The 72,089-nt window shown below is 37.1% G+C and overlaps 7 protein-coding genes and 1 long non-coding RNA gene across 8 annotated transcripts; 3 read left to right on the forward strand and 5 right to left on the reverse strand.

Annotated features, from left to right (window-relative positions):
• Positions 1 to 16,652: 16,652 nt before the first annotated feature.
• LOC142229964 (uncharacterized) lies at positions 16,653 to 17,366 on the reverse strand. The gene has a single exon (XM_075300562.1). The coding sequence runs from the start codon at positions 17,364 to 17,366 to the stop codon at positions 16,653 to 16,655; it is 714 nt and encodes a 237-aa protein (XP_075156677.1).
• A 5,304-nt stretch (positions 17,367 to 22,670) lies between these two features.
• Positions 22,671 to 23,578, forward strand: LOC142229978 (uncharacterized). Its single transcript, XM_075300582.1, has 3 exons — positions 22,671 to 22,728; positions 22,770 to 22,963; positions 23,009 to 23,578. The coding sequence occupies exons 1-3, from the start codon at positions 22,671 to 22,673 to the stop codon at positions 23,576 to 23,578; spliced, it is 822 nt and encodes a 273-aa protein (XP_075156697.1).
• Positions 23,579 to 23,605: 27 nt separating this feature from the next.
• On the forward strand, positions 23,606 to 24,693 carry LOC142229987 (uncharacterized). The gene is made up of 2 exons (XM_075300594.1): positions 23,606 to 24,278; positions 24,320 to 24,693. The coding sequence occupies exons 1-2, from the start codon at positions 23,606 to 23,608 to the stop codon at positions 24,691 to 24,693; spliced, it is 1,047 nt and encodes a 348-aa protein (XP_075156709.1).
• Positions 24,694 to 25,055: 362 nt separating this feature from the next.
• LOC142229996 (uncharacterized) lies at positions 25,056 to 25,931 on the forward strand. Its single transcript, XM_075300604.1, has one exon. The coding sequence runs from the start codon at positions 25,056 to 25,058 to the stop codon at positions 25,929 to 25,931; it is 876 nt and encodes a 291-aa protein (XP_075156719.1).
• A 14,100-nt stretch (positions 25,932 to 40,031) lies between these two features.
• On the reverse strand, positions 40,032 to 40,874 carry LOC142230007 (uncharacterized). The gene has a single exon (XM_075300616.1). The coding sequence runs from the start codon at positions 40,872 to 40,874 to the stop codon at positions 40,032 to 40,034; it is 843 nt and encodes a 280-aa protein (XP_075156731.1).
• A 99-nt stretch (positions 40,875 to 40,973) lies between these two features.
• On the reverse strand, positions 40,974 to 42,469 carry LOC142230014 (uncharacterized). Its single transcript, XM_075300628.1, has 2 exons — positions 42,206 to 42,469; positions 40,974 to 42,143 (listed from the first exon to the last, which is right to left on the reverse strand). The coding sequence occupies exons 1-2, from the start codon at positions 42,467 to 42,469 to the stop codon at positions 40,974 to 40,976; spliced, it is 1,434 nt and encodes a 477-aa protein (XP_075156743.1).
• A 389-nt stretch (positions 42,470 to 42,858) lies between these two features.
• LOC142230024 (uncharacterized) lies at positions 42,859 to 43,845 on the reverse strand. Its single transcript, XM_075300637.1, has one exon. It carries the CDS (start codon positions 43,843 to 43,845, stop codon positions 42,859 to 42,861), a length of 987 nt encoding a protein of 328 aa, XP_075156752.1.
• Positions 43,846 to 61,320: 17,475 nt separating this feature from the next.
• Positions 61,321 to 61,730, reverse strand: LOC142240826 (uncharacterized). Its single transcript, XR_012723401.1, has 2 exons — positions 61,571 to 61,730; positions 61,321 to 61,503 (listed from the first exon to the last, which is right to left on the reverse strand). It is a non-coding gene; the product is annotated as an uncharacterized LOC142240826 (long non-coding RNA).
• Between the last annotated feature and the right edge of the window lie 10,359 nt (positions 61,731 to 72,089).

Raw genomic sequence — 72,089 nt, forward strand, 5'->3', positions numbered from 1 at the left:
ACAGACAGACAGACAGACAGACAGACAGACAGACAGACAGACAGACGGACAGACAGACGGACATCGCTAAATCGACTCAGAATTTAATTCTAAGCCGATCCGTATACTAAAAGGTTGGTCTATGATTACCCCTTCTTGGCGTTACATACAAATGCACAAACTTATTATACCCTGTACCACAGTAGTGGTGAAGGGTATAAATATGGGAAACGTTTAAATCTGAAGCAATTTTAAGGAAACTTCGAAAAAGTTTATTTATGATTTATCGCTCGATATATATGTATTAGAAGTTTAGGAAAATTAGAGTCATTTTTACAACTTTTCGACTAAGCAGTGGCGATTTTACAAGGAAAATGTTGGTATTTTGACCATTTTTGTCGAAATCAGAAAAACATATATATGGGAGCTATATCTAAATCTGAACCGATTTCAACCAAATTTGGCACGCATAGCTACAATGCTAATTTTACTTCCTGTGCAAAATTTCAACTAAATCGGAGTTAAAAATTGGCCTCTGTGGTCATATGAGTGTAAATCGGGCGAAAGCATTATATGGGAGATATATCCAAATCTGAACCGATTTCAAGCAAATTTGGCACGCATAGTTACAACGCTAATTCTACTCCCTATGCAAAATTTCAGCTAAATCGGAGCAAAAAATTGGCCTCTGTGGGCAAATGAGTGTAAATCGGGCGAAAGCTATATATGGGAGCTATATCTAAATCTGAACCGATTTTGCTGATATTTTGCAAGTTTTTCGAGACTCATAAAAAATTCGGATGTACGGAATTTGAGGAAGATCGGTTGATATACACGCCAATTATGACCAGATCGGTAAGAAATATATATGGCAGCTATATCTAAATCTGAACCGATTTTTTCCAAAATCAGTAGGGATCGTCTTTGAGCCGAAACAGGACCCTATACCAAATTTTAGGACAATCGGACTAAAACTGCGAGCTGTTCTTTGCACACAAAAATACATCAACAGACAGACAGACGGACAGACAGACGGACATCGCTAAATCGACTCAGAATTTAATTCTAAGCCGATCCGTATACTAAAGGGTTGGTCTAGGTTAGGTTAGGTTATGTGGCAGCCCGATGTATCAGGCTCACTTAGACTATTCAGTCCATTGTGATACCACAGTGGTGAACTTCTCTCTTATCACTGAGTGCTGCCCGATTCCATGTTAAGCTCAATGACAAGGGACCTCCTTTTTATAGCCGAGTCCGAACGGCGTTCCACATTCCAGTGAAACCACTTAGAGAAGCTTTGAAACCCTCAGAAATGTCACCAGCATTACTGAGGTGGGATAATCCACCGCCGAAAAACTTTTTGGTGTTCGGTCGTAGCAGGAATCGAACCCACGACCTTGTGTATGCAAGGCGGGCATGCTAACCATTGCACCACGGTGGCTCCCAAGGTTGGTCTATGATTACTCCTTCTTGACTTTACATACAAATGCACAAACTTATTATACCCTGTACCACAGTAGTGGTGAAGGGTATAAATATGGGAAACGTTCAAATCTGAAGCAATTTTAAGGAAACTTCGAAAAAGTTTATTTATGATTTATCGCTCGATATATATGTATTAGAAGTTTAGGAAAATTAGAGTCATTTTTACAACTTTTCGACTAAGCATTGGCGATTTTACAAGGAAAATGTTGGTATTTTGACCATTTTTGTCGAAATCAGAAAAACATATATATGGGAGCTATATCTAAATCTGAACCGATTTCAACCAAATTTGGCACGCATAGCTACAATACTAATTTTACTCCCTGTGCAAAATTTCAACTAAATCGGAGTTAAAAATTGGCCTCTGTGGTCATATGAGTGTAAATCGAGAGAAAGCTTTAAATGGGAGATATATCCAAATCTGAACCGATTTCAAGCAAATTTGGCACGCATAGCTACAACGCTAATTTTACTCCCTATGCAAAATTTCAGCTAAATCGGAGCAAAAAATTGGCCTCTGTGGGCAAATGAGTGTAAATCGGGCGAAAGCTATATATGGGAGCTATATCTAAATCTGAACCGATTTTGCTGATATTTTGCAAGTTTTTCGAGACTCATAAAATATTCGGATGTACGGAATTTGAGGAAGATCGGTTGATATACACGCCAATTACGACCAGATCGTTGAAAAATATATATGGCAGCTATATCTAAATCTGAACCGATTTTTTCCAAAATCAATAGGGATCGTCTTTGAGCCGAAACAGGACCCTATACCAAATTTTAGGACAATCGGACTAAAACTGCGAGCTGTACTTTGCACACAAAAATACATCAACAGACAGACAGACAGACGGACAGACAGACGGACAGACAGACAGACGGACATCGCTAAATCGACTCAGAATTTAATTCTAAGCCGATCCGTATACTAAAAGGTTGGTCTATGATTACTCCTTCTTGGCGTTACATACAAATGCACAAACTTATTATACCCTGTACCACAGTAGGGGTGAAGGGTATAAATATGGGAAACGTTTAAATCTGAAGCAATTTTAAGGAAACTTCGAAAAAGTTTATTTATGATTTATCGCTCGATATATATGTATTAGAAGTTTAGGAAAATTAGAGTAATTTTTACAACTTTTCGACTAAGCAGTGGCGATTTTACAAGGAAAATGTTTGTATTTGGACCATTTTTGTCGAAGTCAGAAAAACATATATATGGGAGCTATATCTAAATCTGAACCGATTTCAACCAAATTTGGCACGCATAGCTACAATACTAATTTTACTCCCTGTGCAAAATTTCAACTAAATCGGAGTTAAAAATTGGCCTCTGTGGTCATATGAGTGTAAATCGGGCGAAAGCTTTATATGGGAGATATATCCAAATCTGAACCGATTTCAAGCAAATTTGGCACGCATAGCTACAACGCTAATTCTACTTCCTATGCAAAATTTCAGCTAAATCGGAGCAAAATACAAATGAGTGTAAATCGGGCGAAAGCTATATATGGGAGCTATATCTAAATCTGAACCGATTTTGCTGATATTTTGCAAGTTTTTCGAGACTCATAAACTATTCGGATGTACGGAATTTGAGGAAGATCGGTTGATATACACGCCAATTACGACCAGATCGTTGAAAAATATATATGGCAGCTATATCTAAATCTGAACCGATTTTTTCCAAAATCAATAGGGATCGTCTTTGAGCCGAAACAGGACCCTATACTAAATTTTAGGACAATCGGACTAAAACTGCGAGCTGTACTTTGCACACAAAAATACATCAACAGACAGACAGACAGACGGACAGACAGACGGACAGACAGACAGACGGACATCGCTAAATCGACTCAGAATTTAATTCTAAGCCGATCCGTATACTAAAAGGTTGGTCTATGATTACTCCTTCTTGGCGTTACATACAAATGCACAAACTTATTATACCCTGTACCACAGTAGTGGTGAAGGGTATAAATATCGGAAACGTTTAAATCTGAAGCAATTTTAAGGAAACTTCGAAAAAGTTTATTTATGATTTATCGCTCGATATATATGTATTAGAAGTTTAGGAAAATTAGAGTAATTTTTACAACTTTTCGACTAAGCAGTGGCGACACAGACAGACAGACAGACGGACATCGCTAAATCGACTCAGAATTTAATTCTAAGCCGATCCGTATACTAAAAGGTTGGTCTATGATTACTCCTTCTTGGCGTTACATACAAATGCACAAACTTATTATACCCTGTACCACAGTAGTGGTGAAGGGTATAAATATGGGAAACGTTTAAATCTGAAGCAATTTTAAGGAAACTTCGAAAAAGTTTATTTATGATTTATCGCTCGATATATATGTATTAGAAGTTTAGGAAAATTAGAGTCATTTTTACAACTTTTCGACTAAGCAGTGGCGATTTTACAAGGAAAATGTGGGTATTTTGACCATTTTTGTCGAAATTAGAAAAACATATATATGGGAGCTATATCTAAATCTGAACCGATTTCAACCAAATTTGGCACGCATAGCTACAATGCTAATTTTACTCCCTGTGCAAAATTTCAACTAAATCGGAGTTAAAAATTGGCCTCTGTGGTCATATGAGTGTAAATCGGGCGAAAGCTTTATATGGGAGATATATCCAAATCTGAACCGATTTCAAGCAAATTTGGCACGCATAGTTACAACGCTAATTCTACTCCCTATGCAAAATTTCAGCTAAATCGGAGCAAAAAATTGGCCTCTGTGGGCAAATGAGTGTACATCGGGCGAAAGCTATATATGGGAGCTATATCTAAATCTGAACCGATTTTGCTGATATTTTGCCAGTTTTTCGAGACTCATAAAATATTCGGATGTACGGAATTTGAGGAAGATCGGTTAATATACACGCCAATTATGACCAGATCGGTGAAAAATATATATGGCAGCTATATCTAAATCTGAACCGATTTTTTCCAAAATCAATAGGGATCGTCTTTGAGCCGAAACAGGACCCTATACCAAATTTTAGGACAATCGGACTAAAACTGCGAGCTGTACTTTGCACACAAAAATACATCAACAGACAGACAGACAGACAGACGGACATCGCTAAATCGACTCAGAATTTAATTCTAAGCCGATCCGTATACTAAAAGGTTGGTCTATTTTTATACCCTTCACCACTACTGTGGTACAGGGTATAATAAGTTTGTGCATTTGTATGTAACGCCAAGAAGGAGTAATCATAGACCAACCTTTTTTGGTATACGGATCGGCTTAGAATTAAATTCTGAGTCGATTTAGCGATGTCCGTCTGTCTGTCTGTCTGTCCGTCTGTCTGTCTGTTGATGTATTTTTGTGTGCAAAGTACAGCTCGCAGTTTTAGTCCGATTGTCCTAAAATTTGGTATAGGGGCCTGTTTCGGCTCGAAGACGATCCCTATTGATTTTGGAAAAAATCGGTTCAGATTTAGATATAGCTGCCATATATATTTTTCACCGATCTGGTCATAATTGGCGTGTATATCAACCGATCTTCCTCAAATTCCGTACATCCGAATATTTTATGAGTCTCGAAAAATTTGCAAAATATCAGCAAAATCGGTTCAGATTTAGATATAGCTCCCATATATAGCTTTCGCCCGATTTACACTCATTTGCCCACAGAGGCCAATTTTTTGCTCCGATTTAGCTGAAATTTTGCATAGGGAGTAGAATTAGCGTTGTAACTATGCGTGCCAAATTTGCTTGAAATCGGTTCAGATTTGGATATATCTCCCATATAAAGCTTTCGCCCGATTTACACTCATATGACCACAGAGGCCAATTTTTAACTCCGATTTAGTTGAAATTTTGCACAGGGAGTAAAATTAGCATTGTAGCTATGCGTGCCAAATTTGGTTGAAATCGGTTCAGATTTAGATATAGCTCCCATATATATGTTTTTCTGATTTCGACAAAAATGGTCAAAATACCAACATTTTCCTTGTAAAATCGCCACTGCTTAGTCGAAAAGTTGTAAAAATGACTCTAATTTTCCTAAACTTCTAATACATATATATCGAGCGATAAATCATAAATAAACTTTTTCGAAGTTTCCTTAAAATTGCTTCAGATTTAAACGTTTCCCATATTTATACCCTTCACCACTACTGTGGTACAGGGTATAATAAGTTTGTGCATTTGTATGTAACGCCAAGAAGGAGTAATCATAGACCAACCTTTTAGTATACGGATCGGCTTAGAATTAAATTCTGAGTCGATTTAGCGATGTCCGTCTGTCTGTCTGTCCGTCTGTCTGTCTGTCTGTCTGTTGATGTATTTTTGTGTGCAAAGTACAGCTCGCAGTTTTAGTCCGATTGTCCTAAAATTTGGTATAGGGTCCTGTTTCGGCTCAAAGACGATCCCTATTGATTTTGGAAAAAATCGGTTTAGATTTAGATATAGCTGCCATATATATTTTTCACCGATCTGGTCATAATTGGCGTGTATATCAACCGATCTTCCTCAAATTCCGTACATCCGAATATTTTATGAGTCTCGAAAAACTTGCAAAATATCAGCAAAATCGGTTCAGATTTAGATATAGCTCCCATATATAGCTTTCGCCCGATTTACACTCATTTGCCCACAGAGGCCAATTTTTTGCTCCGATTTAGCTGAAATTTTGCATAGGGAGTAGAATTAGCGTTGTACCTAAGCGTGCCAAATTTGCTTGAAATCGGTTCAGATTTGGATATATCTCCCATATAAAGCTTTCGCCCGATTTACACTCATATGACCACAGAGGCCAATTTTTAACTCCGATTTAGTTGAAATTTTGCACAGGGAGTAAAATTAGCATTGTAGCTATGCGTGCCAAATTTGGTTGAAATCGGTTCAGATTTAGATATAGCTCCCATATATATGTTTTTCTGATTTCAACAAAAATGGTCAAAATACCAACATTTTCCTTGTAAAATCGCCACTGCTTAGTCGAAAAGTTGTAAAAATGACTCTAATTTTCCTAAACTTCTAATACATATATATCGAGCGATAAATCATAAATAAACATTTTCGAAGTTTCCTTAAAATTGCTTCAGATTTAAACGTTTCCCATATTTATACCCTTCACCACTACTGTGGTACAGGGTATAATAAGTTTGTGCATTTGTATGTAACACCAAGAAGGAGTAATCATAGACCAACTTTTAGTATACGGATCGGCTTAGAATTAAATTCTGAGTCGATTTAGCGATGTCCGTCTGTCTGTCTGTCCGTCTGCCTGTCCGTCTGTCTGTCTGTCTGTCAAAATACCAACATTTTCCTTGTAAAATCGCCACTGCTTAGTCGAAAAGTTGTAAAAATGACTCTAATTTCCCTAAACTTCTAATACATATATATCGAGCGATAAATCATAAATAAACTTTTTCGAAGTTTCCTTAAAATTGCTTCAGATTTAAACGTTTCCCATATTTATACCCTTCACCACTACTGCGGTACAGGGTATAATAAGTTTGTGCATTTGTATGTAACGCCAAGAAGGAGTAATCATAGACCAACCTTTTAGTATACGGATCGGCTTAGAATTAAATTCTGAGTCGATTTAGCGATGTCCGTCTGTCTGTCTGTCTGTCCGTCTGTCTGTCTGTCCGTCTGTCTGTCCGTCTGTCTGTCCGTCTGTCTGTCTGTCTGTCTGTTGATGTATTTTTGTGTGCAAAGTACAGCTCGCAGTTTTAGTCCGATTGTCCTAAAATTTGGTATAGAGTCCTGTTTCGGATCAAAGGCGATCCCTATTGATTTTGGAAAAAATCGGTTCAGATTTAGATATAGCTGCCATATATATTTTTCACCGATCTGGTCATAATTGGCGTGTATATCAACCGATCTTCCTCAAATTCCGTACATCCGAATATTTTATGAGTCTCGAAGAACTTGCAAAATATCAGCAAAATCGGTTCAGATTTAGATATAGCTCCCATATATAGCTTTCGCCCGATTTACACTCATTTGCCCACAGAGGCCAATTTTTTGCTCCGATTTAGCTGAAATTTTGCATAGGGAGTAGAATTAGCGTTGTAACTATGCGTGCCAAATTTGCTTGAAATCGGTTCAGATTTGGATATATCTCCCATATAAAGCTTTCGCCCGATTTACACTCATATGACCACAGAGGCCAATTTTTAACTCCGATTTAGTTGAAATTTTGCACAGGGAGTAAAATTAGCATTGTAGCTATGCGTGCCAAATTTGGTTGAAATCGGTTCAGATTTAGATATAGCTCCCATATATATGTTTTTCTGATTTCGACAAAAATGGTCAAAATACCAACATTTTCCTTGTAAAATCGCCACTGCTTAGTCGAAAAGTTGTAAAAATGACTCTAATTTTCCTAAACTTCTAATACATATATATCGAGCAATAAATCATAAATAAACTTTTTCGAAGTTTCCTTAAAATTGCTTCAGATTTAAACGTTTCCCATATTTATACCCTTCACCACTACTGTGGTACAGGGTATAATAAGTTTGTGCATTTGTATGTAACGCCAAGAAGGAGTAATCATAGACCAACCTTTTAGTATACGGATCGGCTTAGAATTAAATTCTGAGTCGATTTAGCGATGTCCGTCTGTCTGTCTGTCTGTCCGTCTGTCTGTCTGTCTGTTGATGTATTTTTGTGTGCAAAGTACAGCTCGCAGTTTTAGTCCGATTGTCCTAAAATTTGGTGTAGGGTCCTGTTTCGGCTCAAAGACGATCCCTATTGATTTTGGAAAAAATCGGTTCAGATTTAGATATAGTTGCCATATATATTTTTCACCGATCTGGTCATAATTGGCGTGTATATCAACCGATCTTCCTCAAATTCCGTACATCCGAATAGTTTATGAGTCTCGAAAAACTTGCAAAATATCAGCAAAATCGGTTCAGATTTAGATATAGCTCCCATATATAGCTTTCGCCCGATTTACACTCATTTGCCCACAGAGGCCAATTTTTTGCTCCGATTTAGCTGAAATTTTGCATAGGGAGTAGAATTAGCGTTGTAACTATGCGTGCCAAATTTGCTTGAAATCGGTTCAGATTTGGATATATCTCCCATATAAAGCTTTCGCCCGATTTACACTCATATGACCACAGAGGCCAATTTTTAACTCCGATTTAGTTGAAATTTTGCACAGGGAGTAAAATTAGCATTGTAGCTATGCGTGCCAAATTTGGTTGAAATCGGTTCAGATTTAGATATAGCTCCCATATATATGTTTTTCTAATTTCGACAAAAATGGTCAAAATACCAACATTTTCCTTATAAAATCGCCACTGCTTAGTCGAAAAGTTGTAAAAATGACTCTAATTTTCCTAAACTTCTAATACATATATATCGAGCGATAAATCATAAATAAACTTTTTCGAAGTTTCCTTAAAATTGCTTCAGATTTAAACGTTTCCCATATTTATACCCTTCACCACTACTGTGGTACAGGGTATAATAAGTTTGTGCATTTGTATGTAACGCCAAGAAGGAGTAATCATAGACCAACCTTTTAGTATACGGATCGGCTTAGAATTAAATTCTGAGTCGATTTAGCGATGTCCGTCCGTCTGTCTGTCCGTCTGTCCGTCTGTCTGTCCATCTGTCTGTCTGTCTGTCAAAATACCAACATTTTCCTTGTAAAATCGCCACTGCTTAGTCGAAAAGTTGTAAAAATGACTCTAATTTTCCTAAACTTCTAATACATATATATCGAGCAATAAATCATAAATAAACTTTTTCGAAGTTTCCTTAAAATTGCTTCAGATTTAAACGTTTCCCATATTTATACCCTTCACCACTACTGCGGTACAGGGTATAATAAGTTTGTGCAGTTGTATGTAACGCCAAGAAGGAGTAATCATAGACCAACCTTTTAGTATACGGATCGGCTTAGAATTAAATTCTGAGTCGATTTAGCGATGTCCGTCTGTCTGTCTGTCTGTCTGTCTGTCTGTTGATGTATTTTTGTGTGCAAAGTACAGCTCGCAGTTTTAGTCCTGTTTCGGCTCAAAGACGATCCCTATTGATTTTGGAAAAAATCGGTTCAGATTTAGATATAGCTGCCATATATATTTTTCACCGATCTGGTCATAATTGGCGTGTATATCAACCGATCTTCCTCAAATTCCGTACATCCGAATATTTTATGAGTCTCGAAAAACTTGCAAAATATCAGCAAAATCGGTTCAGATTTAGATATAACTCCCATATGTAGCTTTCGCCCGATTTACACTCATTTGCCCACAGAGGCCAATTTTTTGCTCCGATTTAGCTGAAATTTTGCATAGGGAGTAGAATTAGCGTTGTAACTATGCGTGCCAAATTTGCTTGAAATCGGTTCAGATTTGGATATATCTCCCATATAAAGCTTTCGCCCGATTTACACTCATATGACCACAGAGGCCAATTTTTAACTCCGATTTAGTTGAAATTTTGCACAGGGAGTAAAATTAGCATTGTAGCTATGCGTGCCAAATTTGGTTGAAATCGGTTCAGATTTGGATATAGCTCCCATATATATGTTTTTCTGATTTCGACAAAAATGGTCAAAATACCAACATTTTCCTTGTAAAATCGCCACTGCTTAGTCGAAAAGTTGTAAAAATGACTCTAATTTTCCTAAACTTCTAATACATATATATCGAGCGATAAATCATAAATAAACTTTTTCGAAGTTTCCTTAAAATTGCTTCAGATTTAAACGTTTCCCATATTTATACCCTTCACCACTACTGTGGTACAGGGTATAATAAGTTTGTGCATTTGTATGTAACGCCAAGAAGGAGTAATCATAGACCAACTTTTTAGTATACGGATCGGCTTAGAATTAAATTCTGAGTCGATTTAGCGATGTCCGTCTGTCTGTCTGTCCGTCTGTCTGTCCGTCTGTCTGTCTGTCTGTCTGTCTGTCTGTTGATGTATTTTTGTGTGCAAAGGACAGCTCGCAGTTTTAGTCCGATTGTCCTAAAATTTGGTATAGGGTCCTGTTTCGGCTCAAAGACGATCCCTATTGATTTTGGAAAAAATCGGTTCAGATTTAGATATAGCTCCCATATATAGCTTTCGCCCGATTTAGACTCATTTGCCCACAGAGACCAATTTTTTGCTCCGATTTAGCTGAAATTTTGCATAGGGAGTAGAATTAGCGTTGTAACTATGCGTGCCAAATTTGCTTGAAATCGGTTCAGATTTGGATATATCTCCCATATAAAGCTTTCGCCCGATTTACACTCATATGACCACAGAGGCCAATTTTTAACTCCGATTTAGTTGAAATTTTGCACAGGGAGTAGAATTAGCATTGTAGCTATGCGTGCCAAATTTGGTTGAAATCGGTTCAGATTTAGATATAGCTCCCATATATATGTTTTTCTGATTTCGACAAAAATGGTCAAAATACCAACATTTTCCTTGTAAAATCGCCACTGCTTAGTCGAAAAGTTGTAAAAATGACTCTAATTTTCCTAAACTTCTAATACAAATATATCGAGCGATAAATCATAAATAAACTTTTTCGAAGTTTCCTTAAAATTGCTTCAGATTTAAACGTTTCCCATATTTATACCCTTCACCACTACTGTGGTACAGGGTATAATAAGTTTGTGCATGTATGTAACGTATGTAACGCCAAGAAGGAGTAATCATAGACCAACCTTTTAGTATACGGATCGGCTTAGAATTAAATTCTGAGTCGATTTAGCGATGTCCGTCTGTCTGTCCGTCTGTCTGTCTGTCTGTCTGTTGATGTATTTTTGTGTGCAAAGTACAGCTCGCAGTTTTAGTCCGATTGTCCTAAAATTTGGTATAGGGTCCTGTTTCGGCTCAAAGACGATCCCTATTGATTTTGGAAAAAATCGGTTCAGATTTAGATATAGCTCCCATATATAGCTTTCGCCCGATTTACACTCATTTGCCCACAGAGGCCAATTTTTTGCTCCGATTTAGCTGAAATTTTGCATACACTGAAAAAACAGTGAACCTTTTTCCATTGCAAAATGAACTAAACTGTAGTAATATTGACCATGATTTAGCCCTTAAGATTTTTTTCAACTTGTCTAGTTTATACTTTTCTTCAATTTTAGTTCATGTTAGATTTATATACCCCTACCAAGTTAAAAAGTCAGTATTATTTTGGTTTACTTGCTTATTTTGTGGGTAACCCGATAATAAAAATTGGTGAACAGTATCTTTAAAATGTCGAAAACTAAACTATTTTTAAATCAATCTTTCCACAGTACAGAGAAATTATATAATTAAAGGAACAACAAACCGTTTTACTATTATGAAAATTTTCATACATTAAAATTAAACTTTCTTTAAGCAAAAGTACTTTATTATAAAAACTTATGATGAAAGTTCTTAATACAATGTTTTTTGTGAATAAAAATTATGAACACGTGGAACAGAGAGTAGTTCATTTGAACCCGCTGTTTGGACATTTTGACTTATCCTTTTTTTATTCATCGTAGGTAGTTTTTTCACATATCTTGCTGGAAAAAATGGAAACAATTATGAAAATTGTTAAAAATAGGTCGAAAACCTTAGTTGTTAGTACCTTCATTTTTTTGTATTTATTTTCATAATTTATTATGATTTTAAATAAACTAATAATAATAATAATAATAATAATAATAATAATAATAATAATAATAATAATAATAATAATAATAATAATAATTGTTAAAAATTAACACCATGTAATGAAATATAATTTTTATACCCTCCACCATAGGATGGGGGTATATTAACTTTGTCATTCCGTTTGTAACACATCGAAATATTGCTCTAAGACCCCATAAAGTATATATATTCTGGGTCGTGGTGAAATTCTGAGTCGATCTGAGCATGTCCGTCCGTCCGTCTGTTGAAATCACGCTAACTTCCGAACGAAACAAGCTATCGACTTGAAACTTGGCACAAGTAGTTGTTATTGATGTAGGTCAGACGGTATTGAAAATGGGCCCTATCGGTCCACTTTTACGTATAGCCCCCATATAAACGGACCCCCAAATTTGGCTTGTGATTGCTCTAAAAGAAGCAACTTTCATCCGATCCGGCTGAAATTTAGTACATGGTGTTAGTATATGGTCTCTAACAACCATGCAAAAATTGGTCCATATCGGTCCACTTTTGCGTATAGCCCCCATATAAACGGACCCCCAAATTTGGCTTACGATTGCTCTAATAGAAGCAAATTTTATCCGATCAGGCTGAAATTTGGTACATGGTGTTAGTATATGGTCTCTAACAACCATGCAAAAATTGGTCCATATCGGTCCACTTTTACGTATAGCCCCCATATAAACGGACCCCCAAATCTGGCTTGCGATTGCTCTAAGAGAAGCAAATTTCATCCGATCCGGATGGAATTTGGTACATGGTGTTAGAATGTGGTCTCTAACAAGCACGCAAGAATTGGTCCATAATGATATATAGCCCCCATATAAACCGTTCCCCAGATTTGATCTCCGGACCCTCTTGGATGAGCAAAATTCATCCGATCCGGCTGAAATTTGCAACGTGGTGTTAGTATAAGGCCGCTAAGAACCATGCCAAAATTGGTCCATATCGGTCTATAGTTATATATAGCCGATCCCCAATCACACAAAAATTGGTCCATATCGGTTCATAATCATGGTTGCCTCTCGAGCCAAAAATAATCTACCAAAATTTTATGTTTATAGAAAACATTGTCAAAATGTTATTTCTATAGAAAATTTTGTCAAAATTTTATTTCTATAGAAAATTTTGTCAAAATTTTATTTCTATAGAAATTTTTTTCCAAATTTTATTTCTATAGAAAATTTTGTCAAAATTTTATTTCTATAGACTCTTTAAACTTAATTATATACGTATTTATCGGCCTTTTTTAGCTTAATATACCACGTATGGACTATGTGGTATATATTACGGTGTTAGGAAGTTAGGAAGTTCTACTGAAGCCGATGGCAAGGTATCTTACTTGCCATCGGCTTCAGTAGAAGTTTCTACGCAATCCATGGTGGAGGGTACATAAGCTTCGGCCTGGCCGAACTTACTGCCGTATATACTTGTTTTAATATGGATTTCTTTTAAAAATAATATTTTTTTATGTATATTATTATTTGTTAATTAATTTTTTTGGAAACCAGTTTAATGCCTTTCTTTGTTGTAAAAGCAATATTTAATTTCAGAGCAACTCCACATGGATACAAATAAATTTAAAAAATAGAGAATTGGTAAGTTTTGCTAAAAATTGGCTTTCTTTCAACTAGAATATTTACGTTTTTATGACCTTTTTATCATCAAAATTACAGGTTTTTAATACCTTATGTTAGTATTCCTTTAGTCAAATTTTTTGGAAACCAATGTTATATTTTTAATGTAAAAAACAAATATTTAATTTCAGAATAACCCCTTAAAATTTGGAAAAATTTTTAGTACTCCTTTGCTTGTAATTTAATAGTAAATTGGTAAGGATTCCTTAACTTTCATTTAACCCTGTACAGTCATCCTTATTTTTTGTACATTAACGTCATCCTTCGTCATTTTGACTACGGCTCATTTCAAGACGCTATAATTTTCATCGTGAGCGAAAAAGTGAACCAAACTTGAATTTATTTTCTTATTCAATTTGGTTTTAAGTAGTATAACACAAAAATTCATAAAACGGTCGAATTAGTATAACTTAAATTTACCATTTCCCAATAGACTAAAATGCATTTTAAATCGAAAATGAAATTACGTGTCGTCATTTTGACGAATGATGACTGTCTAGGGTTAACCATAATATTTTTATGCATATTATTCTTTTTTTTCATTAGATTTTTTGGAAACCTATTTAATAATTTTAATTAATGTAAAAAATATATATTTAATTTCAGAGTAACCCAAATAAATTTGGACAACTTTTTATATTTCCCCTCAGCGTACAATTTAATAGAGAATTGGTAAGTTTTATATTAAAACTTTGTCTTTCTTTCAACTAGAATATTTATTTTATTATATCCTTCACATCGATAACAACACAGTTTTATGAGTTTATATAGAATACTTCATTATTTCTCTAATTGTTTCAGGTACAAATTTTAAGAGATACGTTTTCCAAAGAAAAGTTGAATTCCTTACACCATTTGATAAAATGCCCCAAATATGGTAAGTTACAAGCTAATATAAAGAATTAAAAACTTATATTTCATTACATGGTGTTAATTTTTAACAATTTTCATTATTGCTTCCATTTTTTCCAGCAAGATATGTGAAAAAATTACCTACGATGAATAAAAAAAGGATAAGTCAAAATGTCCAAACAGCGAGTTCAAATGAACTACTCTCTGTTCCACGTGGTCATAATTTTTATTCACAAAAAACATTGTATTAAGAACTTTCATCATAAGTTTTTATAATAAAGTACTTTTGCTTAAAGAAAGTTTAATTTTAATGTATGAACATTTTCATAATAGTAAAACGATTTGTTGTTCCTTTAATTATTTAATTTCCCTGTACTGTGGAAGGATTGATTTAAAAATAGTTTAGTTGTCGACATTTTAAAGAGACTGTAAACCAATTTTTATTATCGGGTTTCCCACAAAATAAGCAAGTAAACCAAAAGAATATTGACTTTTTTAACTTGGTAGGAGTATATAAATCTTATGATGTTGTAAAAATGAATTAAAATACAATGTTATAGATGAACTAAAATTTAAGATAATTATAAACTAGACAAGTTGAAAAAAATCTTAAGGGCTAAATCATGGTCAATATTACTACAGTTTAGTTCATTTTGCAATGGAAATGGGTTCACTGTTTTTTCAGTGTACGTTTATACTTCTGCTGTTAGCATTAAGAAAAATTAAATCCAAACGAGCTGTAAAAATCCATGTTACTCATAGGCATTGTATTAACCATTCATATAGAGTATTCCTCGTGATAAGTTCAGATTTTTATAAAACCTGGATCTACTGAAGAGCCATTTGGATTGATTTTTCCTTATTAGAAAGGATCATTTTATTAATTAGTATATGGGCATTCATTGCAGCTCCATTCTCTAGGTTTCATATTGTTAACAAATTGTTGAGCTTCGAACTTAGACGTTAAATCTAAGAGATTCTTCATCCAAAATATTTTCTTTGCAACGATTATTTTACTCAGTTTATGCGGCAATCGCTCTGAGTGGTATTGAAATAATTTTCTCTAAATATATTTCGTGTGCAGCTGTAAATAATACAGATGACCTTCTTCCAATTCGGTTTCAATATAGAGTGCATAAATTAGAGTAGATTCCGGAAGCCTTAACACCAATTTCAAAAAGAAAAACTATAAGTTGTCGACATCCTCAAAATTACCGTATCCCCGTACTTGAGCAGCGTACGTTTGTATTGATCTGCATATCGCTCCATTTCTGTAGCTATGATATATCATCTTTTTTTCAAAAAAAAAAAAATTTGACATTGATAGCGCTTTTTGCTTGCGAATTCGGTTCTGAATATGTTTTTCATACTTCATTTGCGGAGTTAGTATGACTCCCAGGTACTTGTACTCTGATACAGCTTCTATATCCTCGCCACGAAATTTCCATTTTTCCTGTAAAGATAGTCTGCCGCCATTTCGGAATACCATAACTTTGGACTTTGTGAGGTTGACTACTAAGCTCAATTTTTAGCAATATTCTTCCAAGTTATTTATCATGAGTTGAAACGTCGAAGGGTCTTCAGCCGGAACGACGATGTCGTCAGCATATAGCAATACTCTTATATTGAGATCCTCTATATTTATCCATCCTTCCAAAGATTCATTCATTTCTTTTTCTTTTATTTATTTATTGGCATAATAGTACAACAAGTATGAACTTATAGACTGTACTACAATATGATTGAACATTTCATAATTATTTGATAAAATATAAAAATACTTAAAAGATAGAAAATATTAATTTGTTTTAAAGTTGACAAAGAATTTAATAGAAAACACAAGTATGCATATATTATAATTATTTTTGTATATAAAATATTATTAAAGTGTGTCACTAAAAACTATTAAACAGCTAACAAATTAAAAAAATATATAATAAATAAATAATAAAAAATAGTAAAAATAATAAAAAAAAGAATAAAAAAGTTGAACATAAAAACAGACATACACACAAATACGATTTGTTGCAAAATTAAAATTTAATCAAATAGAAGGAAAAAAAATAATTAAATCAATCCATCAAAGTAAAGTGACGTCGTAATTCCCTCTTGAATTGAGGGAATAAGTGCTGCGTTCGCAGACTTAAAGGTAAATTATTCCACAATCGTATAGCAATTATGAAAAATTGTCGATCTGAAACCAAATATCGGGATCTAAAAGGTTTCAAACATCGTAGTCTCGGAGATTGGGTAAAGATCAATCGTTCAAACAAATATTTCGGCTCAGAGTAATGAATAAGTTTATGTAAGGAGATTAAACATCTAAACTCCAGTAGCTTATTGAACAACATACCATATAAATCTTTCGCATAACATGATATACTCTGAAACCTGTTAACACCATACACAAATCTTGCAATATCATTGGTAACTGTGCGCAATTTTCTCACATGATTTGAGTCACAATTCACATAAACTTCACAGCAATACAACAGTCTGGACAACAAGTAGGCATTGGCAATATCACGACGAACATTCACAGAAATAAAAAATTGAACAGGCCACAAAGAACGAAGCATTCCATACACAGTACCTATAGTATTGTCTATATGTCTATTCCATGAAAGATCATTGTCAAAAATAACACCTAGATTCCTAACATGTTGAGTATACTCAATATTGCAGCCATTTAGTTTTATAGAGCGTTTATGTCGCACCCGTTTCTGGAGACTACTAAGCACATAGTTTTCAAAGGATTTAATTTGAGACCATTGCATGCAGCCCATCTATGTATTCGTTGCAGGTTCATATTTATGTTTTCAATACAGGATGCAAAGTTCGAGTCATCACACGAGAAACATAACTGAACATCTCAGCATATATATGAATTACACACCCACTAGGTACCCGAACTATATCATTAATATATAGAGAGAAGAGTAAGGGGCCTAAAACCGATCCCTGTGGTACTCCTCTTGCTAAGTCTAGTGGCTGCGAGTAGGATCCCCCGGAAAGTACAACTTGTCTTCTTCCAAAGAGGTAAGAAGATAAAAGGGTACTAGAGGTTTCATCAAATCCAAAAAGTTTCTTCAGGTTATTCAGTAAAATCCTATGACAAACTAAATCAAATGCTTTTGAGTGATCCAAAAGCACTAAGAAAGAAAACTTATTATTATCAATATTCTGCCTCAGTTCCTCAACAACGTCAACTAATACTGTAGTGCAGCTATGGCCCGATCGAAATCCTGATTGATTATCTGTCAACAAATGGTTCATAGAAATATAGTCATTAATTTGTTTATACATAATGTTCTCAAAAGCTTTTGAGAAAAACGGTAAGATAGATATGGGTCTGTACTCGCCATTGGATTTGGGTGGCGGAATTATCTTAACCCTTTTCCAGCTGGAAGGAAATGTAGATGTTGTCAGTATATGGTTAAATAAATGTGTCACAATGGGCAGAAGAGAAGGCAATAACAACTTTGGATCAACATTATCAAGACCTTTGGCATTCGACTTGACATCAAGAATAGATTGGAGTGTGTCGCATTGGGCGATACACGTGAAATTAAACATGCTTTCGCAATTAAATGAAGAACTATTTTCATCAGATTGCTCTTCGTCAAGAATGATATCATTATTAGTGAATTGCAAATTAAGCTCATTAGGGTCAAGATTACATTTATCGTTCTCATAAGTCCTACCAATACCAATTTTCCTTATCTCTTGCCATTTCTGTTTGCTATTAAGGGCGTTTCTGAACTTCTCCCCCAAAAACCTAGTCTTTGCCTCTCTGATAACTCTAACAACTTCCCTTCTTACTGATTTAAACTCCTCTCGCAGTCTGGAAGTTTTAAACCGTTTCCATCGTCTATGCAGCTCATCTCTCTTATTTATCAAAACCCGTATAGTATTATTGAACAATGGTTGTTCACTAGGTCTCAAATATCGAGTCCTTAGAGGTACATGTTTATCGAAGAGCATTCCAAGATTGTATTCAAGGAGATTTGTTTTCTCATCAACACTACCCAATGCATAAAAAACATCCCATGACATGTTATTAAAATCAATAAGGAGCTCATCTTGACTGATGTTTTTGAAATCCCTAAAACTGAATGATTGTGGGCCGCTGATAATTCATACGCTAAGAATATAAAATCATGCCTCGAAAACGAAGAACAAGATAGCTGGTCATAATGCTTACATTTTTGGAGGGATGTTACAAGAAATAAATCAAGTAATGTATCGCAGGTATTGCCATAGTGTGTTGGGATTTCTTCATTGACTGAGAACAAACCTAATGAATTGAATTCATTTATCATACTACCTTCTCTGAAAATGTTCGAGTTAAAATCTCCCGCAATAATAATATCCTCGTAGGTTAAGGAAATTGGTCTTAGGTCATCCAAAAGTGGGTCAATATCAATTCGTTTATTCGGTCTATATACTGTTCCAAGCAGGATGTGGTGGTTTTCACTAGTTATACTCAGAAATAAATATTCCATTGTACTACCAGAGCTAGATGAGCAAAGACGTTTGACACGCAAACCTCTTCTCACATACATTGCTACACCCCCCGCATGTTCTTGCCTATCCGCTCGGTACAGTTTGTACCCATCCAGACCAACGAGAGAGTCAGATAAGTTCGTGGTGAACCATGTTTCAGATATACAAATAACATCAATAGAAGAATTCACAAAAACATAGCGGAATTCATCAATTTTTCTCAATAGGCTCTGGGCATTTAAATGTATAATTTTTAATCCCGCATGAGTTTTAGATAGAATTCTTACCATGCTATACGTACTGATTGTGGAATTAACGTTATTATCATTTGTATCTATCATGATTACATACTGAACAAAAATATTGGCTTAAAACTTTACTTTGTTTCGGACTGATTTGGCATTGATAAATATTTAAATGTAAATTTAATGATATTTGTATGTATGAATGTGATATATAATGATGAAATAATTGTGATTTAATGGAGATAAAAATTGAAAAATTAAAACTTATAAATTTTGAAATTTTAAAGAGTCTAAAGAAAACGAAAGAGGTCATTCAGTTGTTCCAAAGTGAATATAGATTTAGGGTCATCAAAATCAGATATTTTGATGTGAGCAATTCCTCTTATAGTAAAAGCACTGTGCAGTTTTTTCTCTCTTTTCAGCCTCAGTGCAGATAGAAGGATTTTGTGGTTGTGTGGTGTCAAATTTTCATTAATATAGAAAGGATTATTGCTGTCAAATCCAATCTGGTTTAAGCATAATTCAGATTTTTGTGTCCGTTTACAGTTCGCCGTTGCACGAAGAAAAAAGTTCTTCTCATAAGGAGTACCAAGATTAGCAACGATAGAGGCATCTGAAATATTGCGTTTATCTCTTATATTTTTCACTCTATAAATGAATTTTAAGTTCATATTTGAAACGTTTAGAATGCCGCAAATATTGTTGAAAATGGAAAATAAATTCTCTTCAGGATAGGAAGGAATGCCCGTAATGCGAAGATCACAAGCAACATTGTCATTTTCTTGCTGTAAGATCTTTTGGTGCATTAAGTGTATTTGGGAGTTTTGTTGTGAGTACTTTTCATTTTCCATTTCAAGTTTTGTTATTTTATCTTTCAAAACGGCAATTTCGTTATGAGCGATGGCAACACTGTTTTTTAATTCTGTCAATTCTTTCTTAACATCACCAATAATAAGTTCTCTCATTCCACATAGTCTCTTATCCATTTCACACATAAAACGGCATTCACTCTCATACATAAGTTTTATTTTCTTTTATTTTTGTATTCTTTGACACTTTATACCCAAAGTAAATTGTTTATTTATTTGTTAAAATGTTTATTAACAGTGTAACCAACTGCTTTTTTTACACTGATACGAACAGATGGATGAATTTTTAAGATACTTTTATATTTTATATAAATGATTCTGGATATTGATCGAAATATTAAATATTTGCGAGAGCAATCAAGAAATACGTCTTAACGCAGCAAAAGTTTTCTGAGATCAGATCGTTTATATATAACGCGAATAATAAAGGTAGTAGACACCCCTGTTTTAGGTCTGATTTGGTCTCAAAGAACTCCGACAACTCTTCTACATTCCAAACTGCTGATTGTGTGCTCCTGTATAATGTTTCAAGCATGTTAACAAATTTGTATGAGATTCCAAGATGATGCAGTTTGTAAATTAGTAGGTGTCATGGTATTTTATCGAACGCTGCCTTGAAGTCCACAAATAATGCGTATACCTTCCTTTTTTCGAACTGTTTTGCAGTAACTACGAAAATCGACTTGATGTTCCACTAATATGCTATGCTCGTCAACCCAATTTACAAGTCTATGATTCAGCACTCCCATAAATATTTTTGCCACAGTGTTCATTAAGTTTTATGAATTTTAAAATACAACACTGCACTTTATAACGATGTTTGAAAAATGACATATAACTGAACGAAATTGCTCTTACACTGACTCTCTCTCTCAAATACCCGAAGGTACGAATACCCCCGCCAATAAATTGAATTTTAATTTATTCTTTAAAAACCAAAATTTAATTGCGTTTTTATTTGTTTCCCCCCAATTGATAAATTATTTTATTTAATTCCCCGCCTTTTCATTGGTCCTTCGAACCGGATTAAACCGCCCGAGATTCAAAATAAAATAATTTATCATTGAGCTTCTCTTTTTAGAACCCGAAAATCCCTTGGATATTTTTGGTATTTTTACCCCCTAAACTATTGGCCATTACCTTTGTTTAAAACAAAAACAATAGAAAAGGAAGATTGGAAAATGGGCGACGTCATACCAAAAGTTGCATTTACGGTGTTCGATACATACTCGTTCGTTCATTTTTAATTTGCAATATTTTTTGTTAAAAACTCACAAACGATGTTAAATTTTGTGTAAATAATAATGAGAAACTTTTGACCGATTGTTCTACGTCATTCCCTGATATACATTTCTTTTTATTCTTATTTTAATTTGTGGAACAAAAATCATAAACGACACGTTTGCATCGAACGACGTCAATGGTTTGATACCCTCTGCTGCCATTTTCCCATCTTCATCTTCCATTGTTTTTGTTAGAAACAAAGAAAATAAACTCTAGGAAGATAGGAAATTGGCAACTGAGGAGATCAAACCATTTACCGTGCTGTTTCATACTCGAACCAAACGCGTATACGACAAGTATTGACATAGCATTAAAATGCAAATAAAAAGAGATATGTTCTCTGCCCTATATAAAGATAATGAGCACATCAGTAACATTCAGAAAATGTATTATCTGATGCAAAAGACGGAAGGTGAAGAAAGACATGTCCGATTACTAATGATGGTTTTCAGATGGCTTGGCAAAATTAAGTCGACCGTTATGAGAACAAAAGGGTTCTTGTGAACGCCCAACTCAAGATTTTATTCAATCTTGCACCCGTTTTAAAAGAATCTGGTCCCTCTATTAAGCAATTGCAGCGTACTATGAGCGACTGCATAGCTAATTTGTCTCTTTTGGGCATTGATACGAAGAATTGGGACGTTATATTTGTTTTCATATGTTCCACCCGTCTTCCTGAAGTTACACATTGGGAGCAATCTCAAGGGTCGAGTTCTGACCTACCTAACTGGGAAACAATGGATAAGTTTTTGACAGCTCAGTATCAGACCCTTGAGTCCGTCTTTGACATTAAAGGCGCCCATAATATTTCGACATCTGGTCCAAGTTATGTTAAAAACCTACTAGCCCAAAGCGAAAGTCAAGTACTAATAGTAATAGTAACAGAAGTTTTAAGAGCTTCGCTACGACTGTACCATCTAGTCCTCAGCAGAAATGTCCTCTTTGTTCCAAATCGCATCCCCTTCGATTGTGCGAAGAATTTCTTCGAATGTCGGTTAACAATCGATTGGAAACCGTCAAACGACTCAAATGTTGCACAAATTGTCTAGCATCGTCGCACACTTTTAGCAATTGTAAGAGCTCGAATATATGTTTCTTCTGCAAACAAAGACATCATTCTCACTTGCATAGAATGGGATCTTCAACACAAGTAAGTCGAGATTCGAGCTCACGAATGATCCGCGATATGGGGAATCCAGCCCGATCAGCTTCGGACGATGTTCCTTCTACATCAGAGGCTGCCCGTTCGTTGCAAACTTTTGCAACTGCTATGGAAACATCACAGTTTTCTACAGTTCTTTTGTGGTAGAATTGTGTTGTCATGGCGTAAAGTGTTCGGATAGAGCATTGATCGATCCTGCCTCGCAAGCAACTTTCATTTCACGAAAGTTGCAAAAGAAACTTGCTTTGCCGATATTCCCAGTTACTTCTGCGAATATTATTGACCTAAACGGCACGATATCGGCGAAGTCTACTAATGTTTGTAGGATCTCATAGTGCTCCCCTATTGACCCAACTTTTGAGCTGTCGACAGATGCGTATGTTGTTGACAAATTGACTGGTCGTTTGCCAACTTATTCATTGTCACAGCTATTAGATGTACACCTGCCCGATATCACGGTGTCTGATCTAAAATGTTCTCATATGAACCTTTTACTGGGTGGTGACATATATTCTCGGATAATGCATACTGATGTTCATAAGCACCCTAATGGTGATCTTATTGCCCAGAAATCAGTTTTCGGTTGGATCGTGACTGGCGAAGTCACCCAAACCAAGCCCCTACAGTCGGTGGTATCATTTTACAACCACATGGAGTTGAATGATCAACTTGTTAGGTTTTGGGAAATCGAAGATGTACCGAAAGTGTGCACTATGTCAGAAGAGGATAGATGGTGTGAAGAATTATACCTTCGAACGACTTATCGTAATGATAATGGTCGATATGTTGTTTCACTGCCTTTTAAGCGTGAATATCCCAAAGATTTGCAACTTGGTTTGTCCCGAAATAATGCCATTTCTCAATTTAAGCGAAATGAGTCGCGGTTAATGAGAAATCCCGATCTGAAGATTCAGTATGACAGGGTACTATAAGAGTACGCTGATTTGGGACATATGGTCATGGTTGATGAGAATAAGGTAAATTCTTCTGATACTGTGTATTATTTACCCTACCACGCTGTTTTCAAGCCTGACAGCGCCACCACTAAATTACGTGTGGTATTTAATGCTTCCAGTCCCACTTCTAATGGCGGTAGTCTTAATAACGTATTGTATACTGGACCCGTTCTACAAGCAAATCTAATTGTTTTGATTCTCCGATGGAGATTATTTAGATTTGTCTTCAATGCTGACATCGAGAAGATGTATAGACAAATTCTGATTCACCCCGATCAAGCGTCACATCAGCGAATTGTTTTCCGTTTAGCCCCTGATGATGTGATTCGAGATTTCGAATTGAACACGGTCACATTTGGTGTGAACTGTGCCCCATATTTAGCTATTCGGACCCTACTTAAACTGGCTGATGACGTTAAGGGTGAGTTCCCGATAGCTGCGAAGATAATACGTTCGCAGATGTATGTCGATGATATTTTGGCAGGAGCTCACAGTTTAGATGATGCCATGAAGAGCCGTGATGAACTTATAGAAGTTCTAGGTTCTGCTGGGTTTAATCTACGAAAATTGACTTCTAATGTGCAAGGCCTTTTGTTAGATTTACCCCCCGAATATTTATTGGATAATGATTTTTTGAATATTTCCAATGAGAGTACCGCCAAGACTCTGGGTTTACGTTGGAACGCTGGAAAAGGTGCTTTTTCAAGTTGGTTTCAGCCCCTACTAGATCTTCCGTTACCAAACGAGCTGTTTTGTCTGAGTTTGCTAAATTGTTTGACCCAGCCGGTTGGATGGCCCCTAAGATTAAAGTTGCTAAGATTATAATGCAACAAATTTGGAAAGACAAAACATATTGGGACGAATGTTTGAAACCCATGACTCTGAAGAGATGGTTTGCGTTTTTGGACGACTATAGTGAAATCGAACGGATAGAGATCCCCGATGGGTTGGTTTCAGCCCAGACCATGAAGTTCAGCTTCATGCATTTTGTGATGCTTCTGAGAAAGCATATGCTGCTTCACTATACGTCCGAATTAAAAACGCCCCAGGTGATTATGTCACGCATCTACTCGCAGCACGAACTAAGGTAGCGCCAATCAAGGTTGAATCCTTGCCCTCTGCGGTGCAACTCTATTGGCTGATATGGTTGAGACTATACGCTCCGAGCTGAGTCTCCCAGAAATTGAGAGATTCTATTGGACTGATTCGACAATAGTTTTGTCGTGGCTTCAGAAGCTCCCACTGGCCTACGTTTGTTGCTAATCGAGTAGCTAACATCTCTACTAAGATCGGTACTAATAATTGGCATCATGTTCTATCATAAGATAATTCCGCTGATATAGCCTCGAGAGGTTCGTCAGCGCGCGATCTTCTAACGAATAACCTTTGGTGGAAAGGTCCAGCTTGGCTATGTCGCCCTCGCTCCGAATGGCCAAAATCTACGTTTAGAATCATGACGAATCTTGAGACTAAACCGATTCGAGTCAATTTGAACCAATTATCCCCTCCTGAGGATATTTTGGCCCGTTTCTCTGATGTATCCAGAGCCCTGAGAGTTTTGGCATATGTGTTCAAATTCTTTCATCGAATACACCCGAAGTTTGGATCGACACAGACGCATTCATCCTTCAATTTGGAACAGGATGAAATCAACTTTGTGAAAGGTCGTCTTGTCGTCCACTGCCAGCGTCGTCATTTCCCTGAATATGTGGCGCTGGAGAACAATGCGCAGTTGTCTCAAAAGAGCCCTCTGTTGAATTTGAATCCGTTTATAGATTCTGTTGGATTTATGCGGATGAATGGTAGACTTGCGCGTTCCCCTACTCTCACCTATGACGAGAGATTCCCCAAAATTTTACCCTATGATGCCCGTTTTACCAGATTGTACCTGGAGTATATTCACAAGAATACGGTACATGGTGAAAATTCATTAATGTTGAGATTGATGAGATTAGAATTTTGGGTGCCCAGACTGAAGAATCTCGTCAGAACAATCATCCACAATTGCCGTGCATGCGTATTGTTTCCGAAGAAAACTGTCGACCAAATTATGGCCGTTCTTCCCCCTGAGAAAACTACATTGTCTCGCCCGTTTACATGCACTGGAGTCGACTTTGCAGGCCCCTTTGATATTAAGACCTACATTGGTAGAGGTTGCCGTATCACTAAAGGATATGTGCTTGTGTTTGTCTGCTTTGCGGCTAAGGCAATTCATTTGGAAGCGACAAATGATATGTCGACTGATTGTTTTATTGCTGCATTTACTCGGGTTTTTCCCGAAGAGGTTGTCCTTCTAAGATGTTTTCTGATAATGGGACATCTTTTGTAGGAGCTTCTAATGTTCTTGGCAGAGACCAAGCCCGATTTCTTTCTGAAGTGAAGCAAAATCTTATTTCGATTAATGCCTTCCAATTATTAGAATGGAAATTTATTCCCCCTGGTGCGCCACATATGGGTGGTCTTTGGGAGGCAGGAGTTAAGAGTTTCAAGACTCATCTTAAGAAGGTGTCTCAATCTCAGAAGTTCACTTTTGAGGAGTTCAGCACTATATTAGCCAGAATCGAGGCATGTCTTAATTCAAGGCCCCTTAGTCCTATGAGCGACAATCCTACCGATTTGGCCCCTTTAACCCCAGGACACTTCCTTATAGGTTCTGCCCTTCTCTCCCCACCGGAGCCCGACACGACAATTGAGTCGTTAAGTTATGTGAATAGATGGCAGAAACTTAAGGTCCTTTATCACTCTTTCGCCAAACGGTGGAAAGAGGAATATCTCGTTGAACTCCATTAGCGAAACAAGTGGTAGTAATCAGGAAAGATAATTTGCCACCACCAGAGTGGGAAGTAGGTAGAATCGAAAAGATCACTTAGGCCCCGACAACTAGGTGCGAGTTGTTAACATCAGGGTAGGAAGTTGTATCATTACAAGGCCCGTTGTCAAACTCGTACCTGTTGATGAACGAAATTAATAACATCTTGTTTTCTTTGTGTATGTGCTGTCCCCAGTCAGCTGCTGTGTATGTGCTGTCCCCAGTCAGCTGCAACAACGGCTGTGCGGTTGCGCGAGCTATCGCTGTGGTCGGAAAAAATGTACGGTCATAGTTCGGTCCTCAAAGTAATGCCAGATGTGCCTAACGTAGTGGATTACACCCTGGCAAAACCACTTTTCGACAAAAAGTTTGAAACTCTAATTCCCAACAGTGAGGCGTGGTGTACACTAACCCCGGGGAATAGAAGATATATAGATTTCTATACTGATGGTTCCAAATTGAATGGACAAGTGGGGTTCGGAGTATTTTCTAAAGATCTGGAAAATCGAATAGCGAAAAGATTACCTAATCACTGTAGTGTTTTTCAGGCTGAAATATTGGCAATAAGAGAGGTGGTGAATTGGCTGAGAAGTAATGTTCCAACAAATATTGGCATTAATATATACTCAGACAGTCAACCTGCAATAAAATCCTTGGACTCTGTGTTCCTTAACTCGAAAACGGCCATAGACTGCCGCAAATCTCTCAACGAGATGGCTGAGCAGTACAATATTCACCTAATATGGGTGCCTGGTCATAGGAACATACCGGGGAACTGTGAAGCAGATGTGTTAGCAAGGCTAGGAACTACCTTACATATTCCAGGGGAACTAGAATCTGTTGGTATGCCTCTGGCCACCTGCAAGCTCTTACTGCGTGAGAAGGCTGTTATGATGGCCAATATTCGATGGGAAAATTGCAAGGGTTGTAACGACACCAAGCAAATATGGCCCCATTTAAACTTAAACCGCACACTAGATATGCTAGTGTTCTCAAGGCGTCAGATAGCACTCCTAATATCTGCTATAACTATAGGTGCGAAGTATAATGACTATTGTATAAGCTGTCATGACGTGGAGGAAAAGGAATCAATTAAACACCTCTTGTGTGAGTGTCCTGCTTTTTGTGTAAGGAGTAAGCGAATTTTAGGAGCATATAGCTTTAGATTACTGGCTGACCTGGAAAACGTTAACTTAAGCAGTTTGTTAATGTTTTTGGAGCAATCTGGTTGGTTCCACAAAAGTAAATAATGGAGAAGGTTCAGTGGTTAAGGCTAGAAGTGCCCAAATGTAATAGGTACTTTTAGTTAAATGTGGTATCACAATGGACTGAATAGTCTAAGTGAGCCTGAAATTTATTCGGGCTGCCACTTTAACCTAACCTAACCTACATGAGACTTTTTTTCAAAAATTACAACTAAAAAATTACAACTAAAGTTTTTATTAAATCTATTGTAGTACATGTCAAATAAAATATTTCTGGAAGTCAAATATTAGAATTGAAAAAAAAAACAACTGATGGGAAATTTTTAAAATTGAAAAGTTGCCTGTGGGCAACTTTGGGCAATTGTGGTAGTAAAATTACATATTTTTGAACATAAGACCTGGAGAAGAAAGGTTTGAAAAACAATGATTTTGAAAAAATTTTGAACTTCAATTGGGATGTCCCAGTGACGAGAAATGCGGCGATGATGTGGAAAACATATCTGCAGTGCAGTGGGGAATTTGGAAGGAATCGTAAAAAGGGAGGAAGCCACTTCTTGGCAACATACTAGTGGATTAGCACGAATATTGTTGCTTTATAATACTTTGGTTTTTTACACCGCCAGTTAAATTGACATGGGTTAAAAACAAAAAAAAAACAAAACATTTTCGTTAGTCACGCGTGATTCACGGGAAGCCGTGAATGAAATTTAAACCAAATCTCGTTAATGAAATTTAAACGAAACCTCGTGAATGTGCGTGAACAGGATTAAAGAAAAATGTGTGGCGCGTGAGCGTGAGTAAAAATCAAATTGTGTTCGTGATTGTGAGTGAGTAAACTTTCTCCGAAATCACGCTTCCGATAAAAATGTACTTTCACGATCCAACCCACGCTCACGATCCAACTCACGCTCAAGATAAAATTCACGTTAACAATAAAATTCATATTCACGATAAAATTCGCACTCACGGTAAAACAGACACAAAAAGTCACAATCACGAACAAATTCACGTTCACAATTAAATTCAAGCTCACCGATTTTAATCACCTTTACATATTTGATCACGCTTAAGATTTCAATAGCGTGAGTCACGAGAAATTTCGTTAATTACCAGAATTTTATTTGTCGTGTTCCGAAAATATTCGTGACTTACGACAATCTCACGACAAATCTGAATTACGAAAATTGTCGTGAATCGTGCGAAAGTGTGAGACATAAACATTGTTCATGTGTGAGCGTGTGCGAGTATGACTTTTCATTTCGTGACCGTGAATTCCTACCCACATGGCATGCGTGAGTACAAATATTTCTTCGTGAATGTGTTTGAGCGTGATTGAAATTCCGCTCACGTCTAAGTATATATTTACTGTAAAATAACAAAAAACTTAACAAAAATCTAATAAAACGTAATACGTCTATCATTACAAAACAAAATAGTTTGTAGTCACAATTGCCCAAAGTTGATCACAGGCAACATTCTCTACCGCCTAAACGAATGGGCGTGGCGACCCGAAATTTTGGCTAGACGCTTCTTAAATGACTTCAACATGATTAAAAGTAAAAAAATAATTTTAGCGATACCTATAAAAATTCGGGGTCGAAAGGGCTAAGGTAGGTACTATGTTCGGTTTGCGCAGCGAAATCCCATACAAAACCAAAAATGCAAAAAACTACCGAAATATTTTTTCGTTTGTGGTACTTTGTTTTTTGTTTTTTTTTTTCGAGTTGAAAAACTGACATAAAGCGCATAGTCCCTAATAAGGTCGTGTTAAATCCTTCCATATGTTGAGATTAGTTAGTTTGAAAACATGGCGCCATTTGTAATGTGAATTAAGAAATTATTTATTTATTCAAATGATTTGTGCTAAATTATAATGCAAAAGTGGTTCGCGTTGTTATTTAAAATTGTTATACGATCGATTGACGAAATAAAAATAACATGGAGTGGTATTTTCGTAATAAACTAGCAACCACCACCTAGCCGCCCCCTACTACATGATTGAATAGAAATAATGTATATAACATGAAATTTATAGAATAATGTTAACAAATAAAGCTCTATTTAGCGAAGTTCATTTTACAATCGTTTCTTTTTACTGGGCACCGGGATAATAAACACAAATTATGCTGTCATTTCATGGTAAATATAAAGGAGGCAGTGCTATTGATGATGCAGTACTATGGTTGCAACGAATGGAATCACAAGAATAATTTGCTATGTTCCAAAAATAAAATTAGTTGTTCTGAACAAAGTTATACCAAAAACCAGTAAGGAAAGTCTAAAGTCGGGCGGGGCCAACTATATTATACCCTGCACCACTTTGTAGATCTAAATTTTCGATACCATATCACATCCGTCAAATGTGTTGGGGGCTATATATAAAGGTTTGTCCCAAATACATAAATTTAAATATCACTCGATCTGGAAGAATTTGATAGACTTCTACAAAATCTTTAGACTCAAAATTTAAGTCGGCTAATGTACTAGGGTGGAACACAATGTTAGTAAAAAAAATATGGGAAACGTTTAAATCTGAAGCAATTTTAAGGAAACTTCGAAAAAGTTTATTTATGATTTATCGCTCGATATATATGTATTAGAAGTTTAGGAAAATTAGAGTCATTTTTACAACTTTTCGACTAAGCAGTGGCGATTTTACAAGGAAAATGTTGACCATTTTTGTCGAAATCAGAAAAACATATATATGGGAGCTATATCTAAATCTGAACCGATTTCAACCAAATTTGGCACGCATAGCTACAATGCTAATTCTACTTCCTGTGCAAAATTTCAACTAAATCGGAGTTAAAAATTGGCCTCTGTGGTCATATGAGTGTAAATCGGGCGAAAGCTTTATATGGGAGATATATCCAAATCTGAACCGATTTCAAGCAAATTTGGCACGCATAGTTACAACGCTAATTCTACTCCCTATGCAAAATTTCAACTAAATCGGAGCAAAAAATTGGCCTCTGTGGGCAAATGAGTGTAAATCGGGCGAAAGCTATATATGGGAGCTATATCTCAATCTGAACCGATTTTGCTGATATTTTGCAAGTTTTTCGAGACTCATAAAATATTCGGATGTACGGAATTTGAGGAAGATCGGTTGATATACACGCCAATTATAACCAGATCGGTGAAAAATATATATGGCAGCTATATCTAAATCTGAACCGATTTTTTCCAAAATCAATAGGGATCGTCTTTGAGCCGAAAGAGGACCCTATACCAAATTTTAGGACAATCGGACTAAAACTGCGAGCTGTACTTTGCACACAAAAATACATCAACAGACAGACAGACAGACAGACGGACAGACAGACAGACGGACATCGCTAAATCGACTCAGAATTTAATTCTAAGCCGATCCGTATACTAAAAGGTTGGTCTATGATTACTCCTTCTTGGCGTTACATACAAATGCACAAACTTATTATACCCTGTACCACAGTAGTGGTGAAGGGTATAATAAATGGTAAATGTTTATGCCACATAAATAAATAGTTATACCCTATACAGGGTTTTATAATTTAGTGCATATGTTTGCAATACCCAGAAGGAGACGAGATAGACACATGGTGTCTTTGGCAAAAATGCTCAGGGTGGGTTCCTGAGTCGATATAGCCATGTCCGCCTGTCTGTGAACACATTTTTATAATCAAAGTCTAGATCGCAATTTAAGCCCAATCGAATTCAAATTTGACACAACTATGTGTTTTGGATCAGAATAGAACCATATTGATTTTGGAAGAAATCGGTTCAGAGTTAGATATAGCTCCCATATATATCGTTCGCCCGATATGTACTTATATGGGGCCAGAAGCCAAAGTTTTACCCCAATTTGGTTGAAATTTTGCACTAGGAGAACAATTAGTAGTAAAGTCAAGTGTGCCAAATTTTATTGAAATCGGTTCAGATTTGGATATAGCTCCCATATATATCATTCTTCCGATATGCACTTATATGGGCCCAGACGCCTGAGATTTACCCTGATTTGGTTGAAATTTTGCACTAGGATTACAATTAGCAGTAAAGTCAAGTGTGCTAAATTTTATTGAAATCGATTCAGATTTAAGTCCCGATTTGGACTTATATGATCACAGAAGCCATAGTTTTAGCGCAATTTGCTTAAAATTTTGCATTAGGAGAACAATTAGTTCAGATTTAGATATAGCTCCCATATATATCTTTCGCCCGATTTAGACTCATATGACCAAAGAGGCCAAGTTTTTACTCGAAATTTGTTGAAATTTTGTACAGGGAGTAGGTTAGGTTAGGTTAAAGTGGCAGCCCGATTAAATTTCAGGCTCACTTAGACTATTCAGTCCATTGTGATACCACATTTAACTAAAAGTACCTATTATATATGGGCACTTCTAGTCTTAACCACTGAACCTTCTCTATTATTTACTTTTGTGGAACCAACCAGACTGCTCCAAAAACATTAACAAACTGCTTAAGTTAACGTTTTCCAGGTCAGCCAGAAATCTAAAGCTATATGCTCCTAAAATTCGCTTACGCCTTACACAAAAAGCAGGACACTCACACAAGAGGTGTTTAATTGATTCCTTTTCCTCCACGTCATGACAGATTATACAATAGTCATTATACTTCGCACCTATAGTTTTTGCAAATTCGCCTATCTGGCAGCGACCCGTTATAGCAGATATTAGGAGTGCTATCTGACGCCTTGAGAACACTAGCATATCTAGTGTGCGGTTTAAGTTTAAATGGGGCCATATTTGCTTGGTGTCGTTACAACCCTTGCAATTTTCCCATCGAATATTGGCCATCATAACAGCCTTCTCACGCAGTAAGAGCTTGCAGGTGGCCAGAGGCATACCAACAGATTCAAGTTCCCCTGGAATATGTAAGGTAGTTCCTAGCCTTGCTAACACATCTGCTTCGCAGTTCCCCGGTATGTTCCTATGGCCAGGCACCCATATTAGGTGAATATTGTACTGCTCAGCCATCTCGTTGAGAGATTTGCGGCAGTCTATGGCCGTTTTCGAGTTAAGGAACACAGAGTCCAAGGATTTTATTGCAGGTTGACTGTCTGAGTATATATTAATGCCAATATTTGTTGGAACATTACTTCTCAGCCAATTCATCACCTCTCTTATTGCTAATATTTCAGCCTGAAAAACACTACAGTGATTAGGTAATCTTTTCGCTATTCGAAGTTCCAGATCTTTAGAATATACTCCGAAACCCACTTGGCCATCCAATTTGGAGCCATCAGTGTAGAAATCTATATATCTTTTATTCCCCGGGGTCCGTGTACACCACGCCTCACTGTTGGGAATTAGTGTCTCAAACTTTTTGTCGAAAAGTGGACTCGCCAAAGTGTAATCCACTACGTTTGGCACATCTGGCATTATTTTGAGGACCGAACTGTGACCGTAACTTTTTTCCGACCACAGCGATAGCTCGCGCAACCGCACAGCCGTTGTTGCAGCTGACTGTTTGGCCAAAATGTCTAAAGGCAATAGATGCAGTATGACATTAAGGGAGTTTGTTCCTGTCTTGCTGAATGCACCTGAGATACACAAGCACGCCATACGCTGAACTTTGTCTAAACTTGTCGGCTGGTGAAGTGCCGGCCACCAGACTAGAACACCATATAGCATTATAGGTCTAACTACTGCCGTGTATAGCCAATGCACAATTTTTGGTTTTAGTCCCCACTTTTTCCCTATTGCCTTTTTGCACGAGTACAAAGCTACCGTGGCTTTTCTCGCCCTCTCTTCAATATTAAGCCTAAAATTCAGCTTCCTGTCCAAAATAACGTCAAGGTATTTTGCACACTCACCAAAGGGAATTTCAGTACCCCCTAAGGAAATGGGCCTAACCGTGGGAGTTTTGCGATCTTTGCAGTACATGACTAGTTCTGTCTTTGCTGGATTTACACCAAGACCATTATCTTTCGCCCATTTCTCAGTCATCCGGAGAGCTCTCATATAATATCTCTGATTGTGGATGGGAATTTTCCCCTGACTGCTAGCGCCACATCATCTGCGTACACTGAAAAAAAAAGCATACCCGGTTCCAAAGATTTTGTCTTTACTTTAAACAATTTGGTATTGATTCCGAGCCAAAGAAGCGGAGAATACAAGTAAGGATACTTTTAAGACACAATTCTCTTTTAAAATCGGGTTTTGTGTACTTGCTTCTAGGAAGCAAATTTCAATTTTTCGCTTTTTCAGCTTTTTTTCTTCATATGTTATCAAATTCCTTTAAAAACAAGTTAACGACGACTTTATTTTCCAAATTAAGACTCGACTTCTAGTAGAAATTATGCTGTGTTTCAAGTAAAAAACGTTTTTAAAATAAAGTGTTGAAAAACATGTCCTATATTTGAACGATTTTTTGCTTTGTAGTTAAGATGCAAAAAGACAACAAATTTAAAGACAATTTCATTAAATTTAAAGATTTTTTCTAAATTATTAAAGTCAAGTTGACCTTAGCCCAAACATTTTATCTTTCATGTTATGATATCCATTTTTACATCAAATCACTTAATTATAAGGCAATACGACTTCATTGAAAAGTTTATCGACCTTTGGTCAAGGAAAAAAACTTTATAGTAGAGAAATGCGTCTTCTATGCTAAGCAAAATTTGCATTCGTATTTTAAAGACATGAAATCTTTGACCTCACGACAATATTTTTTTCAGTGTATGCCACCACTTTTATCCTTTCTTTTTCTAGAGAAACCAGAAGGTTGTTTATAGCAACATTCCAAAGAAGAGGTGATAGAACTCCTCCTTGGGGAGTGCCTCTGTTCACATACCTTTGTATGTTTGCTTGCCCTAGTGTGGCTGAAATACGTCTCTTTATTAGAAGTTCGTCTAACAGCCTAGGTATACCTGGATCAACATTCAGAGTTGTCAGTCCATTTAATATCGAGCTCGGATGGACATTATTGAACGCCCCTTCGATGTCTAGAAACGCCACGATTGTGTATTCTTTGACAGATAGTGAGCTTTCAATAAAGCTGACCAGTTCATGCAATGCGGTCTCAGTAGACCTGCCCTTCGAGTATGCATGCTGTCGTTTCAAGAGCAAACTTGAATCCATGATAGTTCTAAGATACATGTCTATCATCCTCTCCAGGGTCTTAAGTAGGAATGAGGATAAGCTGATTGGTCGGAAATCCTTCGCACTCGAGTGAGAGGCTTTTCCTGCTTTAGGTATGAAGACGACTTTTGTTTCCCTCCACTTTTCTGGAATATATGCTAAGTTTACACATCGTTTATATATCACCGTCAACCAGGGGATAATTCTTTCAGCCACTGCCTGTAACTCCGCCGGAGTAATTCCATCAGGTCCGGGGGATTTGAATGGTCCAAAGCTATTTAAAGCCCATTTTATTCTAGATTCCGACACAATTTCCTCGATAGGAAATGATCGCTGAGCCTCTGTTACACCGTCCAAAACCTCTTGCCTGTTTCTGGTGACGAAGGTTGGTGATTCTCCCTTATTGCAAACTACCAGGTTAGTACGCAAAATAAACTCTATTAGCGACTCTCCCCTTGCATTAGTATCACTACTTCCCCAAATACTATGATGTGCATTTGCATCGCATCCCATAATGAGTTTTGTCTTTGTTTTTAGTGACTCCTCAACTAAGGTCTTAACAGCACAGGGTGGCATCTCCCTATCATGTCCCATGTAGACCGAAGATACCCAATATTTGCATGTGGATATCTCTACACTGGCTACGACAGTGTCTGCATTGCTCAATGAAGGAAGCAGTAACAAGTTTAGTTCGTTTTTAGCAATTATACATGCTCGATTTATATCGTTACTGGTATTATGCAATAGTTTGAAACCCGGAGTGCTTAATTCACAGATCTTGTTCTTATATATGTATGGTTCTTGAATAAGAACTATATCTATGTCTCCTTTCATCAGGAGAACTTTTAAGGCAGCACAAGCGGCCTTACAATGGTGAAGATTTATCTGGAGGAACCGTAGAACCATCCAAATTTTCAACCACCGTCACATCAGCCGCTTCAATTGAGTCATCAAGGGCTTCCTCTTCAAAGATCTCGGTGACTCTCACAACAATCCGCGGTTCAGCTTTGGTGAGGCTTGGCCCTGTAGAAACTTCCCGCATATGATTTTCGCCATAGTCTGCAGGTTCTATGTCTCCTTCCGCTTCGCTAGGAGATTTTTTCACTGCTGACTCTACCGGAGGCTTGTCCGTTTCGGAATCCTTTGGCTGATCGCTTTTGTATACCTTCATATGGATATCATGAAAGCCATAACTTACGCGTCCTTGGGTCTGGGCTAGATGTGGCAGCGACTCTATGTTTAATATAAACACCGCATGTCGTCTTGGTCCATCCACCTCATCCAAACGACCAACCTTCCAATCGGCGGTTGGAAGATCTGGGTTACATTATTTTAGTCTCTCTAGTATTGACTCAGGATCAGGAGGGTTTGCCGGTATCCATGCATGTGCTCTAGGTTTAGCCGGTATGTCTTTTTTATCGACTAACTCCAAAGCGGCTCCTTCCCAAACTTCACCAATTAGCATCAATGCAGCTTTAAAGCAATCCATAGACCCCTGGTCTGCAAAAGCTATTAACTTATATCGTCCTTGATACCATCCAGCATCTTGCCGTCGAGGACTTGGTCCGGAAACTTTTTTCGCACCTCTGAGTAGACACCAGACATCGCGTTCTCAATTTCCCCCCATTTTTGCCTTGGAATCATACCGTCCAATGCTCCTTTATTAATAATAGCCATCACAAGGCTGTCTTTTGCAACTGAGGCAAACGATCTTTGATCCCGTTTAGAGGATGGCAGCTCATCCGGTGATCGTTCCCTTTTTCCAGCTTCAAGAATTCCTTGAGCCCATTTTAAGGAATCGCTTTGCTTAGCCGACAACGTGCTTGGGTCGACTGATCCTAATTTCTTTAGGATAAACAAAGCATTTCTTCGTTCCTTGAATCTCTTTCGAGAGGGATTGCCTCCTTTTGATGTCGTCACCTTAGAAAAGGTTCGACTTGCCAAAGTGTCACCGCCAGTCGACCCGTCTACAGGTCGACTAATTGGGCCTGACTCTTGGTCGCTGCCCAAATTTATAACTTCAGTCGTTACCCGTCCACTGGGCCCTGAAGTTAGCAACCCAGTGGATGACTTTGAATTTCGCTGCATGGTTGTTTATTATTTCCACCACACGTGAAATTCGTAATAAGTACTTATTACGATGAAATACTCCGCTATTAGAAAACACGTCCGTTCAGTTCGACGGTTGACGTAGAATTACACTGTTAAAAAAATATGTTTTTCATATGTTCCGATATAAACAAAATGTGTTTCGGGCACAATTTTTAAGCACAATATATTTAAGTGCAAACATGTAATGTTCCTAAATTAACACAAAATGTTTGGGACATCTATGTTAATATGTTAGAATATATTATGTTTGGGGCATGAATGTTTCATAAAAAAATATGTTGGAATGGAAACATATTTAAATTTACAAATTTCGACTAAACATATATATGATTTGATATGCTTAAGTCTAAATTGTATTTAATTTGAATATTATTATAAAGAGAATATATATTGGGAACCAAGAGAATAGACCCTTGTAAAAAAACAGCATGTGTTTTCGCCTTGAGAGCATCATTTTATGTATGTGTGGACATGTGTTTTGTTTATCATTTTGGCATATGGGCACAATTTTTTTCTTGGTTCGTTAAAAGAAATCGGAATGTCCGCATAAGCGTAGTAAGGCCTCTGGGGGGAGGGTTTAGCCCCCTCCAAAAAAAATTATCCCTCCCCTAGAATGTGAAAACCTATATATGATTTTCCATTATATATTGTTACTGTAGTATAGATAGGGGGGCTATAGCCCCGCTGGTTAACAATGTGTAGATACGGCAATGAACGTCCGAGGAGTATGTCAAAAATTTCAGGCAAAGGAAATAAAAAAAAAAACGGTGGAAAATATACAAAAATTACAAGCGGATCTTCATAAAAATAACGAAAGGGCATTATACTCTTTTTAGAGTTGGGACAGTAAAATGAAATAAGGAGGAAATAGTGAAAAATTACACAGTAACATGCATAAAAACAAAGTTTAGTTCCTCTTTATTAATAAGTAGTCCACAAGGAGTTGACGGACACCTTCAAATATAAAAGCGGGCATTAAGTTCGAGTTTTGCAGCTAAAACAATTGAAAAAGTTTATTTTCTTTAAAATGAATTATTAAAGAAAAGTAAAAGGCAAAACATGGTCGTTTTAGAGCGATAATGCCCACTTAATACCGGTCTTAAAGGTAAAAATGAAATTAAGTACAAAACACGATAAGTTTTAAATGCATTTAAAATGGTGTTCAATGCTATAAATAAATAAATTTATGTTTATATTATAAAATTATTTATGTATGTTTATACTTGACTCCACGTTCTTCTTTTGTTAGAGTTTTTGAATTCCTTCCAAAATTTCAAATTTTTATACCAAAAACAGTTTTTTTATTACAAAATTTTTATTTTTCCAATAAAAAACAAGTAAGGAAAGTCTAAAGTCGGGCGGGGCCGACTATATTATACCCTGCACCACTTTGTAGATCTAAATTTTCGATACCATATCACATCCGTTAAATGTGTTGGGGGCTATATATAAAGGTTTATCCCAAATACATACATTTAGATATCACTCGATCTGGATAGAATTTGATAGACTTTTACAAATTCTATAGACTCAAAATTTAAGTCGGCTAATGCACTAGGGTGAAACACAATGATAGTAAAAAAATATGGGAAAGATTTAAATATGAAGCAATTTTAAGGAAACTTCACAAACTTTTATTTATGATTTATCGCTCGATATATATACATTAGAAGTTTAGGAAAATTAGAGTCATTTTTACAACTTTTCGACTAAACAGAGGCGATTTTAAAAGGAAAATGTTCGTATTTTGACCATTTTTGTCGAAATCAGAAAAACATATATATGGGAGCTATATCTAAATCTGAACCGATTTCAATCAAATTTGGCATGCATAGCTACAATGCTAATTCTACTCCCTTTGCAAAATGTCAACAAAATCGGAGTTAAAAATTGGCCTCTGTGGTCATATGAGTGTAAATCGGGCGATAGCTATATATGGGAGCTATATCTAAATCTGAACCGATTTCAATCAAATTTGGCACACTTTACTACACTACTAGTTGTACTGCTAGTGCAAAATTTCAAGCAAATTGGGCCAAACCGCTAGCTTCTAGGACCATATTAGTCCATATCGGGCGAAAGATATATATGGGAGCTATATCTAAATCTGAACCGATTTCAACCAAATATGGCACACATGACTACACTACAAATTGTACTCCATGTGCAAAATTTCAAGCAAATCGGGATAAAACTCTGGCTTCTGGATCCATATAAGTGCATATCGGGCTAAAGATATATATGGGAGCTATATCTAAATCTGAACCGATTTCTACCAAAATCAATAGGGTTCTATTCTGACCCAAAACAGGAACATGTGCCAAATTTGAAGTCGATTGAACCTAAACTGCGACCTAGACTTTGATCACAAAAATGTGTTCACAGACAGACGGACGGACGGACGGACAGACGGACATGGTTATATCGACTCAGGGAACCACCCCGAGCATTATTGCCAAAGACACCATGTGTCTATCTCGTCTCCTTCTTGGTGTTACAAACATATGCACTAACTTATAATACCCTGTTCCACCGTGTGGCGCAGGGTATAAATAATTTTTTATCCCAAAGCTCAGTCCATTTCGTTTATATCAATCACTGTTTCTGGCTGTAAATCTTTAATAATCCACATTTCGAAGTTTCATTATAAAAATTTAATATTTATTTATTTATTTATTTATTTATTTATTCATTCAGCTATGGTAAGCCAGCTTGAAGATAAATTCATTAGTACAATAGGTTTATATATACTTTAACGTTAAACAAGAAATGCGGACCAGAAAAAAAATTATGTAACGATAAAAAAACTGGATAAAATGAACAAAAATAGATAGCCTCAACTTCTTTAAAATGTGACAATTACGACCAGAAAAAAAGAAGTTGAGAAGAAAAAAAACTGGTGTACGTTGGCATAATAACGGGATTGTCACAAACGGGAACACAAATGTAAGCTGGTGACAGGAACAATCGAATCCATCAGATTATAGGAATTGGTGAGACAACAATCAGGAAGCAGTAAATTGAAGAGACAAATAGAACGGTAGAGGCAGGAACAATTTGCTGACAGATGATATAGGTTAGCAGGAACAACTTGGAAGGCAGGAACAGTGATGCGATCAGAACAGGAGAGAATTTTACTGGAACAGTTCTCGAGACAGCCAATTTTCCAGGGTACGGGGAAAAGACTTAGGTAGAATTATAACGAAGTTCCATGGCAAAGCTTAAAGTGGTGTACGATGCTGGACGACGTGTATCAAAACTCGTTTAACAATATGAATCGGATCAGATAAATCAAATACGTTGCTAAATTCATTGTAATGTCTACAGAGGCGGTAAAAGGAACTGTGTTCCTCGTAATTATTTCTAACGACGGGTAGTTTCAATGGAATGTATTGTCGCGTAACACGTGAAGGAACATTAATGTCAAGTTTACTAATCAATTGCTGTGAGTTAATCTCACCTTTCAGGGGTCTACTAATAAAAATTACATCAAACACTAAACGTCTTCGCTCCAGAGTCGGTAAATCTATCAATTTCAAGCGATTTACATAAGGAGGGAGATCCAGAGGATCAGTCCAACCTAAACCACGTAACGCAAAAAGTAGAAATCTCTTCTGAACCGATTCAACTCTATCAACATAACATTGATAACTGGGAGACCAAACGACAGACGCATATTCCAGGATCGGACGGACAAGTGAGGTATAGATACGTTTCGAAAGGTAAGGATCATTAAATTCCCTCGACCATCTCTTAATGAAACTCAGTGTGGACATAGCCCTGGAGACAATTGACTCAACATGAGAATCAAACTTCAGTCTGCGATCAAATAACACACCTAAATCATTAAATATTTGAACGTCTTCCAATTTAACGTTGTCAATATAATATTCCGTCAATAAAGCATTGGACCGAAAGAAGGTCATCTTCTTGCATTTGCCGAAATTGAGACACATTCCATTAATGTCACACCAGCGAACAACCAGATCCAGATCTCTCTGTAAACGACAAGAGTCAACCGTCGTACTAATGGACGAAAATAATTTCACATCATCCGCATACATCAATATATTTGAATGATGGATGGCCGATGACAAATCGTCAAGATAAAGAGCGAACAGTACTGGTCCGATATGGCTTCCCTGAGGAACCCCAGATGTAACCTATATCTTACGAGATGTTCGACCCTTAAACATAACGCACTGAACCCTGTCAGACAAGTAGGATGAAATCCAGCATAGTAAAGCTGGAGGAAACCCTAGCGCAGATAACTTATACAACAATAGACGATGATTAACCTTATCAAAGGCCTTGCTGAAGTCAGTATAGACAACATCAACTTGATTACGCCTTGAGAATGCATCATGTATATATGAGGTAAACTCCAAAAGATTTGTCGACGTAGACCTCCCTTTCATAAAACCGTGTTGATACACCGAAAATATAGACCTTAACGAGTGAACGAGTCTATCAGTAACCAATCGTTCAAAAAGCTTCGGAATAGCACTTAGTTTGGCTATTCCCCTGTAATTCTCTATCTCCGTCCTATTTCCCTTCTTGTACAAGGGTATAATGTAGCTATCCTTCCATAACGTAGGAAAACAACCTGATGACAAAGAATAATTGAATAGATTCGTCAGGGGAATGCACAACACGGATGCACAGTTCCTTAATACCGCTGAAGGAACTCCATCCGTGCCAGGGCTAAAATCTAATTTCAAGGAGCAAAGTGCACTTAACACCTCGTCAGACGTAAACCATATATTGGGAATCGTATCGAAAGTGCGAATCCTGTAAGGGTAATATACATCAACGGCCGAATACTCAACATAAGTCTTCTCAAAAAAATCAGCAAATAAGTTAGCAATTCCATGAACATCCGAACACTCCTTGTCCAAGTACCTAAGTGTATTTGGAAAACTCGTCACATTCCTCTTAGAGTTCACAAAGTTATAAAAACATCTCGGATTAGCATTAAGATTAAATCTCATACGTTCCAAATATCTTTCATAACATTCCTTAGACTTCTCCTGATATAAGTAACGTGCATTAATATATCTCGTGTAATTCAAGTTCGAGTTGACACTTTTAAATCTTTTAAACAATCTGTTCTTTCGATTTCTCAGACTTCTTAATTCTTTGCTGAACCATGGCGGACCGGGTGTATAAGCGCTCATACGAGATATTGGCACTGCTTGACGGAAGCAATAATGAATCTCATCGTAGAATGACGATAAACAGCCCGAGAGGTCGCCGGTAAGTGGTGGCCAAATAACGCGAGACAATAAATCGTGAAGAATTGAGAAGTCAGTACGTATCGAAGACAGTCTTGACTAATAAGCTTATCCATCGATCCATTAACATTAAGAGATAATACAAGGGTAGGATGGTATACATCCTCAGGTGTCACAAATGGATCAACACCAGAAACATTAATATCCGATACATTAGAAAATATGAGGTCCAAAAATCTTCCAAAATAATTCGTAACTGAGTTCAACTGTACGAGGCATAATTCAGAAATAACATCAAAAAAATCCTTAAATATTCCTAAATTGGTCGGTACAAGTGTATCATCCACGGAATTGAGCCAGCGTAAACTCGGTACGTTAAAATCGCCAAATACTAAAATTATGTCATCAGCTGTGAGTCTATCCATAGTCAACCTGATAAGATCCAAGTGAGTCATATATATACCCATGTCAGAATTCGGTGGTATGTATGAGCATGTAATGAAAATGTTCAGTCGGGAGAGGTTCAAGCGTACAGAAATAAAATCAATATCATGGGGGACATTTAAATCCTGCAAATGTGATAAAAACGAGCTTCTCACGGCTATCAAGACACCACCACCCCTACGAGCTAACCGATCCTTTCTATAGACGTTAAATTCTGTACAAAATAATTCCAGATCGAAAATGTCTGGTTTTAGCCATGTCTCAGTGAATATAACAATATCAAACTCGCATGATAGACTGTTCAGGAATACTTGACGAAGTTTCGTATTAAGACCACGTACGTTTTGATACACAATACAAATATCATGATTTAGTTTTTTGAAGCCGTTACTAAATTAACAGGAATAGGACGGGTCGGTCTAGATCGGGGTATAAATTCCGTAACCAGCAAACCCGGAGGCCAGAAAGACGAATCAACCAATACATCAAACATTTTCAACGGAACAATGATCTTAAATGATGAAATATCCCTCTGTTGACGGTTATTCAGTTTAATAATGTTGCAGTCACATGATCTGAAGTCAACATACTTTGAACGTATATAGTTACAAACTCTATCCACAGAAGTATCGTTGGCAAGACGAGAAAGAAATACGATTTTACGTGGCGGCACAACAACTAAATCAGAATCACTAAGGGAATTTGCTGAAGCGGAATTAGGTACTAAGTCACCATGCACAGGGCCGACATCATGACTAGGCGGAGCAACGGATATCGATGGAATCGAAGTACTCACATCACCAATACGCGTGGGAGGACCCTGTGACAAAGGAGTCACAGCCCCATTTGAGGGACAGTCCTCGTTAACCACCATAGTTGACAAAGGACCATTCAGGGAGAGATTCAAAACCTCAGTCTGAATCGGTAATTCATCAACAATTGGTGTAAATAGACCATTCAAGTCCGGAGTAGGGGGAAGACCCAGTAAAGGCGCTTCATCAGATATGACCATATTCCGGGGTGCAGGTCTCTTACGTTTGGGAGATGTAATACTATCAAATTTAAAATTCTTAAACATGTTCTCAAATTTGCGGAATCTTTCCAAAAGACTACAGAATTCCTTGTTAAATTCCGAAAACCCCCTTTTGGTCTCAATGAAAAACTTATAAAAGTCAATGTCCAATTGTCTGCACTTTAAACATGACCATCTGAGCCCATTCGAACGATCCACTATCTTGTCAAAATGTCTACCATTAAGTCCGGCACACTTTAAGTGAGCGTGACCCTCACACAGCCAACACGTTATAGAGCGCCCATGAATATTAGTGACATCACATTTCTCATAAAGACAATCCATGTTCGAGAAGATAGAAAGATATGATAATAACAAAACAAAAAAGAAGAACAAAAGGAAAAAAATTTATATGTATATAAAACAGTATAAAGTCAACTAAGGGTTAATATATTAGTATTTCCACTTGCGCCTAGAAGTATGCTTCGGAGTCCGAATGCCCAAATAAATCAAGACAATACCAAATAAACACAGCGCTATTATAAGAAAGTGCCTAAAACTATGCTTTGAAAAATAAAATAATTACCAAGTCCACAAATATGGAAATGAACGCAGTCCGCAAAACAAAAACAAAGTAACAAACAAGTCACCAAGGAAAGAAATCAAAACAAATGACAAAACAAAGACACTTGAGCGGGAATCCCTCGATAATTCCCACAAAAATAATCAACCGGAACCAATAACTCGAGTCAATTCGAAGATGTAATAACTCACTTGATTAAATGAACACTTTGAATCACCATAATAAAGTTTAAATATATGAAAAAACAATTGATTTAAAATCACTTGGAAGAATAGAAATATAAACACGACCGACCACGTTAAGGGTTGCCAAGGTATTCAATATAGTATAAATATGTAAATTAAGAAAGAAAAAAGTGTTCGGTCGGAGCAGGGATTGAACCCATGGTTCGATTCTCCGCCCAGGCGAAAGATAAAATAAATTTTATATAATAAAATTTAATTATTTCTTCGACATTATTTGTATTACAGAAAACGGTGCCAAGAACTACAAAAATTTGTGGAAGTGAAAATTATGTGAGGAAATGAGCACAAACATATAATATGTTCACATAAAACAAACATATTAATGTTTCGGCAGTATCCAATAATATATGTGCTTCCTGCAAAATATGTTTGGAATATATGTTAAAGAAGCGATTTTTTTGAGGGTGTAGCTTTGTTGCTATGCGTGCCAAATTTGGTTGAAATCGGTTCAGATTTAGATATAGCTCCCATATATATTTTTTCTGATTTCGAGAAAAATGATCAAAATACATTGTAAAATCGTCACTGTTAGTCGAAAACTTGTAAAAATAACTCAAATAGAACTTTATTTCTAATAAATATCTATCGCCATGGGGCGTTAACCGATTTAACCGACTTAAATTTTAAGTCAAAAAATTTCTAAGAAGTCTTAAATATATTGTCAGATTTAAAAGTATGTATATGGGAACATAAACCTTTATATATATCACCCAACAAATTTGGAGGATTTCAGATGGTATCGAAAATGTAGATCACAAAGTGGTGCAAATATAGTCGGCCCGCCCGACTATAGACTTTTCTAACTTGTTTTTATTTAAATATCTAAATAATTTTCATGTATTGCACTCATGCTTGCAATCATTTTGGACTGATGTTGATCAGTGCGATAGGCTGGAATGAAGCGATTTAATTTAATTGTTGCTTTTAAATTTCATTCAGCGACATTCATTGTCCATATATCTTGCATTTTATCAATTCAATTTTATTACGTGACTGAGATAGTCTCTGGTATAGAACTCTAACATCCCTTTGTGACGAATTATAAGTCGGGAACAGTGACTTTGGCTTAGGAACTACCCTTGAACGTGAGTTATGGACTTAAGTTTATTGAATTTGAATATGAACTTTACATTATACACTATACTTTCGTTTGACAAAAAATAATAAGGAAGTAACAATATCGTAAGACGAAGAAAAAAATATATATGTGAGAAAAAAAAAACTAGATGAAAATTTATTGGGTATGGAGTGGTGGTATTAAGTATGAGAAATGGTATGGTTTGTATTTCCATGATGGCTGCACAAAACCCTTTCAAAGAGATGTACTGACAGCCACCACATGTATGAGTTTTTGGGTAAATCAACATGACCTTTTACTTTAACATGGATTTTCGATGTATTGAAGCGGCATTGTTCTTTGCGTGCATGATAGGGAAATTCATTTCAAGTTCAAGTCCTAAACCTCCAATTTTCTCAATGGCATCATAAGCATTATCGGGCAAACCACCATTACAAGCTGAATCTGTTGTATCACAATCTAATAATTCCTGCTCGAAATATTGTTCCAGTTTATCAGTCCTGACATCATGCAAATCTTCGACATTGTCGAATTCTTTGGGCAATTCAATGTCTGGAATTTCAGTTTCAGGGGTTAAAGCAGCATTACCCTCATCTCGTTGCCACATGCCGGTACGTTGTTTATATTCGGTACTGGTCAAATCAGCAAATTCAGTGATACCATATTTGGCACTACCACGCTCATTTGCATTCAAATCCTGTATGATTTTTAAATTTTGCTTGAAAATTCTCACACGCATTTGTCTTTCCATGGTGGTGTGATAACGACGATTTTAAGATATTCGACTTTATTCAAACTATGATGATTTTGTTCCTTATGTGTCTTCTTTTCGCCATATTCCAATGAACGAGTAGCGTTTTTCACCAATTGTTTTGTTGCTGAATTATGTTTGTTGCTGAACGGATTGTCAATTGCTTCGGATGTAAAAGTTTGCATAACAAATTGACGGAATCCATGTGGATTATTATTGTCCAGTGCTTTGAGATTTGGTTCAAAACAATTCAAAAACTGGTAGAAAAACACTTCAAAAAAATTATTATGAATGCGTGTATATAAACAATCAGCTGCTGCGTATGTATTCGTAAAAATATTATGACGTTTGGCGATGTTGTCAATTAAATTGCTGAGAAATAAACGCAGAATAGTTCCAAAATAGCTGTTTTCTTCGTTCGAAATCTATTGTCAACACTCTCATTTTTCAACGCGAAAGAATGGTTAAGTGAAGTTTTTTTCGTGCCAACAAACATAGTACCCACCTTTATATGAAACTCTTGACCATTTATTTCTCTGACAAGTTTCCACCACTCTTTTCCATTGGATGTTTCGTTTAGTTTCTTGGTGAGCCTAGCATAGTTCCTTCTTTATACTTTCTTCTGGCATTTAGATAATTCTGTTTATCTGTATCAAGTGATGATTTACGAAATTGGGCCAGTAAATTAAAAGATTTTTTCCTTAGCCGACAACGTGCTAATGATTATATCCGTTAATTCCTTTATACATTAATGTCGTGAGTCTCTAGCAATTTGTTATTAAGGTTACTTTGGTATTCTGCTTTGTACGAGTCTTTACATATTAGCTTAGGCAATAATTTAAGTTTGTCATCCTGCGTTTTTACATTTAAATTAAGGGTTATAGGCATATGATCTGACCGAATTTTATCATTGACTGTGAAACTATCTACATATTGCACAAATTTCACTAACTGATGTCCCACTGCTACTCACATATGTAAAATTCCCTTCCTCATCCCCGTGCGTTTGGCCATTTACAACAACCAAATTTTGGTCATTACAATAGTCAACATACCTTTTCCCATTCGTGTTGATTACTTTATCTAACGATTTTCTTATATCTGTACCAGCATGAAAAACATCTTTGTATAAGTCGCAGATATCTTGCTGTATTTCACCAATACGAATATTTATGTATCCGTAAAGTAAAACAATGCTCAATGAAATTCGGAACAATTCTTCCATGAATTTGGAGAAAAATATAGGCGGGAGATCAACACAAATCCCTAGATATAAGCAAGTATGCATTAACATTGCTTTCGCTACCCTTTTCAAATGATTCCATTGAAAGGGCATTTCTAATATTCGACATGGTTAAAAACAAATTAACAGCTGGCAGCATTTTAAGAGTTAAATATTCCTTGCATTATTCCTTAAATTCCTTACACTTACAAGTGAAACGATTAAAATTTTTTACTTCTAACAAATCGTACACTGCAAATGGAGAACATTTAAACTTTGAATGTATAAACTGAATTTTACTTTTGTTGATTTTTGAGAAAAATAGATCGATTAGAATTAATGTGAATTAAAACATTTATTCATTCAATTATTTTGTCCTATCTTATTTTTAAATTGATATACATATTGTATTATTATACAGTAATCGAAACGACGTAAATCGAACTAAAAATCTCATACTTACACCTAAGTCCATTTATTTAAAAAAAACTTCAAGAATAAAGGTAATTCAGTCTTTTATTCATAAAAAATATATATAAAACAAAAATATAACAGTTCATTATTAAAAAATTCATTATTATTAAATTCTTAAACGGATGAAACACCGTTACGTTGTATACATATGTTATATAAAAAACACAATTTTTGGGGGGTTTTGAAAAAAATCTAGAACAATTTGGGTTTTTTTTTCTTATGATTTGGGGGGGAAGACTCCAAAATCGCCTGGCAACACTGCTTCTTATTTATATACATCGGTACTATCATCATTTTAAAATTCTCAATTTGTACAGCCACTCCACACATTTCATCATTATAGGAAAATTCAAAGTTAGCCCCTAGTGCTCTTAAAGATTTCCTTAATCCCAGCATTATTTAATGTATCATTTTTTAATGTAGGCAACCCTGGTTCAGCATTGAAAAGCTTTTGTTTTTATTTTTCACGTTTGTAAATATTCTAAGAGATATATATATATATATATATATATATATATATATATATATATATATATATATATATATATATATATATATATATATATATATATATATATATATATATATATATATATATATATATATATATATATATATATATATATATATATATATATATATATATATATATATATATATATATATATATATATATATATATATATATATATATATATATATATATATATATATATATATATATATATATATTCTCTAGTAATTGGTTGAGTGATACGCATTTATATTTGTGTATTTCAATAGTGCGAATCATTATCTATTCGAGACAAATCGAGTTCTTTGTGCTTGTGTGCGATTTTCGCTGTTTTTTACTGATTTTTTCTTCAGTTTACCAGTGAGTTATATTTATGTCCAAGAAAAGAGAATTGCCATTTTCGAATTTCGAAAATTTGAAAGTTGTGGTGGATTGTGCTAGGTTTGCGCCGATTTGTGCTGCAATTTGGTTTTTTTAAATTTTATCAAATAGCCGGAATATTGAAAAAACTTTTTTCAACAAAATGTTTGCCGGAATCGCCATTTTGGCAGTTGTTCTGAGTTGTGCTAGCCGAGTACATTATTGTGCCGTTTAAATCAAAATTCTATCTCTTATAGTTTTCGAGAAATTCTAAAATTTCGAAAATCTTCCAGAATCGCCATTTTCGAATTTCGAAAATTTTAATATTGTATTAAACCGTTATCGACTTGTGCTAAGTTGTGCCGTTGAGATCACCTTTCTATCTCAAGCCGTTTTCGAGAAACAGCTAAATTAAATTTTTTTAAAAGTTCAAAAATATATGTTTGAAAAACGCCAAAATTTAAATTTCCAAATTTCAAAAAACTGTTGTGCCAATTTGTGCTAGGTTAGTACTCATTTGTGCCGTTTGAATCAACTTTCTATCTCAAACCGTTTTGGAGATATTCGCAAAATGCCAATTTATGATTGAAAATAGTCAAAATTTAAAATTTTCGAATTTCAAAAATCTGAATGTTGTGTCAATTTGTGCTAGGTTAGTACTTATTTGTGCCGTTTGAATCAACTTTCTAGATGGAGATATTCGCAAAAAATTAAAAATGCCAATTTATCCGAAAATAGTCAAAATTTATTTTCGAAATTCAGAAAACTGAACGTATCCCCAAGCAGTGGACTGGTATCCCCAAGCGTTTCAGTTAACCTGTGAGCTTCGTTTCTCCTATATTGACACGGCAATAAATTTTTCTCTACCAAATTATTACCGATGGCTTTTCGTAAATTGCCTCGAAGCGGTCTCTTTTTACGTGATTTACACTACCATCAAAATCGCTTATACTGTATTTTGATAATGTCACCTTCTTTACGTTCTTGAGGAATTCTGCCCAGAAATTTGCAAGGACATTCAGGACATTGACCAGATACCGATACATATATTCCCGATTCGGACACTTGAGACTTTTTAAAAATGAATGGGCATGGAATATTAGTTACATTATGAATCTCTTCGTAAAGAACATATTTTTTTTTTCATCGATTTTATGGTACGATCACGATTTGTGAAAATATTTAAACTACTTTCTGATTTTAAACTAGACCAAATCTCCGTAATGTCAATATTGAATTCAACGATGTTAGATGATGTATCAGAAGAACTGTTAACCTCGTTTGATTCGTTGCACGGACAGTCAATGTTAAGGATCGAGACCAAATACGTATACAAACTATAACGGTTCGCTTTGAAAAGAGTATAAATATACTTCGGTTTCATTTTATTACAATTTTGTAACGAATCACTTAAATTTTTATACACGTTTGCGGACGGAGGGTCTACATTTCCTTTTGAATCAATCACGTTGGAAAATTTGGGTTCACGCAAAGTTCTTTTAAATTTTCGATTTTATATGAACTTGATTTGCATTTTTTCACTTGAACAGGTTGGCTGATAAGTCCCCGGTCTAACAAAGAAAAACACATTTTTTTTGTCAAAATCCGTTTTTATTATTCAACATAGTTCCGTTCAAGAGCGATACAACGATTATAACGAAGTATATATTCAACAGTCGAACTGAACGGACGTGTTTTCTAATAGTAATAAATACTTATTACGAATTTCACGTGTGGTGGAAATAATAAACCACCATGCAGCGAAATTCAAAGTCATCCACTGGGTTGCTAACTTCAGGGCCCAGTGGACGGGTAACGACTGAAGTTATAAATTTAGGCAGCGACGGGTCGACTGGCGGTGACACTTTGGCAAGTCGAACCTTTTCTAAGGTGACGACATCAAAAGGAGGCAATCCCTCTCGAAAGAGATTCAAGGAACGAAGAAATCTTTGTTTATCCTAAAGAAATTAGGATCAGTCGACCCAAGCACGTTGTCGGCTAAGCAAAGCGATTCCTTAAAATGGGCTCAAGGAATTCTTGAAGCTGGAAAAAGGGAACGATCACCGGATGAGCTGCCATCCTCTAAACGGGATCAAAGATCGTTTGCCTCAGTTGCAAAAGACAGCCTTGTGATGGCTATTATTAATAAAGAAGCATTGGACGGTATGATTCCAAGGCAAAAATGGGGGGAAATTGAGAACGCGATGTCTACTCAGAGGTGCGAAAAAAGTTTTCCGGACCAAGTCTTCGACGGCAAGATGCTGGATGGTATCAAGGACGATATAAGTTAATAGCTTTTGCAGACCAGGGGTCTATGGATTGCTTTAAAGCTGCATTGATGCTAATTGGTGAAGTTTGGGAAGGAGCCGCTTTGGAGTTAGTCGATAACAAAAGACCGGCAAACCCTCCCGATCCTGAGTCAATACTAGAGAGACTAAAAGAATGTAACCCAGATCTTCCAACCGCCGATTGGAACGTTGGTCGATTGGATGAGGTGGATGGACCAAGACGACATGCGGTGTTTATATTAAACATAGAGTCGCTGCCACATCTAGCCCAGACCCCAGGACGTGGAGATGCACCAACCTTCTTCACCAGAAACAGGCAAGAGGTTTTGGACGTCACGTTGACCTCTCCGGAACTGAATGATAAGATATCTGAGTGGCAAGTTTTGAGGGAACATAGCTTCTCAGATCATCGCTACATCAGTTTCACATTGGCTGTTCGTACTTCAAAGACCATATTTCCGCCAAATGTTAGGAAAGCTGATTGGAATAGGTATAGGGAATCGTTCAATTTGATGATACCGGAAATGCCAGAGACAAATATGAGCACTGTGCAAGATGTCGAACACGCAGTGGAGCGGATTACTAAGGCCTTCAACATGTCACTGAAAGCTGCTTGCCCTAGAGGAAAGCCAAGGGGAAAAACTCGGCCGCCATGGTGGACTACGGAGTTAAGTAATATGAGGAAATCCTGCAGGAAGCTCTTTAACAAAGCAAAGTCCACAAGAGCTCCGGAGGATTGGGACACTTACAAGATGAATCTAAGAGCATATAAACGAGAACTGAGAAGGTCTCATCGAAACTCTTGGGATGATTACTGTAGCAGAATTGAGAATACGTCAGAGGCTTCCAGACTACGGAAGGTACCAGCATCCACTAACACCGCTCCAGGTTTCATTAAAACATCGGAGGGAAATTGGACAACGTCCAGTGTGGAGACGTTGGAGGTACTTTTGGAAACACACTTCCCTGGAAATCAGACGGTTGAACCATGTTCTGGTGGTGTAACAAAAGCTCAGCGGTCATTTCCTATCGAGGAAATTGTGTCGGAATCTAGAATAAAATGGGCTTTAAATAGCTTTGGACCATTCAAATCCCCCGGACCTGATGGAATTGCTCCGGCGGAATTACAAGCAGTGGCTGAAAGAATTATCCCCTGGTTGACGGTGATATATAAACGATGTGTAAACTTAGCTTATATTCCAGAAAAGTGGAGGGAAACAAAGGTCGTCTTCATACCTAAAGCAGGAAAAGCCTCTCACTCGAGTGCGAAGGATTTCCGACCAATCAGCATATCCTCATTCCTACTTAAGACCCTGGAGAGGATGATAGACATGTATCTTAGAACTAGCGTGGATTCAAGATTGCTCTCGAAACGACAGCATGCATACTCGAAGGGCAGGTCTACTTAGGCCGCATTGCATGAACTAGTCAGCTTTATTGAAAGCTCACTATCTGTCAAAGAATAATGTCCATCCGAGCTCGATATTAAATGGACTGACAACTTTGAATGTTGATCCAGGTATACTTAGGCTGTTAGACGAACTTCTAACAAATAGACGTATTTCAGCCACACTAGGGCAAGCAAACATACAAAGGTATGTGAACAGAGGCACTCCTCAAGGAGGAGTTCTATCACCTCTTCTTTGGAATGTTGCTATAAACAATCTTCTGGTTTCCCTAGAAAAAGGAAGGATAAAAATAGTGGCATACGCAGATGATGTGGCGCTAGCAGTCAGGGGAAAATTCCCATCCACAATCAGAGATATTATACAGAGAGCTCTGCGGATGACTGAGAAATGGGCGAAAGATAATGGTATTGGTGTAAATCCAGCAAAGACAGAACTAGTCATGTACTGCAAAGATCGCAAAACTCCCACGGTTAGGCCCATTTCCTAAGGGGGTACTGAAATTCCCTTTGGTGAGTGTGCAAAATACCTTGGCGTTATTTTGGACAGGAAGCTGAATTTTAGGCTTAATATTGAAGAGAGGGCGAGAAAAGCCACGGTAGCTTTGTACTCGTGCAAAAAGGCAATAGGGAAAAAGTGGGGATTAAAACCAAAAATTGTGCATTGGCTATACACGGCAGTAGTTAGACCTATAATGCTATATGGTGTTATAGTCTGGTGGCCGGCACTTCAGAAACGGACTTGTTTAGATAAAGTTCAGCGTATGGCGAGCTTATGTATCTCAGGCGCATTTAGTAAGACGGGAACAGACTCCCTTAATGTCATGCAACATCTATTGCCTTTAGACATTTTGGCCAAACAGTCAGCTGCAACAACGGCTGTGCGGTTGCGCGAGTCAGCAGTGAAAACATCTAGCGAAGCCGAAGGAGACATAAAACCTGCAGCCTTAAAAGTTCTCCTGATGAAAGGAGACATAGATATAGTTCTTATTCAAGAACCATACATATATAAGAACAAGATCTGTGAATTAAGCACTCCGGGTTTCAAACTTTTGCATAATAACGGTAACGATATAAATCGAGCATGTATAATTGCTAAAAACGAACTAAACTTGTTTCTGCTTCCTTCATTCAGCAATGCAGACACTGTCGTAACCAGTCTAGAGATATCCAAATGCAAATATTGGGTATCTTGTCTACATTGGACATGATAGGGAGATGCCACCCTGTGCCGTTAGGGCCTTAGTCGAGGAGTCACTAAAAACAAAGACAAAACTCATTATGGGATGCGGTGCAAATGTACATCATAGTATTTGGGGAAGTAGTGATACTAATGCAAGGGGAGAGTCGCTAATAGAGTTTATTTTGCGTACTAACCTGGTAGTTTGCAATAAGGGAGAATCACCAACCTTCGTCACCAGAAACAGGCAAGAGGTTTTGGACGTCACGTTGACCTCTCCGGAACTGAATGATAAGATATCTGAGTGGCAAGTTTTGAGGGGACATAGCTTCTCAGATCATCGCTACATCAATTTCACATTGGCTGTTCGTACTTCAAAGACCATATTTCCGTCAAATGTTAGGAAAGCTGATTGGAATAGTCCAGTCCAGTAAGGAGACGCTGGAGGTACTATTGGACACACATTTTCCTGGAAGCGGTGCTACAGTGGCTCAACGGTCATTTCCTATCGAGGAACTTGTATCGGAATCTAGAATAAAATGGGCGTTAAATAGCTTTGGACCATTCAAATCCCCTGGACCTGATGGAATTACTCCGGCGGAGTTACAAGCTGTAACTGACAAAATTATCCCCTGGTTGTCGGTGATATATAAAGGATGTATCAACTTATCATATATCCCAGGAAAGTGGAGGGAAACAAAAGTCGTCTTCATACCTAAAGCGGGAAAAGCCTCTCACTCGAGTGCGAAGGATTTCCCACCAATCAGCTTATCCTCATTCCTACTTAAGACTCTGGAGAGGATGATATATATTTATCTTAAAACTAGCGTCGACTCAAGTTTGCTCTCGAAACGACAGCATGCATACTCAAAGTGCCGCATTGCATGAACTAGTCAGCTTTATTGAAAGCTCACTATCTGTCAAAGAATACACAATAGTGGCGTTTCTAGACATCGAAGGGGCGTTCAATAATGTCCATCCGAGGACTAAAACCAAAAATTGTGCATTGGCTATACACGGCAGTAGTAAGACCTATAATGATATATGGTGTTGTAGTCTGGTGGCCGGCACTTCAGAAACCGACTTGTTTAGATAAAGTTCAGCGTTTGGCGAGCTTATGTATCTCAGGCGCATTTAGTAAGACAGGAACAGACTCCCTTAATGTCATGCTACATCTATTGCCTTTAGACATTTTGGCCAAACAGTCAGCTGCAACAACGGCTGTGCGGTTGCGCGAGCTATCGCTGTGGTCGGAAAAAATGTACGGTCATAGTTCGGTCCTCAAAGTAATGCCAGATGTGCCTAACGTAGTGGATTACACCCTGGCAAAACCACTTTTCGACAAAAAGTTTGAAACTCTAATTCCCAACAGTAAGGCGTGGTGTACACAGACCCCGGGGAATAAAAGATATATAGATTTCTATACTGATGGCTCCAAATTGAATGGACAAGTGGGGTTCGGAGTATATTCCAAAGATCTGGAAATTCGAATAGCGAAAAGATTACCTAATCACTGTAGTGTTTTTCAGGCTGAAATATTGGCAATAAGAGAGGTGGTGAATTGGCTGAGAAGTAATGTTCCAACAAATATTGGCGTTAATATATACTCAGACAGTCAACCTGCAATAAAATCCTTGGACTCTGTGTTCCTTAAGGCCGGTATGCACCTCTAGCGAAAAATTTCATTCCCATTAGAAATGCATTGCTATTTATGCTAACGAAATTTTCGGTAGCGTTCAATTTCGAAAGCTGGTACGCACCTCTAATGAAAATAACAGGGTTGTCAAAAGCATATTTTGGCAGCAAACATTTAATTTATTACAATCATTGTGTGCGTAAAAGTTTTAAAAGGTCTGTAAATAATAAACAATTTATTTGAGGAATATTTGGAACATATATTAACAATTTTTAAAAGCGATTAGCTGGTTTAAAATTTATGTACACAGCCCTGTTTTTTTGTTGTAGACTTAAATAAATTTTTGCTACCGAAAATTTCGCTAGAGGTGCATACCGGCCTTTAACTCGAAAACGGCCATAGACTGCCGCAAATCTCTCAACGAGATGGCTGAGCAGTACAATATTCACCTAATATGGGTGCCTGACCATAGGAACATACAGGGGAACTGCGAAGCGGATGAGTTGGCAAGGCTAGGAACTACCTTACATATTCCAGGGGAACTAGAATCTGTTGGTATGCCTCTGGCTACCTGCAAGCTCATGCTGCGTGAGAATGCTGTTATGATGGCAAATGTTCGATGGGAGAATTGCAAGGGCTGTAACGACACCAAGCAAATATGGCCCCATTTAAACTTAAACCGCACACTAGATATGCTAGTGTTCTTGAGACGTCAGATATCACTCCTGATATCTGCTATAACGGGTCGCTGCCTGATAGGCGATTTTGCAAAAACTATAGGCGCGAAGTATAATGACTATTGTATGAGCTGTCATGATGCGGAGGAAAAGGAATCAATTAAACGCCTCTTGTGTGAGTGTCCTGCATTTTGTGTAAAGCGCAAGCAACTTTTAGGAGCATATAGCTTCAGATTACTGGCGGATCTGGAAAACGTTAACTTAAGCAGTCTGCTAATGTTTTTGGAACAATCTGGTTGGTTCAACAAAGAAAAATAATCAAGAAGGTTCAGCGGTTAAAACTGAAGTGCCCATATGTAATAGGTACTTTTAGTTAATGTGGTATCACAATGGACTGAATAGTCTAAGTGAGCCTGAATCTTAATCGGGCTGCCACTTTAACCTAACCTAACCTAACGACCTTCCAATTTTTTGATACCATTTTGGCAGTACTCCTTCGGTGTTGCCTCAAAATAGGCCTCAGTTTCGGCGATCACCTCTTCATTGCAGCCAAATCTTTTCCCTGCGAGCATTCTTTTGAGGTTTGAGAACAAGGAAACGACGTAGGGCCAGATCTGGAGAATACGGTGGGTGGGGAAGCAATTCGAAGCCCAATTCATGAATTTTTGCCATCGTTCTCAATGACTTGTGGCACAGTGCGTTGTCTTGGTGGAACAGCACTTTTTTCTTCTTCATATGGGGCCGTTTTGCCGCGATTTCGACAGTCAAACGCTCCAATAACGCCATATAATAGTCACTGTTGATGGTTTTTCCCTTCTCAAGATAATCGATAAAAATTATTCCATGCGCATCCCAAAAAACAGAGGGCATTACTTTCCCAGCGGACTTTTGAGTATTTCCACGCTTCGGAGACGGTTCATCGGTCGCTGTCCACTCAGCCGACTGTCGATTGGACTCAGGAGTGTAGCGATGGAGCCATGTTTCATACATTGTCACATATCGACGGAAAACTCGGGTGTATTACGAGTTAACAGCTACACCGCTCAGAATCATCAACACGTAGTTGTTTTTGGTCAAATGTGAGCTCGCGCGGCACCTATTTTGCACAGAGCTTCTGCGTATCCGAATATTGATGAATGATATGACCAACACATTCCTTTGATATCTTTAAGGCCTCTGCTATCTCGATCAACTTCAGTTTACGGTCATTCAAAATCATTTTGTGGATTTTTTGATGTTTTCGTCGGTAACCACTTCTTTCGGGCGTCCACTGCGTTCACCGTCCTCCGTGCTCATTTCACCACGCTTGAATTTTGCATACCGATCAATTATTGTTGATTTCCCTGGGGCAGAGTCCGGAAACTCATTATAAAGCCAAGTTTTTGCTTCCACCGTATTTTTCCCCTTCAGAAAACTGTATTTTATCAAAACACGAAATTCCTTTTTTCCATTTTTTTCACAATAACAAAAGTTGCTTCACAAAAGACGCTCTATCTCACAAACTAATTGACATACAGACGTCAAATTTTGACACGAATCATTTGAAAGTTGGTACTATATAAAAATAATATGCATTTAATACTAGCGACGCCATCTATGTGTCAGACCAGGGACTTACCAGCCAACCTGTTACAAATTTCTGGAACGACGTTAGTTTTATTGGTATCAACGGATTTTTCACTATTGATCGTACTCTTTCCCGAACTCATTTTAAATTTCACTTTTATGTAACATTGATACAAAAATTGGAACAGAAACTTCGAATATAAGCACTTTTGATATAACTATGTAGGTTAGGTAGTTTGAGGTTACGATTTTAATTGATTGGGAAAATGTAAACCACGCTTCCTTGAATAGGATATACTCTTAGAAATCATTAATGAGTCCAGGTACATTCTATACGAGGTAGAACACATGTGTTCTCAACTCTCGCATTATTGGGAAATCCTATAATTCAATACAGGTTTTTGTTACCTCTTATTCATTTACAAATAATGGTGTTGATTCAGAATTTTTGAATGAATCGGAGGATTCTTACCTGAATTGCAGTGGTACGGAGCACGGATTTTCCAAATTAGCCTGTATATGACCACGACCTAAATTTTGCTGTATGACCGAAATTGCCTGTTACCACCAACGAAATAAGTCATTGAAACATGTGATCATACAAAAATAGGAGACGATAATTGATAATAAAATTATAAGACCATTTTAAACAATATGTTTGCCATTTTCTCCAAAACGGTTTGAGATAGAAAGTGTATTCAAACGGCACAAATGAGTACTAACCCAGCACAAATTGGCACAACATTCAGTTTTTTGAAATTCGAAAATTTTAAATTTTGAATATTTTCGCATAAATTAGCATTTTTAACAATTTTTTTTGCGAATATCTCCAAAACGGGTTGAGATAGAATGTTGATTCAAACGGCACAAATGAGTACTAAACTAGCACAAATTGGCACAACATTCAGTTTTTTGAAATTCGAAAATTGAATTTTGGCGTTTTTCAAACATATATTTTTGAACTTTTTTAAAAATTTAATTTGGCTGTTTCTCGGAAACGGCTTGAGAAAGAAAGGTGATCAGTAGTAGATAAATACCGATTCGAATTCAATACTTTAATGGGTTTTTGTCATTTTTAATGGGTTTGAGTCCGTTATGTAAACAATTGCACAGTGGGGTGGGTCGTTCCATTTGCGGATTTTTTTTTAATTTAATGGGTTTGAGAACGCAAAGTAAACACTTGATCGATAATGCAGTTTCTAGATTAAGGAGCTAATTATGTTTTTAATGGGTTTGAGGACGTTAAGTAAATATGATCGGTGGGTATGTTTATGAAAGTTCATTGGTTAGTGGGCTTTAATGGGTTTGAGGCCGTTAGGTGAACAATGTCAAGGTTGGTTTGTTTATGGAATTTTAAAGGGTTTGAGGACTTTAATGGGTTTGAGTCCGTTAGGTAAACAATCGCAGAGTGGGTGGGGATGTAAAAATGTAGTTCAATATCCGTTGTCACAAAAGTGACAACGGATATTGATAGAGGGCATCAATACCTACAATTTGGTATACAACATGTATCTGGGAAACGCCGAGTGTAGAACAAAAATTTCCAGAAACTGTTGGACGCACTGGTGGTCAGGACAGTATTTCCAGCGCTGAGGCCAGGAATTGACTTCGTACACAAAAATGACAACGGAACTTGGTAGAGGGCATCAATACCTACAATTTGGTATACAACATGTATCTGGGAAACGCCGAGTGTAAAACAAAAATTTCCAGAAACTGTTGGACGCACTGGTGGTCAGGACAGTATTTCCAGCGCTGAGGCCAGGAATGGACTTCGTACACAAAAATGACAACGGAACTTGGTAGAGGACATCAAAACCTACAATTTGGTATACAACATGTATCTGGGAAACGCCGAGTGTAGAACAAAAATTTCCAGGAACTGTTGGACGCACTGGTGGTCAGGACAGTATTTCCAGCGCTGAGGCCAGGAATTGACTTCGTACACAAAAGTGACAACGGATGTTGATAGAGGGCATCAATACCTACAATTTGGTATACCACAAGTATCTGGGAAACGCCGAGTGTAGAACAAAAATTTCCAGAAACTGTTGGACGCACTGGTGGTCAGGACACTATTTCCAGCGCTGAGGCCAGGAATGGCCTTCGTACACAAAAGTGACAACGGATATTGATAGAGGGCATCAATACCTACAATTTGGTATACCACATGTATCTGGGAAACGCCGAGTGTAGAACAAAATTTTCCAGAAACTGTTGGACGCACTGGTGGTCAGGACAGTATTTCCAGCGCTGAGGCCAGGAATGGACTTCGTACACAAAAATGACAACGGATATTGACAGAGGGCATTATTACCTACAATTTGGTATACCACATGTATCTGGCAAACGCCGAGTGTAGAACAAAATTTTCCAGAAACTGTTGGACGCACTGGTGGTCAGGACAGTATTTCCAGCGCTGAGGCCAGGAATAGACTTCGTACACAAAAGTGACAACGGAACTTGGTAGAGGACATCAATACCTACAATTTGGTATACCACATGTATCCGGAAAACGCCGAGGGTAGAACAAAATTTTCCAGAAACTGTTGGACGCACTGGTGGTCAGGACAGTATTTCCAGCGCTGAGGCCAGGACTGAACTTCGTACACAAAAGTGACAACGGATATTGATAGAGGGCACCAATACCTACAATTTGGTATACCACATGTATCTGGGAAACGCCGAGTGTAGAACAAAATTTTCCAGAAACTGTTGGACGCACTGGTGGTCAGGGCACTATTTCCAGCACTGAGGCCAGGAATGGACTTCGTACACAAAAGTGACAACGGAGCTGGATAGAGGACATTATTCCCCACAATTTGGTGTACCACATGTATCTGGGAAACGCCGAGTGTAGAATAAAATTTTCCAGAAACTGTTGGACGCACTGGTGGTCAGGACACTATTTCAAACGTTAAGGCCAAAAATAAACATTAAACACGAAAAGAAAAACATAACTTAAAATGGGATTTAATAACTTAAATTCTTTCATATGTACAAAGATCATTTATTACATATTTACAATTAATATCATGTTTTTTCTTTTCAATAATTATTGTTATGACATGTCGATCGTGCAAAGGGTGCATATTTAAAGCACGTGTTTCGTAAGTTATCTTGGTAACTCTGCAAAAAGTGTTATAACACATAACAAAATGGCGGACTGGTGTATAACAGATTCCATGGCATATGTGTGTAAGGTAGTTGCACTTAAAGAGCTCATTACACATATTTTTGTTTTCATTAAAAATGTAGATTATTAATTGCACATAAAATAATAAATTGATTTTTGGGTAGAATAAACTACATTCATTAAAAATGTAGATTATTAATCACACATAAAATAAATAAATTGATTTATAGGAAGAATAAAATACTTCCTGCGAAAATTGAACAAAATTGTACTTCACATTTTGAGATTTGGACAAAGCGTTGTTAAAACTAGGAAAATTTATTGCCTTGGTGTACTTTATAACTACAACTCAAGAAATTGTACTCTCTCATAGAAGAAAAACTGAACCAAATGTAAAGGAAAAACTATTAGCGCCAAATCATTACCATTTCCCTGCCAACATTTTTTGAATTTGGGGGCGCTTCTGAGAATCTCCAGTACGTTGAAAACAATCATATACGATATCGAAAACTCGTCGGAAAAGCGCCGTCACTATTGAGAAGTTGTACCACGCCAAGTTACTACAAAAAGGTTTCGCATGAGTGCAATTATTAGGTGCCTTTATAGATCAATTTAGAACGACGCCAATAAGAGACCCTCCAAACAATCAGAAAAAGCACATTTTAAGATAGTGGTAAAAGAATCATTGTGGTCGAGTAAAACACGTTTGTTTAGATATTTAATAATTTGATTAATTATTTACAAATTCTTAAAAATATAACATTTATACCACTATCACATCACATTTAACATAATTTTTTGCATTAATGATGAGGTAGAGTTACAAGTAGCGAGTTACATGTAGCAGCGTCTATCAGCCAGTGTTTTTATTCGATGGAGGCAGCGTGTCTGTAAAATATTTGAAAAACAATCACTTTATTCCATTTGGAAAATCAAAAATTGTTCACCAATATACCTTTCACAATTTTAAGCGTAAAATCTATGTTTTCAGAACTTTATTTTCGTTTTTATTTAAATAAAATATAACAAGCTGGTTGCGCTTGGCGTTTCACAAAAACTAAAATGGCTTTTGTAAAAGTAGTGATGGCAAAATACATGTATGAAGTACATTTTGTACTTTATGATATGCTGCCCCCCATCACAGTAGGATGGTTGTAGTGACATTTACAAGTCTGTGGTAGCGATGAAGATGAAATGGAACTTTGAAATGCTGGCAGGGTTTTACCATACAGTAGTTCTTTTTGACAACTTTTGGGAACCGTACTAAAAAATTCTTTTGCTTTAGTTCATATTGAACTTATATGTACGGTCATTGAACTTTATATCCACGTTTGGTTCATAAAATGTTTGAGACATACTTAAAACAAGTAAAAAATCATTGGGCTGTTTAAAATTTCCAAAACATAATAAAATTTAACTACAAACAAATAATTTATTTGCACTACAAATAAGTTAAAAATAAGTTGTTTTGCTAAGACAGCTTAAATTTACAAATAAAAAAATTATTAACATTGTGAACGTAGTATGATTCTACGTTCACATTGTGATTGAAATCTTTCGTTTTCGAGAATTTTGCTTTTCAATACAAAAGTGAGATATCAAATTATATAAACATTCATATCTAGTGTGAACATAGTACAGTAGTACGTCCTCATTGCAATTTTACTTTTTCGAGATTTGCAAATAGCATTTTCATATTAATACTATGTTCACATTATATGTCTACTTACAATGGATTTGAGTTGAAATATCTACGGATTTCAGTAGTTTTGCAATTGGATTTCAACAAAATCCACTGCACTGTCATGCACAATTTGTGATCACATCAGATGTAAAGTACGATGCCAATGTATCAATTGCATTTTGTTCGTATTTTGCCAAAAATAAAAACTTCATGATGTGATCACCAATTGTGCATGACAGTGCAGTGGATTTTGTTGAAATCCAATTGCAAAACTACTGAAATCCGTAGATATTTCAACTGAAATCCATTGTAAGTAGACATATAATGTGAACATAGTATTAATATGAAAATGCTATTTGCAAATCTCGAAAAAGTAAAATTGCAATGAGGACGTACTACTGTAGTATGTTCACACTAGATATGAATGTTTATATAATTTGATATCTCACTTTTGTATTGAAAGGCAAAATTCTCGAAAACGAAAGATTTCAATCACAATGTGAACGTAGAATCATACTACGTTCACAATGTTAATAATTTTTTTATTTGTAAATTTAAGCTGTCTTAGCAAAACAACTTATTTTTAACTTATTTGTAGTGCAAATAAATTATTTGTTTGTAGTTAAATTTTATTATGTTTTGGAAATTTTAAACAGCCCAATGATTTTTTACTTGTTTTAAGTATGTATCAAACATTTTATGAACCAAACGTGGATATAAAGTTCAATGACCGTACATATAAGTTCAATATGAACTAAAGCAAAAGAATTTTTTAGTACGGTTCCCAAAAGTTGTCAAAAAGAACTACTGTATGGTACAAATGGTAATGATTTGGCGCTAATAGTTTTTCCTTTACATTTGGTTCAGTTTTTCTTCTATGAGAGAGTACAATTTCTTGAGTTGTAGTTATAAAGTACACCAAGGCAATAAATTTTCCTAGTTTTAACAACGCTTTGTCCAAATCTCAAAATGTGAAGTACAATTTTGTTCAATTTTCGCAGGAAGTATTTTATTCTTCCTATAAATCAATTTATTTTATGTGTGATTAATAATCTACATTTTTAATGAATGTAGTTTATTCTACCCATAAAACAATTTATTATTTTATGTGCAATTAATAATCTACATTTTTAATGAAAACAAAAATATGTGTAATGAGCTCTTTAAGTGCAACTACCTTACACACATATGCCATGGAATCTGTTATACACCAGTCCGCCATTTTGTTATGTGTTATAACACTTTTTGCAGAGTTACCAAGATAACTTACGAATCACGTGCTTTAAATATGCACCCTTTGCACGATCGACATGTCATAACAATAATTATTGAAAAGAAAAAACATGATATTAATTGTAAATATGTAATAAATGATCTTTGTACATATGAAAGAATTTAAGTTATTAAATCCCATTTTAAGTTATGTTTTTCTTTTCGTGTTTAATGTTTATTTTTGGCCTTAACGTTTGAAATAGTGTCCTGACCACCAGTGCGTCCAACAGTTTCTGGAAAATTTTATTCTACACTCGGCGTTTCCCAGATACATGTGGTACACCAAATTGTGGGGAATAATGTCCTCTATCCAGCTCCGTTGTCACTTTTGTGTACGAAGTCCATTCCTGGCCTCAGTGCTGGAAATAGTGTCCTGACCACCAGTGCGTCCAACAGTTTCTGGAAAATTTTGTTCTACACTCGGCGTTTCCCAGATACATGTGGTATACCAAATTGTAGGTATTGATGTCCTCTACCAAGTTCCGTTGTCATTTTTGTGTACGAAGTCAATTCCTGGCCTCAGCGCTGGAAATAGTGTCCTGACCACCAGTGCGTCCAACAGTTTCTGGAAAATTTTGTTCTACACTCGGCGTTTCCCGGATACATGTGGTATACCAAATTGTAGGTATTGATGTCCTCTACCAAGTTCCGTTGTCATTTTTGTGTACGAAGTCAATTCCTGGCCTCAGCGCTGGAAATAGTGTCCTGACCGCCAGTGCGTCCAACAGTATCTGGAAAATTTTGTTCTACACTCGGCGTTTCCCAGATACATGTGGTATACCAAATTGTAGGTATTGATGCCCTCTATCAATATCCGTTGTCACTTTTGTGTACGAAGTCCATTCCTGGCCTCAGCGCTGGAAATACTGTCCTGACCACCAGTGCGTCCAACAGTTTCTGGAAAATTTTGTTCTACACTCGGCGTTTCCCAGATACATGTGGTATACCAAATTGTAGGTATTGATGTCCTCTACCAAGTTCCGTTGCCACTTTTGTGTACGAAGTCTATTCCTGGCCTCAGCGCTGGAAATACTGTCCTGACCACCAGTGCGTCCAACAGTTTCTGGAAAATTTTGTTCTACACTCGGCGTTTCCCATATACATGTGGTATACCAAATTGTAGGTATTGATGCCCTCTATCAATATCCGTTATCACTTTTGTGTACGAAGTTCATTCCTGGCCTCAGCGCTGGAAATACTGTCCTGACCACCAGTGCGTCCAACAGTTTCTGGAAAATTTTGTTCTACACTCGGCGTTTCCCAGATACATGTGGTATACCAAATTGTAGGTATTGATGTCTTCTACCAAGTTCCGTTATCACTTTTGTGTACGAAGTCCATTCCTGGACTCCACATGGGAAATAGTGTCCTGACCACCAGTACCCAGTAATAACCAAGCTAAATAACATTGAACAGGCACATGTGGCACATTAAATTGTAGGTAAAGATGTTCTCTACCATATTCTGTGTAAAAAAAAAATAAATTTCATTAAATATTCTGTCTGTCCGTCTCATATTAATTCAGTTTTTGTCGTCTCTGTGTCACCCTGATATTTTTTCGATAACCCTGTTATCGAAAGTTAGTGACGTCGCTATCTTCACGCAGGTAATGAAACAATGTGGGAAACGTCAAAAAGCGTCACAGCATCCATCATAGCGGACAGCGGGAAAATATCTGGTAGGTATTTTTAATAATTCTATTTAATATTCTTTACAGGTACACGGAACGGGTAAGTAAGTGATAGTGTAGTGAAAAAAAAAAAATAATTAACAACAAGGTGCGAGTGATGTGACATAAGTAAAATCATACAAAAAAAAAGATAAAATACTTGTGCCAATATCCGTGTGTGTCTATGTGAAAGTGTGACAATTTTAATTATGATTAAATGCGGGAAAAATATAAAAATAAACTAAAATATTAAATCAGTGTGATAACTAAAGTGATGAATAATGAAAATTGTGCTACTTCTCCTACAAAACCTTCCCTCAAAATAGTTGCAAAAAAAAAAATTAATGGGTAACATAACTGACAGTTACGAAAATTAGTATAGTATTTTGCAAAGTGGATTCCTATGGAAATTAAAAATTCATCAAGTGTTTGAATTTGGGGTTATAATGCAATCGTGATCACGTTGACAAAAATAGTGCAACCCCAAAATTCAAAGCAAAAAAAACTAAAATTTATTCCCAAAAGAAACTTGTGTTTGTAGGTACGATGCAAAAAAAAAATATTTGTGAAATTACAATGTGCGTGAATTAATATTGTCTCTGCCGTTACGTTACTATGAAAATGAGATTTAAAATTGAAATATGTCCCAAAAAAAGAATTAAGTAAACTAAATGTATCTACCTCGCATCAAACTCAAATAAAATTGTGTCCAATTACTAGACTCTCCCATATCTGTCTACTGTATTACTATTACAAAAAATTGTTATTGTATAGAAAATTGTATGATAGATTAAACAAATTAATAAAGAAAGTAATTACAGAAACCCATTGTCACTTCTTGCTTGAATCTCATTGCAATCGAAACTAACAAGATTTTCACCCTCCTTTCTTTTACTTCCAGGATAATGCAACCAGAGGTTATCAGAAGTTTTGGATCCGGATACCAAAAGTAACAGGAAAGTATCAGTTCCTTATATATATTGTTACGAATATGTACTAATTCACTATTTCGTTTAATCTAGCTCCTGCAACCCTACATATGGAACCACTCCCAGAAGGCAATTCCGGTAAGTCCTTCCCTCTTGTTTTACTAACCCTGAACTAACATATCATGTAGCATCATGTAACCTAACCTAACCTATACACATAGTCGCGTCCTAAGATAAGGTCGTAGATCCCGCACAAATCGCAGATACCAAATACTATGACCGTATATTATCTCAATCATAAATCTTGAAATCTGAAAAAAATCTAATCTACACTACTGTCCTGAGTAACCTTCTTTTCGTATTGCAAATTCTAAGAATCCGCTCCTCGTCCAAACCTTATATTCAATTCCCTCTCATGCTAACGATGATTCAGACCACCACCCTCTTGAATGCTTTACGCCTCCTTCAACGCCGGATACGATACCTTGCCAATATATCCTAGATGTATTGGTCATATGAACTCCCACACTTAGACATAACTCGCCAGAAATCACCCTAGATTTTATCCTGGGACCTGATTAACCCCTAAGGCCTGTGTCATAGTTACGAAGGTGATTACGAAACAGGAGTTAACAAACAGTCAAAAGGTCGTCACAACGTGACCTCTTCTAGCGTGTCGGCTATAGCTAATGTCTAACTTCAGAGAATCTATTATCGTACTCTGTCGTGAAGGTTTTGTATTACATTTTAGAGGCTGGTGCGAAGATGACCCTGACGTATGAGATCGAACTGGATACCGTGTCCTGGACCAGTGGGACCTAAAAAATCATACATACTACAGTTCATCCTCGTAATAAATAAAAATTAATATCAAAGTATAATAGCTTGACTGATCGCTCCAAAATTTACTTCCAAAATCGCCCGTATATTGCGTTTAGCTTCATTAAGATGCATATACAAAAAAAAAAAAAAAATAAAAATAATAATACTTCAAATCCAATCACAACGTAATTCGAATTGACTAATTCTTTAATCATAAAAAAATAAGCTAACTATTACTATGTACTAATTCCAAAAAAATTAAATAAATCTGGCATACGGATCCTCAACGGATTCCGGCAATGAAGGGAATATGAATCAGGAAAGTATAAATATTGAAATACCATTATGTTAGACTCCAACTATTTTATTTCCCGATATCCATAGACGCTGCCTACTGACAAGCAAACTCAGGCCGAGACTATCCCGATATCCCGCTAATAACCGCAACAGGCTAAGGAATAATGAGTAATCTCAATATTAAAACACATACTAATTCTATATTTCGATTAAATACAGAGTCCATTGTGATACCACATTAACTAAAAGTACCTATACATATGGGCACTTCTAGTTTTAACCGTTGAACCTTCTCGATTATTTTCTTTTGTTGAACCAACCAGATTGTTCCAAAAAACATTAGCAGACTGCTTAAGTTAACGTTTTCCAGGTCCGCCAGTAATCTGAAGCTATATGCCCCTAAAATTTGCTTACGCCTTACACAAAATGCAGGACACTCACACTAGAGGTGTTTTATTGATTCCTTTTCCTCCGCATCATGACAGCTCATACAATAGTCATTATACTTCGCACCAATAGTTTTTGCAAAATCGCCTATCAGGCAGCGACCCGTTATAGCAGATATCAGCAGTGATATCTGGCGTCTCGAGAACACTAGCATATCTAGTGTGCGGTTTAAGTTTAAATGGGGCCATATTTGCTTGGTGTCGTTACAACCCTTACAATTCTCCCCTCGAACATTTGCCATCATGACAGCCATCTCACGCAGTAAGAGCTCGCAGGTAGCCAGAGGCACATCAACAGCTTCTAGTTCCCCTGGAATATGTAAGGTAGTTCGTAGCCTCGCTAGCTCATCTGCTTCGCAGTTCCCCGGTATGTTCCTGTGGCCAGGCACCCATATTAGGTGAATATTGTGCTGCTCAGCCATCTCATTGAGAGATTTGCGGCAGTCGATGGTCGTTTTCGAGTTGAGGAACACAGAGTCCAAGGATTTTATTGCAGGTTGACTGTCTGAGTATATATTAATGCCAATATTGCTTGGAGCATTACTTCTCAGCCAATTCACCACTTCTCTTATTGCTAATATTTCAGCCTGAAAAACACTACAGTGATCAGGTAATCTTTTCGCTATTCGAAGTTCCAGATCTTTAGAATATACTCCGAAACCCACTTGGCCATCCAATTTGGAGCCATCAGTGTAGAAATCTATATATCTTTTATTCCCCGGGGTCCGTGTACACCACGCCTCACTGTTGGGAATTAGAGTCTCAAACTTTTTGTCGAAAAGTGGACTCGCCAAAGTGTAATCCACTACGTTAGGCACATCTGGCATTATTTTGAGGACCGAACTGTGACCGTAACTTTTTTCCGACCACAGCGATAGCTCGCGCAACCGCACAGCCGTTGTTGCAGCTGACTGTTTGCCCAAAATGTATAAAGGCAATAGATTCAGTATGACATTAAGGGAGTTTGTTCCTGTCTTGCTGAATGCACCTGAGATACACAAGCACGCCATACGCTGAACTTTGTCTAAACTTGTCGGCTGGTGAAGTGCCGGCCACCAGACTACAACACCATATAGCATTATAGGTCTAACCACTGCCGTGTATAGCCAATGTACAATTTTTGGTTTTAGTCCCCACTTTTTCCCTATTGCCTTTTTGCACGAGTATAAAGCTACCGTTTAAAGTTCAGCTTCCTGTCCAAAATAACGCCAAGGTATTTTGCACACTCCCTAAAGGGAATTTCAATACCCCCTAAGGAAATGGGCCTAACCGTGGCAGTTTTGCGATCTTTGCAGTACATGACTAGTTCTGTCTTTGCAGGATTTACCCCAAGACCATTAGCTTTCGCCCATTTCTCAGCCATCCGGAGGGCTCTCTGTATAATATCTCTAACTGTTGATGGGAATTTTCCCCTGACTGCTAGCGCCACATCATCTGCGTATGCCACCACTTGTATCCTTTCTTTTTCTAGGGAAACCAGAAGGTCGTTTATAGCAACATTCCAAAGAAGAGGTGATAGAACTCCTCCTTGAGGAGTGCCTCTGTTCACATACCTTTGTATGTTTGCTTGTCCTAGTGTGGCTGAAATGCGTCTCTTCCTTAGAAGTTCGTCTAACAGCCTAAGTATACCTGGATCAACATTCAGAGTTGTCAGTCCATTTAATATCGAGCTCGGATGGACGTTATTGAACGCCCCTTCGATGTCTAGAAATGCCACGATTGTGTATTCTTTGACAGATAGTGAACTTTCAATAAAGCTGACTAGTTCATGTAATGTGGTCTCAGTAGACCTGCCTTTCGAGTATGCATGTTGTCGTTTCGAGAGCAAACTTGAATCGACGCTAGTTCTAAGATAAATATCTATCATCCTCTCCAGAGTTTTAAGTAGGAATGATGATAAGCTGATTGGTCGGAAATCCTTCGCATTCGAGTGAGAGGCTTTTCCCGCTTTAGGTATGAAAGCGATTTTGATTCCCTCCACTTTCGTGGAATGTATGCTAAGTTGATACATCCTATATATATCACCGACAACCAGGGGATAATTCTGTCAGCCGCCGCTTGTAACTCCGCCGGAGTAATTCCATCAGGTCCGGGGGATTTGAATGATCCAAAGCTATTTAACGCCCATTTTATTCTAGATTCTGATACAATTTCCTCGATAGGAAACGACCGCTGAGCCACCGCTGTGGCACCGCCAGTGCATGGTTCAACCGTCTGATTTCCGGGAAAATGTGTGTCCAATAGTACCTCCAGCGTCTCCTCACTGGACGTTGTCCAATTGCCCTCCGATGTTTTAATGAAACCTGGAGCGGAGCTCGTGGATGCTAGCACCTTCCGTAGTCTGGAAGCCTCGGACGTATTCTCAATGCTGCTGCAGTAATCATTCCAAGAGTTATGCTGAGCCTTTCTCAGTTCTCGCTTGTATCCTCTCAGGTTCTTCTTGTAAGCGTCCCAATCCACAGGATCTCTGGTGGACTTTGCTTTGTTAAAGAGCTTCCTGCACGATTTCCTCATATTACCTAACTCCGTAGACAACCATGGTGGTCGATTTTTCCCCCTTGGCTTCCCTTTAGGGCATGCAGCTTTCAGTGAAATGTTGAAGGCCTTAGTACTCCTCTCCACTGCGTGTTCGATAACTTGCACAGTGCTCATATTTGTCTCTGGTATTTCCGGTATCATCATATTGAACGATTCCCTATACCTATTCCAGTCAGCTTTCCCAACATTTGGCGGAAATATGGTCTTGGTGGTATGAACATCAAATTTGAAACTGATGTAGCGATGATCTGAGAAGCTGTGTTCACTTAAAACATGCCCCTCAGATATCATTTCATTCAGTTCTTGCGAGGCGATGATGTCCAAAACCTCTTGCCTGTTTTTAGCGACAAAGGTTGGGGCATCTCCCTTGTTGCAAACTACCAGATTAGTACGCAAAATAAACTCTATTAGCGACTCTCCCCTTGCATTAGTATCACTACTTCCCCATATACTATGATGCGCATTCGCATCGCATCCCATAATGAGTTTCGTCTTTGTTTTCAGTGACTCCTCAACTAAGGTCTTAACGACACATGGAGGCATCTCCCTGTCATGTCCCATATAGACCGAAGATACCCAATATTTGCATTTGGCTATTTCTAAATTGGCAACGACAGTGTCTGCATTGCACATTGAAGGAAGCAGAAACAAGTTAAGCTCGTTTTTAGCAATTATACAGGCTCGAATTACATCATTACCAGTATACTGCAATAGTTTGAACCCCGGAGTACTTAATTCACATATTTTGTTTCTATAAACATATGGTTCTTGAATAAGAACTATGTCTATGTCCCCTTTCATCAGGAGAACTTTTAAGGCAGCACATGCAGCCTTACAATGATGAAGATTTATCTGGAGGATCCGTAGGACCATCGAGATTTTCAACAACCGTCACATCAGCCGCTTCAATCGAGTTATCAAGAATGTCCTCTTCAGAGATATCGGTGACTCTCGCAATAACCATAGGTTCAACTTTGGTGAGTTCTGAGGCAGTAGAAGCCTCCTCACGCATACGGTATCTATCCATGCCTTCAACATTGGTATCTCCCTCGACCTCGCAAGAGGATCCGCTTACTTCTGATTCAGACAGAGGCTTGTCCATTTCTGAATCCTTTAGCTGATCGTTTTTATACACCTTCAGTTGGATATAATGAAAGCCATAACATACACGGCCCTGAGACTTTGCTAGATGTGGCAAAGACTGAGTGTTCAATATAAACACAGCATGCCGTCTTGGCCCATCCACTTCATCCAAACGGCCAACCTTCCAATCAGCTGTTGGAAGATCTGGATTGCATTGTTTCAGTCTATTTAAAATAGATTCAGGGTCAGGAGGGTTTGCAGGTATCCACGCATGTGCTCTTGGTCTAGCCGGTATGTCTATCTTCTCGACTAACTCTAGAGCAGCTCCTTCCCAAACTTCACCAATTAGTATCAGAGTAGCTTTAAAACATTCTATAGACCTCTGGTCCTCAAATGCGACTAGCTTAAATCGTCCTTGATACCAACCAGCCTCTTGGTGTCGAGGATCTGGGCCGGGAAACTTTTCCAGCACCTGTGAGTAGACGCCAGACAAAGCATTCTCAATTTCCCCCCATTTTTGCTTTGGAACCATACCGTCCAATGCTCCTTTATTTATGATAGCCATCACAAGGCTATCTTTAGCAACTGAGGCAAACGATCGTTGATCCCTTTTGGAGGATGGCCGCTCATCCGGTGATCGTTCCCTTTTTCCAGCCTCAAGAATTCCTTGAGCCCATTTTAAGGAATCGCTTTGTTTAGCCGACAACGTGCTTGGGTCGACTGATCCTAATTTC

The sequence above is a fragment of the Haematobia irritans genome, chromosome 1, assembly GCF_050003625.1.
Source record: "Haematobia irritans isolate KBUSLIRL chromosome 1, ASM5000362v1, whole genome shotgun sequence".
Taxonomy (NCBI): Eukaryota; Metazoa; Arthropoda; class Insecta; order Diptera; family Muscidae; genus Haematobia; species Haematobia irritans.

Bases quoted from the DNA above. Each gene is read 5' to 3' on its own strand.
- LOC142229964 (XM_075300562.1), bottom strand. From the start codon at position 17,366: ATGGGCTGCATGCAATGGTCTCAAATTAAATCCTTTGAAAACTATGTG.
- LOC142229978 (XM_075300582.1), top strand. From the start codon at position 22,671: ATGGGGAATCCAGCCCGATCAGCTTCGGACGATGTTCCTTCTACATCA. The intron at 22,729-22,769 runs GTTCGTTGCAAA...GAAACATCACAG, and splicing joins TTCTACATCAGAGGCTGCCC to TTTTCTACAGTTCTTTTGTG. The intron at 22,964-23,008 runs GTTTGTAGGATC...CCAACTTTTGAG, and splicing joins TATCGGCGAAGTCTACTAAT to CTGTCGACAGATGCGTATGT.
- LOC142229987 (XM_075300594.1), top strand. From the start codon at position 23,606: ATGGTTGATGAGAATAAGGTAAATTCTTCTGATACTGTGTATTATTTA. The intron at 24,279-24,319 runs GTTGGAACGCTG...AGTTGGTTTCAG, and splicing joins CGCCAAGACTCTGGGTTTAC to CCCCTACTAGATCTTCCGTT.
- LOC142229996 (XM_075300604.1), top strand. From the start codon at position 25,056: ATGACGAATCTTGAGACTAAACCGATTCGAGTCAATTTGAACCAATTA.
- LOC142230007 (XM_075300616.1), bottom strand. From the start codon at position 40,874: ATGTATGCGGATGATGTGAAATTATTTTCGTCCATTAGTACGACGGTT.
- LOC142230014 (XM_075300628.1), bottom strand. From the start codon at position 42,469: ATGGATAGACTCACAGCTGATGACATAATTTTAGTATTTGGCGATTTT. The intron at 42,144-42,205 runs GTATACCATCCT...TAAGCTTATTAG, and splicing joins CATTTGTGACACCTGAGGAT to TCAAGACTGTCTTCGATACG.
- LOC142230024 (XM_075300637.1), bottom strand. From the start codon at position 43,845: ATGGATTGTCTTTATGAGAAATGTGATGTCACTAATATTCATGGGCGC.